General features: G+C 41.5%; 2 protein-coding genes and 1 long non-coding RNA gene across 6 annotated transcripts in view; all 3 read right to left on the bottom strand.

Annotated features, from left to right (window-relative positions):
- Positions 1 to 18,493: 18,493 nt before the first annotated feature.
- Positions 18,494 to 26,024, bottom strand: LOC135102146 (uncharacterized). Of its 3 annotated transcripts, XR_010269540.1 has the most exons (5): positions 25,843 to 26,024; positions 21,201 to 21,301; positions 20,503 to 20,591; positions 19,715 to 19,789; positions 18,494 to 18,929 (listed from the first exon to the last, which is right to left on the bottom strand). It is a non-coding gene; the product is annotated as an uncharacterized LOC135102146 (long non-coding RNA). The 3 variants fall into 3 exon arrangements; XR_010269542.1 differs by lacking the exon at positions 19,715 to 19,789; XR_010269541.1 differs by lacking the exons at positions 19,715 to 19,789; positions 20,503 to 20,591.
- Positions 26,025 to 41,110: 15,086 nt separating this feature from the next.
- LOC135102143 (uncharacterized) lies at positions 41,111 to 62,795 on the bottom strand. Of its 2 annotated transcripts, XM_064006928.1 has the most exons (7): positions 62,655 to 62,795; positions 62,202 to 62,325; positions 61,556 to 61,626; positions 61,145 to 61,278; positions 42,973 to 43,082; positions 42,241 to 42,366; positions 41,111 to 41,975 (listed from the first exon to the last, which is right to left on the bottom strand). In XM_064006928.1, exons 2-7 carry the CDS (start codon positions 62,316 to 62,318, stop codon positions 41,745 to 41,747), a joined length of 789 nt encoding a protein of 262 aa, XP_063862998.1. In that variant the 5' UTR covers positions 62,319 to 62,325; positions 62,655 to 62,795; the 3' UTR covers positions 41,111 to 41,744. The 2 variants fall into 2 exon arrangements, with proteins under 2 accessions (XP_063862998.1, XP_063863000.1); XM_064006930.1 differs by lacking the exon at positions 42,241 to 42,366.
- A 5,627-nt stretch (positions 62,796 to 68,422) lies between these two features.
- The window catches only part of LOC135102138 (fibrocystin-L-like), a 15,334-nt gene continuing 11,667 nt past the window's right edge, over positions 68,423 to 72,089 (bottom strand). Inside the window, exons 11-12 of the mRNA XM_064006923.1 lie at positions 69,548 to 69,684; positions 68,423 to 68,987 (exon numbers count right to left, since the gene is read on the bottom strand). Of these exons, the coding sequence (XP_063862993.1) occupies positions 69,614 to 69,684 (71 nt within the window). The 3' untranslated portion in view covers positions 68,423 to 68,987; positions 69,548 to 69,613. The remainder of the gene's footprint in view (positions 68,988 to 69,547; positions 69,685 to 72,089) is intronic.

The following is a 72,089-nucleotide window of genomic DNA, read 5'->3' as shown; positions in this document are numbered from 1 at the left end:
CAGCAAGTGTGTACCACAGCACCAGGCTAACAACTCCACACTCATTTCTTCCTTTGCTTTCTCTTCAAGCACAGCAAAAGCACAAGCCACAGCAGCCGGCTCGTCGGAGGAAGACTCCATCTTGATTGTTTGCATTGTGATGCAGCGGGCCAGCGGCTGCTTTCCACAGTGTGTAGGCTTTCGGCTGACCAGCCAGCAGGAAAAACAGCCCCTGCAAACCCGCCTTTGCACACCACCCCACAATGGAGAGAGAGAGAGAGAGAGAGAGAGGTCTATACACGTATAGACCAATAAGATCACTGAAAAATTATCTTAAATGGATGGGGTTAAAATATTATATAGAGCGGAAGAGAAGTATATATAAGAGATTAAAGGCAAGGGAAGACGTTTAAAGGTCACAGTATAATGAATCAGTTAGAACAGTCAGGAGGTTAACGAGGAAAGCTAAAAGCAATTGTGAATTAAAGGTAGCCAGCCAGGCGAAGACGGACCCCAAGGGATTTTATCAGGTATACAAGACGAAGAATAAGGACGCTGAAGGTCCATTTAAAGAGCTGGTTAGTTCTGGGGAGGGGATTAGTAAGATTCTGAATGAGTATTTAACTGTCTTCACCCAGGAAAACATAGAGGATATGCCAAACAGTGAACAGATGTTTAGAGCAGATGAGAATGAGAAGCTTACAGATATTTCCATAACTAAGGAAATAGTGGAACAGGAGATAGATAGGCTAAAAAAGTTCAAGATACCAGATGAAATATATCCCACAGTACTTAAGGAATGCAAAAAGGTTATTAGTGAGCCGTTAGTTTTTGTCTTTAGGAGTCACACTTGAGTCAGGTGAGGTACCAGTAATGTGGAGGCAGCCTAATGTAGTACCCGTCTTTAAGAGAGGAGATAAAACTTTAGCGTCTAATTATAGACCTGTCAGCTTAACTTCTGTAGGTAAAATAATGGAGTCAATAAAAGTGAGGAACATTAGGGAGCATTTAGACAAACACAACTTGATAAATCAGTCACAGCATGGCTTCAGGAAGGGGAAGTCTTGCCTGCCAAACTTGTTAAGATTTTACAGTAAAGTGTACGAGGCAGTAGATAATGGTGATAGTTATGACATCTTATATATGGACTTTAGTAAAGCATTTGATAGGGTATCCCATCAAAGGCTCCTGAGAAAGGTTAGGGCACACGGGATAGATGGGAAGGTGTTAGGCTGGATAAGGTCATGGCTAAGCGACAGGCGACAGAGTTGTAATAAATGGCTCTAAATCCGAGAGGGGTCATGTAATTAGTGGGGTGCCATTGTTGTTTTTAATATATATCAATGACTTGGATAGTGGAATTAATAGTGATGTTAGTAAATTTGCGGTTGACACAAAGATAGGTAGATTAATTAGGTCAGAATCGGATGCCATCGCCTTGCAGGCAGATTTAGATAGGATGAACGAATGGACGGACAGATGGCAAATGCAGTTCAAAATCAACAAATGCAAAGTGCTTAGCGTAGGTAGAGGAAACCCACACAGTAGGTACACAATAAGCAACGAAACTGGTAGGTTCAGAGTACGAAAAAGATTTATGAGTTATAGTTTGCTCTGAACTCCGTCTAAGAAAACAATGCATAGAGGCCAGAAACAAGGCAAATAGGGTATTAGGATTAATTTTTAGGAGTGTTAAAAGTGAGAGAGAGAGAGAGAGAGAGAGAGAGAGAGAGAGAGAGAGAGAGAGAGAGAGAGAGAGAGAGAGAGAGAGAGAGACTTTGCTCACGAAAAAATGTTGAAGGAAATGCCATTTAGGTGTTCTGTAAAAGTTTTCTGAAATTTACGTAATAGTTTTGTGATGTAATCGCTTCCCTTTGTAACGTAATTTTTTTTTCTTTTTTTTTTTTGTTCCCGGGTGTGGAGTAGTAGCGATTTAAGGTGATGTGTTCCCTCACCGTGACTTTAAACTGAAGGTGGATGGTGGTGTTGAAAAATTGTTGTCCTTCAAATGTCTCTTGATTCAATAATATTGATAATAATAATAATAATAATAATAATAATAATAATAATAATAATAATAATAAGTGTTTCAGGTATAGGTAAAGCCATATCATATTACGAAATATGGTAAATAAGAAACCTGTGTGTAAGAGTGAATTAGTGAGTCAAATGAATGAAGGCATACAACAATAAGAGCAGTGCTGAAGAAAGACTGGTGATAAGTGCATACAAAAGGAACACCAAAGATGTGTAGTAGTGAAGCAAGATGAACGTGCCGTGAACCACAAACACTGACTAGTGCGGCTACACTTGTGTCGCCCACTGCCGCCGTGTGCCCGAGTGGATGGTGCACACCTCCACATTAGTGGAGCGCCCCACCCTACGCACGGCGCTGTACGCCGCCGCCCGTCGCACCTCCAGGAAGGACTTGACGCCCACCGCCACGCACAACACAAAGGCACCACAGAATGGCAGGTGGTCCGTGAGCCTTCGTACAATGTTATTATACGTTAAGCGCAAGCGTTGCATCGTCGCCATTTTGGAATGTTGCCACAATGAATTACAATAAACATAACAATAACTGCTGAACAACTGGCGTTTAACATCGTCACTAAAAAATTTGAAATTTCTCACGAGGACATCCCTACGTGCACCAAGATTCCTTGTTTCCTTCCTAATGTCCTCACCAGCATGCAATCAGCTGTGATGATGTGGCCCAGCCATGACAACGCTCGCACGTTTTCCAGCTTGGTGCGCCCAGACGCATGACCGGAGGTGCCAGCGCCAGCGCGCGCTTGGGTGGAATGCACATATACACGGATTTAGCTGTGCTAAATTTAATGTAGTGCCTACTAGCAAATTCCTCGCAGATCTGCAGCAAGTCATTCAGCGCCGCTGCACTCGGGCAAACCAAGGTCAGGTCATCCGCACAGGAAAAATTATTTGGTGCCACATTTGCAACATGGCAGCCCACACGAGAGCGTTCAGCATTACGTTGAGTTAGTCCTCGCATAGGCTGAACAGGTGCGGGGTCAGCACGGATCCCTCGATAATTCCACTGTGCATGCAGAATGGCGCCGACACTGAGCCACTCCACCTGGGGCTGGATTCAATAAAGAGTTACAAATTTCTTAAGACCCCAAGAAATTCGTAACTATTGTAAGAGTGATTCACTAAACACTTATGAACTTCTTAGGTCGCTGAGATGTTAACAACTTTTTTAGAGCCCCATAAGGTTTCGTAACCCAGACCTATGAGCGCCTTTTCTCCAGTACACAACCTGCAACATAAACACCAACGAAGCCAGAGGTCACAAGAAGCAGAGCATTGAAATGTGAAACTACTGTAACATTAGCACATGACTGTGGCCTGAGAAGGTAAGAAGGGGTCTATATATGGAAATACAAGTGATATTAGCGCTTGACAGTGGCGTGAGAAGGGAAGAAGGAGAGTGAGATATGGAAATACAGAGAAATACAGAGGCCAGAGAAAGGAAAGGGTATTCAGAGACCCCTTAAACCCTGCTGAGATGCATGGTGGCAGGTTTCCACACAGGAAAATATTGGTGTAACGAACTGGAACCTGCAAATTGTCAACATTAGGCAAAAAAAAAATGCCTGATGTTCACATTATGCAGCTCAATTTTGCCCGATGTGAATACGACTGCCTAAAAAAAGCTAGAAAATTTCGCATGATCTGCACGAGTTGTATTTAAGTAACCTAAGCTAACCTGACCGGGAAAAATTGAGCTGCATAATGTGAACATCAGGCATTTTTTTTGCCTAATGTTGACAATTTGTAAACATTGTGCAAATTGCTTGCCTAATGTTCACGTTAGGCAATTATCCACATTGAGCGTAATATATATATATATATATATATATATATATATATATATATATATATATATATATATATATATATATATATATATATATATATATATATATATATATATATATATATATGAACCAACGGATGAGAACAGTAAGAAAGAGGAAAGAGATAAGGGAGTAATGGAAGGAAATCTGGAGGGAAAGAATGGGATGGAAAAGGTATGGAAGGAGAAGGGAAGAGAATGTTGACGAGTGGTGAAAGAGGAACGTGAGAAGGAATAGCTTGGGAGAGGAGCAGAATGAGAGCAGGAGAGAAGGAGAGGGGGAGCAGGAGAAAAAGGAGGAATGAGATGTGGATGTAAGAAAGGAGGACCAGGAGGTAAAGGAAAGAGAAGGTGGAGTTGATAGAGAGGATGGGGAGGCGATGAAGAAGTGATGGAGAAAAGGAGGGTATGAGATATGGGCGTAAGAAGGATGAGGAGAGACATGAAGGAGGCTGTAGAAGAGGAACAGGAAGTGAAGGACGGAAGTAGTAGTTAGCAGGAAGGAATGGGACGAGGAGACGATGGAAATGGAGTATGGAGGGAGGAGGGAATGGGAAGGGGTGACGATGGAAGTGGAGTAGCAGGAAGGTGAAATGAGGTGAGGGAGAAGGAATTACCTCGTCAACCGTTGCCTGTTCACCTCACCAATGTGGAGAAATAAAATAAGCTGAAGGTGTTGGGATGAAAATGACTGTTGTCAGAGGTTCCAGGCAAAGTGTTGGGTTGGGTCAGCCATTGTTTGCTGTCATATACCGTCACTGTTACAACAATCATGCTGGATTAAGGCAGCACACGTTGGTTTGACCATGTTAAGATAACTCTCGTTAAGTTACTTACTTACACAGGAAACAAAAATCACCAAGCAGAAGAAGAAATAATAGTAACGATCTTCACATACACACCTCACGTAATTTCCACAATGGGTCATTACACTAACCCCGCGTAACAACCTCTTGCGAACACTTCCAGTATAACCAACGTCACAAGGAAACTCACCAATTGTATTACTGATCAAAGGATTACTAACCAGACCTAAGTACTTCCTCCCAACGGTCTCTTACCCCTATCCTGCCAGCCTCTGTCCCTCCCTCCCTGCAGGTCCACACCTTCCCCACACTCCCCGCCCTGCCCCTCCGCCAGGCACTGTTCCTCCCTCCCTCCCTCCCTCCTCCCTGCAGGCCCACATCCTCCCCACACTCCCCACCCTTCCCCTCCACCAGGCACTGTCCCTCCCTCCCTCCACCCCTTCCCTTCCTTCAGCACACACCCTCCCCACACTCCCCGCCCTGCCCTTCTGCCAGGCACTGTCCCTCCCTCCCTCCCTCCCTCCCTCCCTCCCTCCTCCCTGCAGGCCCACACCTTTCCCACACTCCCCGCCCTGCCCCTCCGCCAGGCAGTGCCCCTCCCTCCTTCCTGGCGGTGGCCACTGTGACAGCAGCACCGTGAGGGCTGCACCGCTGCCCTCCCTCCCCCTCACTGGTGCCCCTGGTGGTGTGGCAGGTGGCTCTTGTCCTCCTCCTCACAGTGCCAGTACTCATTACAAGGGAATCATCATCTCAAACACCACCAATAATCAGAGTAATAGTGTCATCACAGAAAAAAAGTCATTGTTGTCATTATTTGTTAGTATTATTATTACTATTAACAGTGATATGGAGATGGTGATAATGATGGTGACCACAACAGCCATGGTGACGATGACACTAATAGTTATGACAGTAATAAGAACACTAACAATACTAATAAACATTTAAAAAATAAGAATACTTCTGATACTGCTACTGATGATGATGATGAAAATTGTAATACCTAGAACTGTAATAATGATAACACTACTACTAATAGCAATAATAATGATAGTAATAATAATAATAATAATAATAATAATAATAATAATAATAATAATAATAGTAATAATAATAATAATAATAATAATAATAATAATAATAATAATAATAATAATAATAATAATACTTCTACTGCTACTATCAACAACAACAACAACAACAACAACAACAACAACAACAACAATATGCGTTCCAGATGGGGGAGGTGGTGCCGGCCACCCCCCCTTGCGAGGAGTTCCTGGACCTGGCGTGGCCCGGCAGCGCGGCGCGGCGGGTGGTGGTGAGTCTGCCCTGGGCCTCCAGGGGCCGTCAGTTCATGCTACTGTGCTCAGGCCAGCGGGGCGCCTGCTACGCCAACACCAGGCTGTTTAAGGTGGTGTGTGAGGGACAGCCGGGGGAGTGTGTGCTGGGAGGAGATTACCAGACAGGTGAAGGGAGGGGAGGAGCCGCCCTGCTGCCCTGCCTTAGCCAGGGTGAGTACTGGCAATCAGGCAAGGCGGGGACTGTGTGGTGGTGGTGGTGGTGGTGGGATGACCCTGCCTTTGGTGCTCAGTTCAGCATCATCACCCGGGATGTACATAATGGTTGTGTTCGGCCTGGTGTCTTTGGCCAGGTGGTGCGGGGCCTGGAGGTGGTGCAGGAGGCAGCTCAGCACCATCCCATTACTGAGGTGACTGTGGTGCAGTGTGGCGTGGTGCTGTCACAGTAGTGCTGCACCACACCACTGCTAGTATTATTATTTTATCATTATTATTATTTTTTTAAAGAGGAAAAAAGCAAACGTACACACATGCACACACACAGACATACATATAGACAGACAGACAGACAGACACACACACAAAGTTCAGCGTGCATGTCGTGGTGCTGGCAGTGTGTTGTGATGGTGGCGGTTGTTGGTGTAAATACTGGCGGCAGGACACACCACTTGACACATTGGTCCTTCACTAACAACACAAATAAAGTTTTCATCAGCAAACACTTCTGTCACCAGTGTTCACATTACTGGTCCACACTGTTTCATCTTGCTTCTCCTCAATAACATTATTGTACAAACACAAATCTTGCCTCTTACTTTCCTTCAAGTGGAAGTGAAAGCCTGTGCTGCACCCACAATTCACAATTACACTAGTGCTCCTCTTATTACCATTATTATTATTATTATTATTATTATTATTATTACTATTATTATTATTATTATTATTGTTGTTGTTATGCTCATCTTATTACAAATAGTTTCTTCATTATTATTATTATTATTATTATTATTATTATTATTATTATTATTATTACTATTATTATTTATTTATTTATATATTTTTTGCAGCTGTTGTTGTTGTTCTTGTTGTTGTTGTTGTTGTTAACAATCATTGTTTATATTTTTATTATATCCATTATAATTATTATCAGTATTATCATTTTATTTTGATTATAAATAATAATAATAATAAAAATAATAATAATAATGATAATAATAATAATAATAATAATAATAATAATAATAATAATAATAATAATAATAATAATAATAATAATAATAATAATTATTATTATTATTATTATTATTATTATTATTATTATTATTATTATTATTGTTATTATCATTATTATTATTATATTTTCATCATCATCATCATCATCATCATCATCATCATCATCATCATCATCATCATTGTTGTTGTTATTAATATGATCGTTATTGTTTTCGTTATTATTATTATTATTATTATTATTATTATGGTTAACATTATTATTATTATTATTATTATTATTATTATTATTATTATTGTTGTTGTTGTTATTATTATTATTATTATTATTATTTATTATTATTATTCTTCTTATTATTATTATTACTATTAACATTGTTTTTATTTTCATTAGTCATTATAATTATTATTATTATTACTATAATCATCAATTTCTTTATTTTCATCAATATATATAAAAAAAAAAAAATGGCACATCAAAAAGATGTAAAGACGACTTTTTAAGTTTGGTTTAGTCAGCGTCAGTCTTTGCCGTTCTCTTCGAAGACTGCTTAGAGGAAGGGGTAAACTATACCAATGTTACTGCGGGACGCACTACGCTCAAAACTGTCATGCTTGATTGATTGATTGACTGATACAATTATTGTTGCATTAATAATGAAATACAACAAAGGACGGACCTTGCCACCCCCCTCCTGGGCAAAGACTTAAGGGTAGAGTATCAAAAATTTAAAAATATAGTATACATTACAAGAATAAGTAAATAAATACAGATATTGCACACCTTATTGCATAAATATCCTACAGTCTGGGAGCAAACGTAGGATATTTCTTGAGTGTATCCCTGAGAGTGGCTGAGTCTAAGAAATGGTCAATGAGGCTATACAAGTCATGTTGACCTTGCAGCCTAAATTTAGCAATGAGAGGACATTCCGTGACATAATGACGCAGAGTGTGTCCTCTTGGTGCAGCACACAGCACACAGCACACGCCAAGAGAAGCACTGACTTCCCAAAAGTATTTAAAGCCTAATCTGAGCCTCACTGCCACCTTATCATGTGATGCAGTGTGTCTCCCATAGGTGTAAGCAGAGCTCTGGCAGACGCATGTGTCTCCCAAACATAGTGAAGACTATTGCCACTGCCCCTATGGCAACAAAGCTCCAACTGATCACTAATGCTACTATGTACAAAGTCCTTAATGCTACTCTTTACATAGCCCACAGTGTACTCAGCGCCAGGGTCCACTGTGTCGTCCTGAAGGGTACATTGAGCAAGGCGGTCTGCCTCTTCATTAAGTGGGATACCCACATGAGAGGGTATCCAGGTGAAGTGAACCGTGGCACCACCACCTTCTAGGGTGTGGATGAGATCAAGGCATTTATTAAGTAGATCACAGTCCATGGGGGAGGTAGATTGGAGAGCATACAGTGCAGCCTGACTGTCAACAAAGAAGAATACATCCTTACGGAGAGGCGCCACAATATGGAGCGCCTCCAGAACAGCACACAGTTCTGCCCTAGTGGACGACATGTGTGCAAGGAGCCACCTGGAAACCTCAGTGTCAGTGTGGTGATTGGCAGAAATGTAGTCGCGGATGAACAGCCCACATCCGGACCTGCTGCCATAGACTGAACCATCACAATAAACATGAATAGCCTGAACGTGGGGTCTACTTGGACAATTTAGTCATGAACATATCTTGCAGCACATGAGGGGGCCAGTCCCTCTTGGGCTGATGCAGTGAGTGAATATCAACACTGACACGGTGAGGGTTCCAAACGGGTTGGAGCGGTGACACAACAACGTTAATACAAGCCTCGGCTATATCTACACTTGTAAGAACTCCCAAGATCTTCCTGAGGTATGGAGTTGTAGGAGTCCGAGGATCACGATACAGGGGGTCAGTGATCCCTTCAGAGAGTCGGAGCCCGTGCATAGCATCCGACCAACAGTACGACAAGTAATTTTCTGTATCCTACACATAATACTCGGCAGGTGCAGTTCAGCTATGAGGACCTCCATCCGAGCAGTCCTGGGGCATCCCAAATTATTCTCATGGCTTCATTCTGAACAAGCTCCAGGGGACAGAGCTGGGTGGCACTAAACTGCATTAAAATAGGGGCTGCATAGTCAATGAGGGACCGTACAACAGATATATAGAATATCCTTAGGAATGGAATGCCAGCCCCCAGGCCCCTGTTTGCTAGCAGCCAAAGTCGTGCTAGCCGTGGCAGACAGAGGTCTCGAAATAGTGTACAACGTGGAGTGACTTCCTGAAACTCAGCTGTACACCCAGGTACTTATGTGTATGAACTCTAGGGATGGGAACATTATTTACAGTGAGCGGACGAGAGACCTTCCCTTTGGCTTGAAATTTGGTTTTACATTAATTAATTACAAGTCCCATTTGAACACACAATGCTGCTAGTTGTGACAGAGCTAACTGGAGAGTCCTGGGTGGAGTATGTCGTCAGCATAGATGAGGACCTGGGTGCCCTGTGGGAAGGAACAACACGCAATTTTGTCCATTAAAACGTTGAAAAGCATTGGACTAAGGACTCCACCCTGTGGTGTTCCAAGCTCAAAGACTTCCTCAGAGGAGACTGCACCATGAAACCAAACCTGTGCTGTTATGTTGTACAAATAGTCCCTGATCCATCCTAATAATCTACCTTTGACACCTTTGAAAATGAGTTCCTCCAAAATAACATCTTTGTTGGCCCTGTCGAAGGCACCCTTGAGATCAACGAAAGCTCTGCAGGTAGCATCCTTATTTATCAGGCACTCAACAAAACAATGACCTGTGGAATGACCTTTTAGGAAGCCATGTACATTGCCAGAGAGTACATGGCCCACCTTATATATAAGCCTGTTCAATATTACCTGTTCCATCATCTTACACAGACAGCTGGTGAGAGAAATGGGGCGAAAGGTGCCATCACCTTTGGGGATTGGGATGATAATGGCTGTTTTCCAGGAATGGAGAAGCTTGCCAGCAGTGAGAGACATGTTAAATAGGTCTAAGACAGGGTTGTCTACCTTTACCTCCAGGAGGGCATTGAGGATGTCATAGGTGATGCCATCCTTGCCAGGAGCTGTTGACTTGCCCAATTTAACTGCTGAGAGAAGTTCATCATGTGTGATAGGCACACAGGTGTCATCTGGCAGAGAAACACTGTGGCGAATCAACTTCATCCTTTGTGATCTTTGCCGGTCAAGCGCCTCCTGGTGTTCCACAGGAAGACCAGAGAAGGATGAGCCTTCCTTCCACTGCAGGACGAGCTCTTGTGCCCTGCCGGCAGGATCAGGGTCACACACCTGCCGCCTGGGCTTGCCCCGGACACTGTTAAAGTGGTGCCACACCTCCCGGAGGGACCGGGTCCTGCGCACCCGGTCCAGGAAGGAGACCAGTACTTCTTTCTTTCCTACTGCCTCAGATCCATGAGGTGTCGAGCCACAGTAACCATAGCATCCCGTGACTCTGTGTCTGCTGTGTTAAGCTGCCAACGTCTCTGGTAGGCAGCGAGCGTCTGTTGGCAGTTCAGGATCACAGGGTTGGTAGCGTAAGCCTGTGTAATGAAATACCCTGGAGATGGTGATGAGTGCGTGTGGTTCATGCGAGGAGAATGTGGCGAACAGGCAAAGGGCTGTGGCATGCAAGAGATGCATGGCCTGGTTCCATGTAGCCTGTGTGGGCATGAGGGAGGCCAACATGAAGGCGCTGGGGTTTAAGCTTTTGGTGTTCCCATGCAGGGAATGCCTGAGCAAGAGCCTCAATGAGTGGAGGAGCCAGGTTAAGGAAAAAGAAGAGAGAGTGAAGCAGAGCACCCAGACAGAAAACCTGATGAAAGAGGCAGAAACACAGACGACGAAGACTGAAGAGAGAAAAGACCAGCAAGAAGTGGTGGAAGTGGCCAGAACAGACAGACGCCCAAGGAAGAAGAGAATGGTAGTCAAGAAAGCCCCAGTACGTGTCACTGGAGGTAAGGAAGACTCCTGACTTTGTGAGAAGGGAAATTGAGTGCACCAGTATGGGAAGTGCTAAGATCCAAGACGTCAAGAGGAAAAGTCAAGGAAGAAGTGCAAGAAATGGAAGAGAGAAGCCTGCTAGTGATTCAAGGAGAAGGCAACAACTTAGTAGAGGCAGGTGCTGAAGACACAGTAAAGGAAGTGATAGAAGCAGTGAGGGCAGCAGAAGAAAAGATGATGTGTGTGGCCGTGGTGGGGGTCCTGCGGCGCCCACGGGAAGTTGTGCAGTACGAGAAGGTCAGAAGAGAAATGAACTGCAAGATATGCATGGAACTCATGAAGGTCATGATGGAATGGATGGCAGAAAAGAAGGGCAACGTGAGCTTCCTAGACATGGATGGGATCCTCGACCAGGACAAATTCTACGGGAGAGACGGAGTCCACCTCAACCACAACGGGAATGAGAGTCTAGGACGTCAACTGGCCGAGTGGATGAGGGCGAGGCAGGTGTGTTGTGTGGACGAGGCATGACGAGGAGGACCCACTGATGTCAGTGAACATGGAAGAGAAGAGACTAACCAGGTGAGTAAATATGTGAAGATTGGCTGCATGAATGTGAGAGGATGGGGTGTGGGCAAGTTTGAGGATGTATGCAAGGAGCTCAGGGAGTGGAGGTTCGACTTAGTCGGGCTCACTGAGACTCACCTGAGAGATGATGTACGAATGGAGGGATGGGAGTATGTTATGACTGGAAAGGGACGTAAGACACAGGAAACACTGGGAGGCGGCGTAGCCCTACTCTACAAGAAAGAAAGGGGACTGAAAGTAGAGGAGATTGATGTGGGAGAGTGTACAAGTAGTGAGGATGTGCTTCCAGTCAGAGTGGAATGCATGGATGGTCGTGGCAGACCAGAGAAGGTGGTACTGGTGGTAGCGTACATGACTGTCATGGGTGAAAGAGCAGAGAGGGAAAAAAGGAGGAAGTATGACATACTTAAGAAAGTTGTGAGAGAGCATGGAGAGGAGAGAGCGCTAGTTATGGGTGACATGAATGCACATGTGGGAATACTGGGGGAACAGGTGAACAGGAATGGTGAAATGCTTGGAGAGTTTGTTGATGAACTGGAGCTGGAAAATCTGAATGTTACTTTGGCTGAGGGGAGTGTGACTTGGAGTGCAAGAGAGCAGGAATCGGCAATTAACTACGTGTTGATGAATGGAAGATTGCGTGAAATTGTGTCACACATGTGGATAGATGAGGATGGTTTGGTTGATATTGTGTCTGATCACTACATGCTGGTTGTGGAGTGCTTGATGCAGGGTGGGAATGAAGTGAAAGTGGCAAGTAAGAAAAAAAGGGTATCCGGTCATTTCTCCCACATGCCATTTCGCCACTCTATGGAGTCAATTCGCCCACAGGTCATTTCGCCCACACTGTGGAGTCATTTCGTCCACACTGTTAAATCATTTCGCCCACATTGTTAAGTCATTTCGCCCACACCAAAATTTAATATTGTTATTGTTTCTTCTTGATTTAAGATGAGGAGGCTATGGTTGTGGAGATAATAGACATACCGGTGTTGGTGTTCGCAATATATATATATATATATATATATATATATATATATATATATATATATATATATATATATATATATATATATATATATATATATATATATATATATATATATATATATAGACGTATTGTCTGTTTGTGGATGTGTGTAGCCACGTTGTTCTTCGCCCCAAGGCAATCAACCTTGGCAAATGAGGTACCAAAACAAAGCTCATAACCTGACGAATGTCTTTGTCATATTTTTTTCCGCAGAGAGAGAGAGAGAGAGAGAGAGAGAGAGAGTGTGTGTGTGTGTGTGTGTGTGTTCATGGTTCATTGGTTTGGTTAATTTACCTGACTGGTTTGGTGGTTCATTACCTATGTTTTGTAATTGGCCATGATCATAGAATTAAAACAGTTCCTGGCAAGATGGTAGACTGCACAGACGAGTGCATTCAGTGTCTCGTACCTGTAAGGGCAAGGCAAGAAGGTCTACAGTGCGACATGTGTGGGAGGTGGCAACACAGGAAATGTAATATTGGCATATCTCGTGCTGATTACTGGACAGCTGTGAAATCCGGTGTTTCCATTGACTGGAATTATAATACTTGCACCTACACTGACGAACCAACGTCCCGTCCAGTGGACGACCCAGCCACCCCTGCAATGGAACACGAACCACACATCCCTGCAGTTGAACAAGTCTTCAGTTGATGACCCACCTGACTTGCCAATGGAACTAGAGGAATCACTTGACAACCCAGCCATACAAAATAATGAACTGCAGCCAGAAAGTGAAATTACATTCCAGCTCTTTGAGAAGGGCACACAGCGTGGTAGAGACAAGCTCATTGACAGTCATGGGTACACTTACAACAAAAATATGCAGCGATCGAATGTAACTTACTGGCTGTGTACTGTCCGTCCTAAAAGAAACCCATGCAAGGCACTAGTAACACAGAGAACTGGAAAATTTGTAAAGAACAACGTGATGCACAACCATTCACCATCAACTGGCTCTGATATCGCCCCTAAAGTAACATTACAGGTAAAGAAACTGGCAGCACAAGATCTATTTAAGCCAGCGTCTGCTATAGTGTTCTGCTAATGTTCTGCTAAAAGAGATGGGAAATGCGCCATGCCCTAGTTTGCCTAAGCCAGAGCACTTGGCAAGAATAGCAAACAGACAAAGACAAATTTTAAGACCGACAGAACCAAAAAACATGAAATTTGAACTAGATGTAAATCACATTCCTGACGACTTTCTTATAGGTGATGTATCAGTTCGTGAAGGCCGCCATTTGATCTTCACAACAAGTAAACAAATAAAACATCTAACGAAGGCAAAGTCATGGTACATTGATAGCACGTTCAAGCTATGCAGGCACCCTTTTACACAGTTGATGACAGTCAACGCTTTTGTGAGGATAGAGGACCTTGCAAAACAAGTCCCCTTACTATTTGTCATTATGTCTGGGAGAAAAAGAGTGACTACCGAAAAGTTTTCCACGAAGTTTTAACTAGACTATCAAATGAGCCTTCTGTTCAACACACAACAATCGACTATGAGAAAGCAATGCCTGAGGTTTTGCCCAACGGCAAGGTCAAGGGATGCCTATACCATTGGACACAAGCTTTATGGAGAAAGGTTAGTCAATTTAGCTAATTGCCTACAGCTTTTTTTTTTATATATTCCTGTTGAATAGCAGTTTTTAAACAAATGTATCACTGCCTTTCTGTCGACGACCCTAAGTGTCTTGACACCCCCCTCAACTTTTTCTTCATTAACTTCTGCAATATTCGCGGTCTATGATCTAATTTTCAATCTGTAGAACACCATCTCTCCTCTTCTAAACCTCATCTTCTTTTCCTCACTGAAACTCAGGTGTCTGAGGCAACTGACAGTAGCCCCTTTTCTGTTCCCTCCTACTTTCTCTATCCTCATTTTCGATCCAAAGCTGAATGCAGCGTTTATGTACGCAATGACTTAACCTGCTCTCGTGCCCACGCTCTTGAATCTTCCGAGTTTTCCACTATCTGGCTACGACTATAGAGTCACTCTCATACAAAATTTATCTGTGCTGTATACCTCTCACCTAACTCCTCTGACTATAAAAATTTCTTTGACTACTTAACTTCCAAAGTGGAGCACATTCTGACCCTCTTCCCTTTTGCAGAGATCTCCATTCTTGGAGACTTCAATATTCACCACCAGCTTTGGCTTTCCTCTCCCTTCACTGACCATCCTGGTAAACTAGCCTACAATTTTGCTATTCTCCATGACCTAGAGCAATTGGTGCAACACCCTACTCGTATTCCTGACCGTCTTGGAGATACGTCCAACGTTCTTGACCTTTTCCTGACCTCTAATCCTTCTGCTTATGCTGTCATCCTTTCTTCTCCATTGGGCTCCTCTGATCACAATCTCATATCTGTATCTTGTCCTATCGCTCCAATCCCTCCTCAGGATCCCACTAAGCGAAGGTGCCTCTGGCGTTTTGCCGCTGTTAGTTGGGGGGACCTGAGGAGGTATTTTGCTGATTTTCCTTGGAATGACTACTGCTTCCGTGTCAGAGACCCGTCTTTGTGTGCTGAGCGCATTACAGAGGTGATAGTGTCTGGCATGGAGGCGTACATTCCTCACTCTTTTTCTTGCCCTAAACCTTCTAAACCTTGGTTTAACACAGCTTGTTCTCGTGCTATACATGATGGAGAGGTGGCCCAGAAAAGGTACTTAAGCCTTCCATCACCAGAATTTCATGCACTTTATATTTCTGCCTGAAACCATGCCAAATCTGTTCTCCAACTAGCCAAAAAGTCCTTCATTAACAGAAAGTATCAAAACCTTTCAAGATCTAACTCCCCTCATGACTTCTGGCATCTTGCCAAAAATATCTCCAATAACTGCTTCTTCTTCTTTCCCTCCTCTATTTCAACCAGATGGCACCACTGTCATCACATCTATTTCTAAAGTTGAACTCTTCGCTCAAACCTTTGCTAAAAACTCTACCTTGGACGATTCAGGGCTTGTTCCTCCCTCCCCTGTGTGTGTGTGTGTGTTCATGGTTCATTGGTTTGGTTAATTTACCTGACTACTTCATGCCACCTATTAAAATTCTTCGCAATGATGTTTTCCATGCCCTCACTGGTCTAAACCCTTGGAAGGTTTATGGACCTGATGGGGCCCCTCCTATTGTTCTCCGAAACTGTGCCTCCGTGCTTGCACTTTGCCTAGTCAAACTCTTTCAGCTCTGTCTGTCAACATCTACCTTTTCTTCTTGCTGGAAGTTTGCCTATATTCAACATTTTCCTGAAAAGGGTGACCGTTCTAATCCCTCAAACTACCGTCCTATTGCTTTAATTTCCTGCCTATCTAAAGTTTTTGGATCTATCCTCAACAGGAAGATTCTTAAACATCTATCACTTCACAACCTTCTATATGATCGCCAGTATGGGTTCCGTCAAGGCCACTCTACTGGTGATCTTCTGGCTTTCCTAACTGAGTGTTGGTCATCCTCTTTTAGAGATTTTGGTGAAACTTTTCCTGTTGCCTTGGACATATCAAAAGCTTTTGATAGAGTCTGGCACAAAGCTTTGATTTCTAAACTGCTCTCCTATGGCTTCTATCCTTCTCTCTGTAACTTCATCTCAAGTTTCCTTTCTGATCATTCTATTGCTGCTGTGGTAGACGGTCACTCACTGCTCTTCTCCTAAATCTATTAACAGTGGTGTACCTCAGGGTTCTGTCCTGTCACTCACTCTCTTCTTATTATTCATTAATGATCTTCTAAAGCAAACTCTCTTGCTTTAGTAGCCTGGAGTGGAGATTGATAGGGTTTTCAAGAATGTTTTCATGATTCTAGTGGTAGTTGTAATGTTGTTAACCCCTTGTTTGTCCAAGGCTTCATTTGTAAGTGTTTCATTCTTGGCCGTTACTTTTAGCAAGCTGTAGTGGAGGTCAGTGGGAGTTTGAAGTGTTGTCATAATTCAAGTGGTAGTTTGTTGGGGCTGCTACACTGTCAGTGAGAAAAGCACCCTTCAGAACCATGCTGATTGCCTCTCCTCCAATGACACCTCTGATGAGAGGACAAAGAACTTAATGTGAACCTCAGCCCCAATGTTTCTCCCTCGTGTGTGTGTGTGTGTGTGTGTGTGTGTGTGTGTGAGAGAGAGGAGACCTGCACCACCTTGATATCTGTCCTGTACTGCAGTGAAGTATAGAATGGGACTCCTTGTGTGTGCGTGTGTGTGTGCGTGACAAAAGGCTCTTGTTTGACATTAGTGTGTCCCAGTGAATTGTGGAATGCAGTTCTTTCTTTTCTGTCTGTGTTAGAGCACTCATGCTGCACACTATAAGTCCCAGGGCATTGTGCAATGAAACCACTTCTTCTTATAAGCATTGTCAGTTTCCTCACTACTCTTATTACACTGTTTCTCCTTCAGACTCCACAGACCAACTGGGAGACACACAACATCAGTGCCACTGCAAAGGGAGTGAAACCCAAGAGGAGGAAGAGGAGCATTCAAGAGACATCAGCCAGCCAGCAGTCCATTCAGGTGTGCCTTTCATTGCATCATCATTTGTCCATATTTTCCCTTCTGGGGTTGGACAGTCCATGAGTATCTCCCACTTGCAGCTGTAGACTATTTCTTCCTTTTTGTTGAGTGTTGTCACAGCTTCCTCCACACACCATCTCAAGGCCTTCCCAATAGTTTCCTTCCAAGTACTCTAATGCTCTTCTCAGTTTGTGGCCCTGATTTGTAAGTGCCAGGAAGACTATGGCGAAGGCAAGCCGCAAACCTTTCGCTGGACATGGAGTGGCGAACAGTAGCAAAAATACTGGCGGCATCTGATTCTTTGCACCAAAATACAGTGTGCTTGTTAACAGATTTACTCACTGCTCACTCATTCACTCATCTCTAAAGGAATGAAGAGTGTGCATTGAAGTAAGCATTGCAACTGGTGTGTGTGTGTGTGTGTGTGTGTGTGTGTGTGTGTGTGTGTGTGTGTGTGTGTGTGTGTGTCTGGTGATGGAGTTCAATATCAGGGTTTTGTCATCTTGAAAGATTTCATAAAAGTACTGAATCTGATCTGGAATTCATGTTGCAACAAAAACTCTCCCTCCTTTGCAACAGTTTCACAAGTGTATACAGGAAGTGAAGGATGAACATGAAGGTTTTAGGCCACAATGAACTGACAGCAATCAGGAATGGTGTCCAGCAAAAATGACACCCAGCAACACAGCAGTGAGTGTGCACACTGATACATCAGATCAGGGGTGAAGTGTTTGGATTATTTGCTAAAATGGCTTGCTTATACATGAATATCTTTCACACTGGAGGAGCTGGGGTCTGTATGTGTGTGTGTGTGTGTGCATGTTAGGGGTGTTTGGGTGTTGATAGGCTTGTTTGTATGTTTCCATCCATTTTAGTTGTTCTTTGCTTTCTTCCTCTCTCTGTCATTCATTTTATTTATTCATTATTAGTGTACAGTCTTTGCCTCAGTCACCTCTAATATTTATCCAGCCCTTCCTTGTCTCTATATATATAATCCTTCTTTGCCTGTATCACCTCTTGTGTCTAATATTTATGCAGCCCTTCATTGTCTCTATATATATCTAGTCCTTTGCCTCTATCACCTCTTCTGTCTAATATTTATCCAGTCCTTCACCTCCTGCCTTTAGTTAGCATACACTCCTCACCTCTTCTGCCATCTATATTCACCCAGTCCTTCCCTGCACACACCACAGGAGTCTAAATTAACACGGTTCCCAATATTCTTCCTTTTATTAACCCCTCACTGTATTTCCAGAGTGAATACTTCCCAGACCATCCAGTCATTTGCACTTTTTAGGACGTCTTTCGTGAACTCTTGCTTGAACAGAAAATGTTGCAAAATTTCTCACAGGAACTGACCAGGTTCCTCTCCTACGCATGAAGAGAGAGAGAGAGAGAGAGAGAGAGAGAGAGAGAGAGAGAGAGAGAGAGAGAGAGAGAGAGAGGAGGGGGGGAGAATATATTTTCTTTTATTTCTTTATCTTTTCTGTCTTTCTCTCTCCTCTATCTTCTTTCTTTTTTTTTCTTCTTCTTCTATAATCCTCATTCTTCTCTCATGTGCTCTTCCTTCTTTGTCTTCTCTCTCTCCTTATCTTTCTTTCCTCCTTATTATCATCTGTCTTATCCTCTTCCTCCTTTCTATCACTTCTGAAAAACAATGAAAATATAAATAATACATTTTGAACATAATAATAATATTAATAATTAATTCTCTCACAAACAGTGACATCTCTCTCTCTCTCTCTCTCTCTCTCTCTCTCTCTCTCTCTCTCTCTCTCTCTCTCTCTCTCTCTGGTGTGCATGCGTGTGTTGCAAGGATAGAATCTTAGAATGTTCCTATTAAGTGTTACTACTACTACTACTGTTGCTACTTGCAACTAGTACTTCCAACACCACCACTACTACTACTACTACTACTACTACTACTACTAATAATAATAATAATAATAATAATGATAATAATAATAATGCTGTGACCAGCCAGGAGGAGGAAGTGCCTGTGAAGAGAATAAAAAAATAATATACCAATGAATGGAAAATATTTATAATTTACCATTATTATTATTATTATTATTATTATTATTATTATTATTATTATTATTATTATTATTATTATCATTATTTAATTTATGTATATTTCTAGTCTTGTAACAAAAAAAAACTGAAATAATACCATTATTATTATTATTATTATTGCTATTATTATTATTATTATTATTATTATTATTATTATTTAATTTATGTATATTTTTAGTCTTGTAACAAAAAAAAAAACAAATAATAAAGGAAATAAAAAAGTTAACTTAACTTGTATTATTATCACAATATAAAAATATATATTATATATTTATTAATTTATTTACTGACCAATTTCTAGATATTATTTTTAGCTTATAATATTAATGTAATGCACTGGAAATACTTTCACTCACATTATTTCTCAATTTTTGCATCATTTAGGAGTGGATGGCAGGAATCAGTAATCAATGTTTGTGCCAAGTGACGGGCTGGCAACGGGAGAAACCAAAAGTGAAAATTCTATGATGAGTTAGAAGTACAGAACACAGGACAAAATTGATACAAGTTATGGAAAAGAGGTAGAACAAATAAGAAAGGAGGAACAGTGATGTTTTTAGTTAAGAAAAGGTTAACAGTAGTTGAAACAATGAGGCAATGGACTGGCAGAGGCATTAAACATTGGAGTGGAAAATATACAAGGCAGAAAGACAATTCATGGTGACTGATGTACTGCCCACAACCACTGCCTGGCCAAGTGAAGAATGTGAACACGAGTTTAAAACGAGTTTTAAACATGAGTTTAAAAAATATGATGTAAAAACTTCATTACCCCTCTGGGCTCTTACAGTGTCACTGCTTATGCTATTTTTGTTTACATCCCAGCAGGATTAGTCTCAGCACCAGTGTTGGCAGGTCCTGGCAAATATTAAGGTTTTTAAAAGTACAATAATGGGATCTAATAAGGATGTGAATAGTACATATGAGAGGGCTTCACTTCATATTCAGACCTTAAACCTGTTTATCTTTTTTTCTTTTCTTTTCTTTTTTTTTCAATGCACTGAGGTACATCTTATAAGCCCATGCATTTTATAAGCCATCAAATATGGTAATGATGCAATCAATGAAAACAGCAACACAGATGATGGAAATAACAAGAAATAACAGTGGAAGTATTGCAAACAGGCCACAACCAATAACTTGCCTTATCTGATGAACACGTGGACTATTTCATTCTGCCTAGCAAGGTTGCTGTTCACTCCCACCAGCACCGAGGTGCCCGGCACTGTGTATCTCAGAGAGACGAGGAATACAGGTCTTTAGAAAACTGCTACTGCTACTACCACTACTATTAATAATAATAATAATAATAATAATAATAATAATAATAATAATAATAATAATAATAATAATAATAATAATAATGGAGGTGTACAATATGCACTTTCAGCCTCTCTAATGGCACACAGGTTGAGTTATTGGTGACACACAGGTTAAGTTATTGGTGACACAGGTTGAGTTACTGGTGACACACAGGTTGAGTTACTGGTGACACACAGGTTAAGTTACTGGTGACACACATGTTGAGTTACTGGTGACACACAGGTTAAGCTATTGGTGACACACAGGTTGAGTTATTGGTGACACACAGGTTGAGTTACTGGTGACACACAGGTTAAACTACTGGTGACACAGGTTGAGTTACTGGTGTTTTTGAAGAGTGTTTTCATGACAATAATGATCTATCTTTATACCAGACAAGTCCCGCACACTCACACATTCACACTCTTAGCCCCATCAGCCCCTGGTGGAAAGTCTTGTGGACCACCCTACTACACCCCAGGAGCTTAGGCACACCACAGCTGGCCACACACATCCACAGCAAGGCCCCACAGCACTCACTGGTCCTGCTTGGTGACAAACTCGACAAGCACACTGCCTTCTTCCTCCCACCCCAGGCCTCTGCTCTGCCATGCTGCTGCTGCTGCTGCTGCTCCTCAACTCTGGTGGAAAGGTGTGCATCAGTTTAAGATGAAGGCTGGTCTGTTGTGATGGAGAGAGGAGATAAAGAACAGAAGCAGAAAAGAGGGAAAGAAAAGTAAAGATGAAGAGAGTCAGGTCAGGTTAGGTCAGGTCATATAAGGTGAACAATCAAATGGAACAAAGTTATCAATAAGGTGAAGGAGATATAATCATCATACAGTTATTGAGCATTACATTATTTTCAGCATGTAATGAAATGTGTGGTATGAACAGCCTCATTGACTTGTACATAAAGACAACCTGTACCACCATACATTGAGAGTTGGCCCTGAATTGCACTGCCTCCTCACCACTGTTACAACATTTGGTGAATTTTCAACTTCCCTACAAACTCAACATGACAGTCAAAACTGTGGTACATATTCATCAGTCTCAGCAAAAAATAAAATAAATTAGTTAATTAATTAAATTAAATTAAATTAAAGTAAATAAACAAATAGATAAATGAATAAAATAAATATATTAATTAATTAATTAATTAATTAATTAATTAAAAAGACATTGTTCTCAGTGAAGTACTATCTTTACCATCACATACTGTTCCTTCCTGAAATATTATTCTTTATCAAATTAACTATTATGGTAGGTTAAGTTTAGTTAGGTTAGGTTTAATTAGGTTAGGTTAGGTCAGATTAAGTTTAATTATGTTACATTAGATTTAGTTAGGTTAGGTTAGTTTGGATTTAGTTAGGTTAGGTTTTAATTAAGTTAGGTCAGGTCTAGTTGATGTTCTTTTTGATGAATTCCATCTTTGTGTGTGTGTGTGTGTGTGTGTGTGTGTGTGTGTGTGTGTGTGTGTGTGTGTGTGTGTGTGTGTGTGTGTGTGTGTGTGTGTGTGTGGGGGGCGTGGTATACAAGAAAAGTTACTTATGACAGAAATGGTTACTAGATTCACTCAGAACACATCAAATTCTACCAGAAAAATGTAGTCTAGTCCAAAAATGTTAAATGGGTGAAAAAATATAGATTTACCAAAAATATTTCTTTCTGATAAGTTTTGATGTGTTTTTTAATAATGTGGCATCACTTTCTGTTGCAAATCACTTTGTCATTTTTTATCCCCACTACTATAAGGATATAGTAATTTGCCACAAAAACTGACTAGAAACTCATCAAAATGCATCAAAACTTATCAGAAAGGAACAGTTTGGTGGTTGTAAACACCATTAGTTACCTTACCAACACCTCACAGTTTCCGCCACTCACTCATATGACGACTGATACATTCCTAATCTGACCAAGCCAAATCTAACCTACCTAACCTAACCCTCAGTGATGGTGTTACAATTAAGCAGCAACACATACATGGGGTTCAAAACACTCCAGCTCCAGCCAATGAGACGTCACGAAAGAAGAAGTGCATTTGGGATAATATTGAAATAAAGGTAGCGATCTTCTCCAAGGCTAATGCTTACTGTACCTGCAGTGTTATGTGATGTACTAGGCAAACTTACACATGCTATATAAAATAAAGAAATTGGGTGCCATGTGTCATGGACAAGCGGGCATTGATCTACCCCAATGAAGGTGTGTTTGTCCGTGCATGCATATGTCCATTGCACAAGTGCAAAATTAATCATGGTGATTGGTTCTTTTGTTTGGAAATGCAGCTACTGGCCAATTAAAAAGTACAGAATTAATTTAGCCAATCACAGCATCTTATTCCATCCTGTGGAGGGAGAAGCTGTTCAATTTGAAATATTTGAATTAGTCCAAAGAAAATCTGTGTCTGTCTGTCTTTTGGCGGTGGGCGGCACCTCAACCGTTTCCAGCACACCACTAGATTTTACGAAGATAAATAAGGTAAAGACTTCAAATTAATTTCTTAGCTCTGACAGTTAGATTAGTATACTTAGGTTAGTTAGGTTACATTAGTTTACGTTAGGTTAGGTTAGGTTAACTTGGTTTTGTCAGGTTAGGTTAGTTTGGTTAGATTAGGTTAGTTTCATTAGGTTGGGTTAGGTGGTGGTGGTGGTGGTGACAGCCGGCTGGCTGGCGGCCAGAGGCAAGGGGCAGCCAGGGTTTAATGCTGATGTGTCACTTATTTATGAGGACAGAACTATTTATTTCTGGTAAATTTTGGTCAGTTTTGTATTAATCTGTTTTTCGTTTTTACAGCAAAATTTTAGTTTCTGATAGGGGTCTGGGGGGATAAGCGATGAAAAAAACTAATGATTTGCAGGAAAAACAACATGCAGATTGATACAGAACAGGCCAAAGACTACCAGAAAAAAAAAGTTTCATCAGTAAACCAAGAGGCTAGCTTTATCTCAATAATCCCCAAAAAAACAAACATATATAAAAGTATTACTGGAATCATCGTTCTATATTTATTATTACCACAAACACTAATTACACTATGTAACAAAATTTCACTTTTGTCTTGTCCTTGACCCCAAATCATAATTTTCCAGCTATTTTCATCTAAACAAAATAGAAAAAAGTTATTTTGATCATAAAACTTTGCTTTTGTGGTTAGAACAATGAATTTACATTTTTGCCTTATTTCATTACAGCCTGGGTGACTATTGGTTTTCATGTCAGGGAAAGACCTCTGCAAAATCTCAATTGCTCATCTAATTGTTTTTGCAATGTTGCAAATAAATTAAAGCAATGAAAGAAAGAATATAGTGTTCGAAAGATTTTTTATTTTAATAAGATCATTCTTGAACTGACCAGATCTAGCAAGAAATTTCTCATATTTAAAAGAATTTGCTTACATTTCAGAAATCTCAAATCTTCCAGAATGTTCTACCAGACACTTTTAGAAGTTTCTATAACATTTTAGAATATTCTATTCAATATAAACATTTCCAGAATATTCTAAAACTCTAGAATACAGTAGAAATATGTAGAAGTATCAAGAATTTTCAAGAATGATTCGGAGTATTCTAAAGTAGATTCAAGAATATTCTAGAAAGATTGAGAACATTCTGGAACACATTCTACAAAGACTAAGAATATTCTAGAGTACTGTTTGACAATATAGAAGTAGGAGCTTACAGACCACCAATCAGTTCTGCTTTGGCTGCCTGAGAAGACACATCGCGAGAGGTAAAATGGCATCAAGAGGCTGCAATCATTCTCCAAATGCATTCTGCTACATATGTGGTCAATTCATCAAGACAAAAGCAAACAAGTTCTCTGTGACACCATCTGGAAAAATGTGTGAAGCTTACAAAGCATATTTTGCTGTGCCAGTTGGGGACCAAGACAAGACCTGAGCATTTCATTTTGCTTGTGAGCCCTGTAAGAGAACACTAAAAAGTAAAATAGTTGTTAGTAAAATCCAATTAAGAATAAAAATAAAATAAGTTTAACAGAAGTTTTTCTTTTTTTACAGAATGGTATAGAGGGGAAAACAGAGCCATGAAATTTGCTATTCCTAGAATATGATGTGAACCTACTGATCACTCAACTGACTGATTTTTCTGCAAAAGGTTTTATTTCCTCCACTGCACATCAAACTGGGTCTCATGAAACAGTTTGTTACAGCTCTTGACAAGGAGTCTGCTGCCTTCAAATATATTCAAGACTTCTTTCCTAAGCTTTCAGAGGCAAAGGTGAAAGCTGGCATCTTCATTGGACCACAAGGAAGGAAAATTATGGAGTGCTCAAAATTTCTACAGAAGCTCACAGAAAAGGAGAAAAAAGCTTGGGAGTGTTTCATTGCTGTAGTACAGGGCTTTCTTGACAACACCAAGGCTGATAACTATATGAAACTGGTTGAAGTGGTTTAGTCAAAAGCTATGGTGAGATGGGCTGCAGAATGTCCTTGAAGGTCCATATCCTAAATGCTCACATTGACAACTTCAAGGAGAATATGGGAGCATATTCAGAGGAACAAGGGGAGCGCTTCCACCAAGATATAATGAACTTTGAACACAGATATCTGGAATCCTTCGACGAAAACATGATGGGAGATTACATTTGGGGGCTTATACATCAAAGTGATTTGTTGTATTTACGCAAATCAAGAAAACTTCACTTTTAATCCGAAAAAAAACTTGTTTCAGAAGTTTTAAAATAAATTTCTGTCATTCGATTTTTTTTTTTTTTCCTTAAAATGGTGAAAACGGTGAAATTTAGCTATTATGGGGCAAAAATCATTGTAAAAGCCACAAAAGCAGTTTGACAAAAAATAATGGACATTTTCTATTGTTTAGCAATTAAGAGTTGGAAAAGAACACTTGCTTGTCAAAGACAAAAATCGTGTTACATAGTGTTATGAGAAAGTCATCCTAGGTGTGCCACGCGTCCAGGCACGCTGGAGTGAGCCTAGCCTGGCCTGGCCGCGGCTCTTCTTCACCCGTAAAGGAAATACACAAAAAAATTGGGAATATTGAAATTACACACAACGTATACATAAAGAACACAGCATTCCACAAAAAAAAAAAAAAAAACATGAATTAAACAGAAAACACAAAAAAAATAAACAAATAATTAAAAAAATCCTCCAGGTCCGACCATCACCCCAAACAGCTGATCCCTGTCATCTCACCTTTTTGCTTGTATCTCCGTTATTATCTCCTCCGCTGCTCTCTCCCGCTCAGCACTTAGGTGAGGAAGTCAGTAAGGCGCGATGGTGGGATGGAGGCCCACGGCACAGCGCGTCAGCAGTGAGGGCAAAAATGTGAAGCACAGTGCCGGATCGCTCGCTGGAAGGAAGGTTCGGAGACTCATCTCGTCTTACACAGGGACTGTTTTTAATAATTTATATATATATATATATATATATATATATATATATATATATATATATATATATATATATATATATATATATATATATATATATATATATATATATATATATATATATATATATATATATATATATATATATATATATATATATATATATATATATATATATATATATATATTTATTTATTTATTTATTTATTTATTAGTTTAAAAATGTATCTGGTTAGTGTTTTTGGTTTCGTTGCGTATTTGGTATATATTTCTTCATTTCGGCTTCTCTGAATGTGTATTTTCAAATGTCAACAGTTATTGTATCATCTATCGAAAGATGAAATGATGTTAATAATAATGATGATAATAATAATAATAGTAATAATAATAATAATAATAATAATAATAATAATAATGATAATAATAATAATAATAATAATAATAATAATAACAATAATAATAATGATAATAATAATAATAATAATAATAATAATATAGTAGTAGTAGTAGTAGTATAGTAGTAATAGTATAGTAGTAGTAGTAGTAGTAGTCGTAGTAGTAGTAGTAGTAGTAGTAGTAGTAGTAGTAGTAGTAGTAGTAATAATAATAATAATAATAATAATAATAATAATAATAATAATAATAATAAATGATTGTCTGTTTGCCTGAGCGCGTGTCCAAAAGGCAGGAGGCGCGACGCGCGGTTTGTCAAAGTTTCGAAACGGCGGAGCAAATCAGCAAGTGTTGCTGCTGTGGCTGGGAGGCCAGGCGAGGCGAGGCAGGTGCCGGCTGTGTGTGTGTGTGTGTGTGGTCCTCATCTTCGCCTTCCTCTTTTTGTAGCCTTTGCTAGTGTCTTTATTATCTACTTATGATGTTGGACCACAGTAACGAAAGTTACCGAGTGTCTGAAATAAATTCTGTCAAAGTGAGGTCCCACTTTATCAGTCTGTTGGAGTCATTCCCGAAAGCAATGTAGCACGGCCTCTGAAACTTCCTTATGTGCCCTCTCCTTCCTTCTCCCTCCATTCTCCTTTCCCTACTCTCTTCTTCGGTCTCTTGTCATACTTCTTTTGTTATTTATTTATTTATTTATTTATTTATGTATTCATTTATTCACTTTTTATCACGTTAATCTTTCTTATTTTATTATCGGTCCTTTCTTCTTCACCACTACCACCACCACCACCTCCACTATCACCATCACCACCACCACCACATCCACGATAGCATACCACACTCACACCACCACCTCCACTATCCCATCACTACCACCTCAACCACCATCACCACTACCTCAACCTCCACCACCACCACCCCGAACATCATCACCACTCCCCATAACATGCCATGTCTATTAAAAAAAAAAAAAGTCATACTAGCCACAGAAAATGTCATGTCAGCACCAAAAAATTTCACTCAGAATATGTCATGTTAGCAAAAATAAAATAAAATAAAAAAAAAATTCTCAGAAATTAAGAAAAATGGGTACGGAAAATAGAAATAACAGCAATGCAACGGTAACTTTTTATTGTGTGTTTTAACAAGACAAAACTTGAGAGCAAATTCCAATCATGTGCTTAATGACACGCAATATTTTTTTTTTTCCCTTTTCTATTTTATCTTCTTTATGAGCTTTGTGACAAAAGATATGAAAAAAGTAGCACATGGGTGTTGTTCTCTCTCTCTCTCTCTCTCTCTCTCTCTCTCTCTCTCTCTCTCTCTCTCTCTCTCTCTCTCTCTCTCTCTACTTATCACAACGCATCCCATGTCACTCTTACCTCCTCCACACACTGTTTCCCGGAGCCTTCAGGTTTTTTGAGGGGAGGCAACACCACAGGGAAGAGGCACATTCTACTAATGAGGCGAGCGAGGCCGCACGCTGTCTTCAGGAGGTATGTTACTGTAGAAGGGTTCCTCTGAGTCCTGTACAGGCTGCGACACCGTCACCCGGCGTGCTGTGAGATCAGGCAGAATTTCGTAATAGATTTCCTGGTGTTCGTCTGGAATGAGTCCCTGTCCGGTGGTGAACGGCGGGTTGCGGTTGGGGACGGCTGGCTGAGACTGGAAACTCACCTCATATGCTGCAAGGAGTTATGCTGACTGAGTACAATGAGAGACAAAAGCAGAAAGAAATGACTGAAGAATGGGATGAAATGAAGGCGCGCGCGCACACACACACACACACACGCAACTCATGTAATGTTACAGAATTCCTCTTCCGACGGACCACCACTAGCGCCACTACCACCATCACCACCACCACCACCACCAGCCCTGCTGCTGACGCCGCTATGATTACAGTGTCCCGTGTGGATTCAAGACGAGAGGGCGTTCTGGAGGTCAAGATAGTGGAGGATGTTGTGTTAGTAAAGTAAGACCGCGGGCACGTGTCCAGCAGTGTGTCACGCAAGGTTCGTACAATGAAGGTGATGTTGCAGCGTCGAGGCTGGTATTTCTCTGTCCACCTGAAAGGGCCGTAAGCCACCACCCTCAGGTTGGTGGCCCTTCTCATGGCTTTACTGGTCCTGCACCACTTTCGGCATAAATCAGTTTTAAAGCTGAAGTAAATCTCTTCCATGGTAATCCATGTCTGCACATTGAATTGCATCCACGTGCCATCGCGCGGATAGCAATCCTTAGCGGCGAACCAAGCTGATTGGTTAGTACCGTCACTTTCCTGCACATAAAGACGGACGCCCTCAAAGTCACTTTCAGGCTTCACAAATAGATTAATGAAGCCTGAATCGCCTTCAATTTCCACGGTCTTGATAACTTGTGCTTGTCCTTCCTTCACTACTGTGTCGGCATTACAGTCCAGGGTCAGGGTGGGGCTTGTTGCGCCTCCAGAACTGAGCGCCACAATCAGTAGCAGCAGCGGCAGCGGTAAGACACTCCCCATGACAGTGTGTGTGTGTGTGTGTTTGAGGGAGGAAGTCAAAAGGGCGTGACAGGAAGCAAAGACATCCTATGAGTGTCGCCACGGTTATTCCTTGGAGAGACAAGACAGAACGGCTCAAGGCTTCTCCCCGCCAGCCTCTCCCTGCCTCAGCATGCTGGCGGCACACGGGGGGACTCGCGGCTCCATATAGAAAACGAGAAGAGGGAAATGTTATTGTAAGGAATGAACAGAGAGAGAAGCAAACACCAGAGATACCACAGTGATTTACTGAGGGCAGATGTGGGAGTATGGCCACTTGGGGAGGGGGAGGGGAAGGACATTGTGAGTATATCTTGTGGAGAGGATGAGCGGAAGGGTGTTGTCCGAGTGGGGCCTGTGGAGGAGGGGGAGAAGAGGGGAGGTATTGTCTTACGCGCTGTCAATCCACTATGGCAAGTTGCCTTTATTACCCACTTTTGTTGCAGGGTCACAGTGATGAAAATTAGCAGAGTGTGTGGAATCAGGTCTCAAAGTGTGGTCCCAGTTCATCAGTTTGTTAGTCATTCCCGAAGACAATATAGCACGACCTCTGAAACCCGTAGTAGTACAGGTGACAGGTGTCGCTACTGAGTAATTACATGGCCCAGGAGTTGCAGAATGTTTACTGCTGGTGACTGTATACCTCCTTATGTCCCCTCTCCTTCCCTCTCCTTCCACTCTCCTTTCCCCTACTCCCTCCTGCCCTCCCTTCTCACGCTTCCTTTGTTATATATTAATTTATTAATTTTCTATCACGCTAATCTTTCCTATTCTATTCCTGGTCCTTTCTTTTCTTCCTCCCTCACCATCGCAGCATTTTGTATGTAGGTAATACTTTATTTTGTGGCATTATGATAAAGCTGAAATCTTCATTACTAGCATCAGCACCATCACTACTGACATCAGTATCATTAAGAGTGTCATAAGAACATAAGAACATAAGAAATAAGGGAAGCTGCAAGAAGCGACCAGGCTTACACGTGGCAGTCCCTGTATGAAACACACCTACCTATTTCCATCTGTTATCCCCATCCATAAACTTGTCTAATCTTCTCTTAGAGCTCTCTAGTGTCCTAGCACTAACTACATGATTACTGAGTCCGTTCCACTCATCTACCACTCTATTTGAGAACCAATTTTTTCCTATCTCCTTCCTAAACCTAAATTTTTCAAGCTTGAACCCATTATTTCTTGTTCTACCCTGGTTGCTGATCCTAAGAATTTTGCTTACATCTCCCTTGTTATAACCCTTATACCACTTAAAGACTTCTATCAGGTCCCCTCTTAACCTACGTCTCTCTAGAGAATGTAAATTTAACCGCTTCAACCTCGCCTCGTAAGGAATACTCCTCATCCCCTGTATAGTCATTCTCCTCTGTACTGATTCTAATAGACCTATATCTTTCCTGTAATGTGGGGACCAGAACTGCACAGCGTAGTCTAGATGAGATCTGACCAGCGCCAAGTATAACTTTAATATTACTTCCGGCCATCTACTTTTAACACTCCTAAAAATGAATCCTAGTACCCTATTTGCCTTGTTTCTGGCTTCTATGCATTGTTTCCCTAGACGGAGTTCAGAGCTAACTATAACTCCTAAATCTTTCTCGTACCCTGTACCTACCAGAGTTTGGGTGTTTAATGCGCAGCTGTGTTGGCTGAACTGACATACAGCTGCGAGTCGTGGCTGACAAACAGCTGTGTGCCACTGTGGAGTCGTCAGTGGGAGTAAGGCAAGGCTCGCCATCCAGCTGTCTAATGTTTGTGATTTACATTAACCAGATGATTCGTATGGTGAAGGAACAAATAGCAACTGATGGCTTCTTGGGTGCACTGCGCGCGCTCCTATTGGTGGGCGATACGGTAATTCTTGCAGCATCTCAGGATATGTGTATCAGGAAACTCAGAGTTGTCATCAATTATTGCAATGATTATGGAATTGTTCTTAACGAGAACAAAACTAATTTTTTTTTGGTTATAAATAGCACTCACTGTGATAAAGTTCCATTAAAGATCGAGGGACACGTTATTAAGTACTGTGACAGATACAAGTATTTAGGAGCCTGGTTTACCGACAGTGGTTGTATGAAGGACGTGATGTCACTACACGAGGCAAAGTGTCAGTCAGTCGTCAACAAATTTTCTATATTTTGTGCCTCGAACCCTGATATGCCTTACTGTTATAAACGACGTGTGTTTGACGCAGCTGTGTTGGCTAAACTGACATACAGCTGCGAGTCGTGGCTGACAAACAGCTGTGTCACTCACCAGTCAGTACAATAAACTTATGATGTCTCTTGGGCGTGAGAAGTAACACAAGCTCAAACTTACGTCATGCTGAATCGGGAATTAAGCCAGTTTACCATACTGTCTGTGTCCGACGGAAACGTTTCTTGGAGAGGAAACTGACTCTACTCGACAGAAATTAACCATTTCATGTTGTATTTAGTTTATGCAGAGAAGTTAACACCCCTGGTTATAAGTTCATCCAGAGTGCCATACAGTATGACAATCACATAAATCCTCTTGACAGAATAATTAATTTAATTACCAATAAGCCAGAAGACGCAACAAAGTATCACACATATAAAACAATATTGAATTCTAGTCTTGGTGTCCATAATATTTATTCAGATTACATATATATATCCCTAATTTTACACGTATGGCGTTTACTAGAATTCGACTGATGTTTCATGACTTAAAGATCGAGACCGGCCGTTGGAGTCGCATCCCGCGGGACTTGCGCGTGTGTTCATGTGACGGGCAGGCAACACAGACTGACCAACATGTACTGCTGGAGTGCGTACTGACGAGACAGGTCAGGCAAAAATATATGGTAAGCAAACAAAATTTAGGTGAGTTATTTAATGAAACAGAAGACGTAAATGTTTTGTGTAGGTACGTGTATGAAGTGTTGAATAGTTATACGACCTAAAAAGAAAACAATACTTAATTAGAGCTACCTATTGTATTAATATTGGTCAAATTGTGTTAGACGTTATGTTGAGTTCTGTATCTATGTTAGTTACAGTAATACTGCTGGTAAATGTTTGCTAATGTTGGTTACTTTGCATCGCCTAATCTTAAACAATACTTAGGTGAAAGTGTTTTTACTTATGTTTGTAAATGTATGATTCTTTATTTGGACCATAGGGAATTTTGTACCTTTCACTTTACTGTATGAATTTTTCTTTTTTTTTGGTCAAAAAAAATAAATAACTATCATTCAGGCACGCTGTGTTTGCCAGGTGTGGCCTGAGTGAGCGTGTGTATCAAGCAAGCATGCTGTGTTTGCCAGATGTGACCTGAGTGAGCGTGTGTGTCAAGCAAGCATGCTGTGTTTGCCAGGTGTGACCTGAGTAAGCGTGTGTATCAAGCAAGTATACTGTGTTTGCCAGGTGTGACCTGAGTAAGCGTGTGTATCAAGCAAGCATGCTGTGTTTGCCAGGTGTGACCTGTGTAACCGTGTGTATCAAGCAAGCATGCTGTGTTTGCCAGGTGTGGCCTGAGTGAGCGTGTGTGTCAAGCAAGCATGCTGTGTTTGCCAGGTGTGACCTATGTAAGCGTGTGTATCAAGCAAGTATACTGTGTTTGCCAGGTGTGACCTGAGTAAGCGTGTGTATCAAGCAAACATGCTGTGTTTGCCAGGTGTGACCTGTGTAAGCATGTGTATCAAGCAAGCATGCTGTGTTTGCCAGGTGTGATCTGAGTCAGTGTGTGTATCATGCAGGCACGCTGTGTTTGCCTGTAATAAGCATGTGGTGACCCCATGCCACATTATTATACTGTATTACGAAAGAGGAAAGAAGATAGAATAAGAAGAAAGAAGGGAAGGTACAAAGAATAAGTAAAAAAAGAAAGAAGAAATGGAGAAGACGGATGAAATAGAAGGAAACAAGCCGGTCACTGGAAAGGAAATTCACACCGGATATCAAGAACGAGGGAACCCTGGAGAAGAAAAAAATCTGGACAACAAACATGACACAGGACACACGCAGGACACAACAACATGAAGAAGGCCATGAACCTCCTACGTGAAGGCAGCCTGGGACAAAAGGATGTAGAGGACGAGGCGGAGAAAGCGACAGAAAAGGGAGAGTCGGCCGGGAGGCGATTGAGGCACCAGAAGGAAAGGTTAGCCTATAGAAAACTATCAACGCCCACTTAAACTCCGCCTCCAAGTTGTCCCCATACCCTGATTGGCGTTCTGTGTCAAGTACTACGCCTGTGAGCAGATCACATGCGTAAATGAGAAACGTGGATAGTAGACATGTTAAATCCTTTGAAAATTAAAGTAATTTTCAGAAGGAAGTGATGCTGATAAATTGTCATGTGTGTTTTCTAACTGAACGTTAATTGCATCGATTGAATATTAGCTATGTTTATGAATTTGATATTGTCTGTGATCTTGCACAATGATTGCATTCATCATTGAACATGATAAAGAGACAAACTGACACCAAATAGCTCTGAATTAATTAAGATGAAAGCGAGTAAGAATTTTCATGGTGGCTTGCAGAAATGTAAATAGTATTAATTAATCAAAACATGAAAATCTGATAGGCTCTGAATTCTACAATCTCGGTCACGAGATTGTGTGCATTGACATAAGACGCCAATACGTTTGAGAATGCAGGACGCCAAGTCACTCACGGGCTCAGTAAATCTAAACACCCTTAAAAATCCCAATCACTTCGACTGAAGTCTGTAATAATTGCAGTGCGCATTGGCCTAAGACACTGCTATGTTTGAGAATGCAGGTCCCCAAGCCACAGCCCTAGACACACACCACATAGTACTCGTACAGTCTAAGTTATACGTCTCGCCAGGAAGAGATCAGGTGTTAGCAATCCCGGACACTGCTCCCCTCTCCCCAACAAAGGGCATCTGGCAAAACATCTGAAACTACTCGACCCCAAACAAGGTTGTGTTTCGTGGGTGAGGCTGAGAGGGGGATCTCGTGTGACGCATGACGTGGCCCATGTGTGGTGACTGGCATGCTGCTATGGCGAAGGAAGGGCTGTGGAGAGATGTAGGAAGGGAAGGGGGAAGTTTGGCATGCTGGTACTGATGTGTGGCGAGGGAAGGGGGTGTAGGGAGGTGTGAAGAAGGAAGGGTGCATGGGAATGTGATAGGCGATAAGTAAGTGGCTATATGCATTCTCTTCACATTAGCATAACTGCTACAGCATTATCAGCTTAGCACCACCTCATTTAGGACGCCTCGCCTGGTGCCAAGCACAGGCCGTCCCTTCCTTGTCATCAGCCTCACTACCCCGGCCCTTCTTTCCCCGCAGCCTCATTTCCTTCCTTTCTCTCGTCCCCTCCTCATCATGGGTCCCTCCTTTTCTGCATACTGTCTCAGTCTTTTCCCTTTTGTCCCCTCTCATCCCTACCCTCAGCCTCTTTCCTTCCTTCCTCTCCTTCGTCCCCTCCACACCCTTCCCGGTCCCTCCCATATATATACCTATTAGCTTAGCCTTTCCACACCCACTTTGCCTCTCTTCCTGTCCTTATCAACCCCTTCCCTACCTCATCACTTTCCTTTCAGTTTCTTTCTTTCTCCTAATCCTCTCTCTGTGTTTCTGTTCCTCTTTCGTCTTTTCTCACTCATCTCTCTTTCCTTCCCCATTATATCCTTATATTCCTTACTTATTTTTCCTTTTCTCTCCTCCCTGCTTCCTCTTACTCTTACCCACCCTCCTTTCCTATCCCCTTTTTTTCTTCTGTGCCTATTTTGTTCTTCTACACTTGGTTCACTAGTAGTAAAAATTAAAATAAATAGATACCGTCGATACAGCTTGACTCATTTATTTTTTTATCTCCTATCCTTATTTTCCTCCCTTCTGTTCTTTAGTTTCCTCTGTGATTCGTTTCTTTCTCTCCCATCCTTACTTATCCTATCATTGCCTTCACTTTTTTCCCCTCCCTTTCCTCTCTTCCTCGTCTCCTTTCTTTCTTTTCTTTCTTTACCTCCTATTCATTTCCTCCTGCACCTGCTCTCCTTTCTTCCTGATAGTATCATTAGTTTCTCTCCTCCCTCTCCTCTTCCTTCACTCTATTTCCTTTCTCTCACCTTCCCCTCTTTTTCTTCTTTTCGTACCACACCGCCTCTTTTTCTTCCTCATCATATCCTTAGCTTCTCTTCTCTCTCATTTTCCTTCATTTTTTTTCTTGTCCTTTCTTTCCCTTTCCTTTCTTATCATTCGTCTCCTTCTCTTTTCATCCCTTACTTCTACCTCCCTTCCATATCCTTCTTTTCCTTTCCTCTCACCGTTATATTCCCCTTCTCTCTCATCCTCTATTTCTCCTGTCTCTCTTTCATATGTTCTCTTATCTTTGTTTCTCACTGTCATCTGTCTCCTTTCTTTTTTCTCCAAGTCTTGTTATCTTCCCTATTCCCTGCCTCCTCCCACCTCTATTAACCATTACCTTGCTCCCAGCTATTCTTATTCCCTCTCCCTCCTCCTTACCTTCCTTTTTTTTTTCCCCTTTCCTTTCCTTACCCTTCACTAACAAGTTGAACTTTTCGCTAGTAAACATTTTTTTTTTTTCCATAATCACCTACGACATTTTAAATATACTTTTCTACTTAAGTCTTTTAGGTAGTTTCGTTGCCTAGAAAAGACAATATTGGTTTTCTGTGTCCGTGCAAAACAATTTTTCACACTCCTCTGAATGATAGAGGAAGACTGCAACAGTGAAAGACTAATGGGATACTGTGTTCCATTGTAAAAAACACGTTGGTGTTCCCTAAGCACGATATTCCCAAAATGCTTCCTATAAATGGTAAAGTTTTGACGTACGAGTACAGTCATGATTAACTTTTTCACTGGTATTTGTCACATTTTCTTTAATCACAGACTACTCTAAAGCATTTATCATGTTTTCTACAGCTGCGTCTGAGCAAAATACTGGCTAGACAATAGATAATCTTCTCTTTTCATCACCTTTTCTTTCTTGTAGGTGCTCTAAAAGATTATATGCATTTCCTTTAGCATTGTGAATTGTTCCATATCGCACTGATAGACTTAAGAGAGTGTGTGGCAAACTTTTTAAACGCCTCTTCTTTTGTGGGGAAGACACGCTAATGTCATTCACAGTTAAAGTATTATGCCAATTCGCTGCTCCTTCAATAATTAGGAAATTTTGTAGCTTTGATGCGTTACAGAATTTCACATCTTTTTTTTTTTTTTATGAATATTCGAAGTTCCGAAGCTCTAACGGACAACAGGAATGTAAATATTAATCATTGCAGTGCAGTGGCTTCGAAAATCTCAGTTATTTAATATTTACTTGTTTATTAATGTATTAGGAAGATCAGACAAGTTTCCTTCCCCCCGCCCTTTTTTTCGTTACTAAAACTAAGAGGAAAAAAATCACTCATGATGCCGTTCTGAATAAATAAATCAATTAAATACCTAATTAATAGTAAAAAAAATCCTTCATTTTGAATGTCCAGGTAGCAATTAAAAAAAAAAAAATCCGTATAGGTTAAATATATCGGTTAAATGTCTAAGTAACGCTCGAAAGTCTTAGTGAGATACCAAACAGTGAAGCACACACACACACACACACACACACACAACAGCAGTAGTAGTAGTAGTAGTAGTAGTAAAAGTAAAAATTTCTATTAAAAACCAAACAGCAAAACACACACACACACACACACACACACCATCCCACATACAAACGGATAACCAAATAAGAATTTTACTAGCAACTTCCCTCACAACACTCAGGCAACACACAGGCAACACTCATGCAACACACAACCAACACTCAGACAACTCTCAGGTAACACACAGGCAACACTCACGCAACACTCAGGCACCACTCAAGGTGGGTTTATGGTAGGGGTGGAGGGGGCATAATCCCTATACCGTGTGAAAGATAGCGGGAGATGTCATGAGCAGGAAATATAATAAAAAAAATTTGTGTCTCTGTAGACCCAAGGATAAAATTTAAGAACAGCTTATAGGGTAACAGAGAAAACAGTGTCATTGTGGATCAGGCGTCCTTCCCATCACCTAAAAATGAATCAAATGTGCATGACATCACTTCTTTCCCAAACCCGTCGCGGCACACTCCCTCCCTTCTTGCCTTCCCCCTTCCCCCCCTTCGTTACTTACCAGACACCCTCCCTCCCTGCCTCTCTCCCCATTAATAAGTTCGATGACTGCTCTTTGATGAGACACCTGCGTATTGTCAAGCAGGTCCTTGGCTTATAAATTTCTTGTATGATTCTGACTTTATAATCTGTAGACTGTTATGATATGCTCCAAGAATTTAAAAGGTAGACTACACTAAAAAGAATGTAAATGCTGCAAGAAGCTATCAAGCCTATACATGGTACTCCTTTTTAACAGTGATTCCTTATTTGAATGGTTAAGTGAGTGACGGACTGGTCAATGACTAAGTGACGATTGGCTAATTTTGGCGCTACAAGAATACACTTTTATTTTAAACACTTTAAACACTTTAAACACTTTATTATGTTTGTCTGTAATACATATATAAGCTTAAGGTACAATTAATTGAAAGACAAACAGCCCCTTATGAAGCACAAGCTTTTTGGGCACACTTAATATCTACTTAATACTGAAATGTAAAACAACACTAAACTAAAAATCTAATTGAAGAAAATGTAAAAAAAAAAAGATTAATAGCAATGACAAAAGATTTAGGGATAAATTTTACTTTATTCTATCCATTTTTTTTTCATATTTTATGATGAAAGAAACTAATAAAAGGCACAAAGCGCTCGGTTTGTCTGCGACAGTGAGAAGTTAATCTATTTGGCACAAAAACTGTTTGCCACACTCCATAACGTCACAGAGGAGCAAGGATTATTGTGCAGAGTCCCACGGAGATCATGATAACCACGTGAATGCAAGAATATCATCCTAAACTTACCATCCACTGATGATATTCGGCACATTACTCAGGTAATCAAAATATGGTACTAAAAGTGTTAATACTGAAGGCACAACAACCTCATGTCAGTAATAATTCAATTGTTATAAAAATAATAATAATTGTTACAAAGGATCTACTCTCGAGCATCCCAACAAAAGTATTATGGTGAGAAGTTTTTTGTCTGGTTTGGAAGATGTAAATAGGAGGTTCATGTATTGCACGATTATTGCAGTAAAAAATTACTGTCTGATGCTAATCTCTTTCTCTCTCTCTCTCTCTCTCTCATATGTATATCACATACTTACGCACACTGTGTGTGTGTGTGTGTGTGTGTGTGTGTGTGTGTGTGTGTGTGTGTGTGTGTGTGTGTGTGTGTGTGTAAAAGTTGGATGATATAGAAATACATTTTTACTTAAATCTTGAAAGTATAATGAAATATTTCCTATAAGACATAAGAAATAAACATTGAGAATATTGCACATATTCATATTTCAAGAACCAATAAGGAAAAATAATTGCAGACAGACAAATGCCCAGAAATAGTTTTACCCAATCATGTTGGAATACACATAACATTATATACTCACACCAGCTCCTGCATGCAAGGTTTGCTTATTTGTGTAATGCCAATTACATATACAGAAAAGCACACACAACATGGATTGATGACACACAAAGTACATACTTCCATACTGCCTCAGTAAAGATGGCCATTTATCTGGTACTCTGTGCTTGTGTTTCACAACACATCTTGCTTGAAATTACTAAAACATGATAGATATCTTGTTATAGAAGACATTCCTGTTATGTGCATTTATCACATACACCATGGTATTTCATCATCAAGCAAAAGGTGTGGCTAGCAGCATCAGCTCAGTAATTGCTTGCTTAAAGACACCCTGTGTTTTCTCCTAATGACTAAAATACCTCTGAAAAAGCACATGTATGTACCTTCTGGCATTTGTGAGGAATAAATGCAGCTGAACCCCAGCAGGGTGTGTATGACTTTTCTTGCTGCACACACAGCAACAAAGGTGAGAAGCATCACAGGGTGTGGGCAGCATTGTGGTGGGCGCAGATTTTGTTTATATGCTTTGAGCTGAGAGTCACCAGTGCTGCACTCTCCACTTCCTTGCAATGAACATACCAGGGATTGACTTCCTCATCAGGCTAATGGTTCCTCTTGTCATTAGCTTCCTTGCTACACACTGAGCAACGATATTGACCCTGAGTGGCGTTGCTTTAGTTCAGTGTTTCGAATCTGTTTGGCACTTGAGCAATACACAAAGGTCTGCTTAATGTGGAGGGATCTGATGAATGCAGTAAGACACATTAAGACTTCCAGTAAGACAGTAAGACTTCCGTAACACATTTGATAAGGTTCTTCACAACAGGTTGATCTAAAAATTGTGATCACATGGAATAGGAGAATGCTTATGTGCGTGGGTAGAGGGCTAGCTTTCAGACCGTAAACAACGCATTGTTTTAAATGGAGAAGCATCAATTTGTCTTAACATAACTAGTGGTGTGCCTCAAATGTCAGTATTGGAGCCAACACTCTTCATGATATTGAGTGTTGTGTGTGTGTGGCAATGCACAACCAGTTTTAAGATCCCTATTGACATTGTTTCTTATCATACCTCTGCTGAGTTCACAGAGGCAAGTTTTTTGTATTGAAGACATGTGCTAATTATGTATGTGGGTCACTGCATGCAATTTGGTGTCCTGCCTTATGTCTCCCTCCTAGGTCTGCAATACTGCATGTGGTGGTAACAGAATACATGGAAGGCTGTGATGGTGGAGTGACAAGCAGTTAAAGACTGTTAATGTAGTACACAATGAAAACATGTGATACAACTGTTACATTATGCATTATTATATAGTTTATCTTATAAGTTTGTATCAACCTTTTTTGTTGTTATAACTTGTGGTGAGGTCCAGCAGTCCTCCTTTTCCCACTTTTTAGGAGGGGAGAGAAAGAGTGGTGGATGACACCACTCCTAAGGAAGACACAACTTACCATAGTTTAGATGTACTAAAAATTTTTTGCACACTAAATGTTTACTAGTGAAAAGCTTTACATAATATATATATATATATATATATATATATATATATATATATATATATATATATATATATATATATATATATATATATATATAAATTGATAGATAGATAGATAAATAGACAGATAGATAGACTGATTGATGGATATATACAGTGGTCCCTCTTGTTTCAGTTTGGCAATAGGTTTGAACTGGTACCAACACCCAAACTGGCACATCAGATCCACTTTTGGTGCGCCACTCGCTGACATAACAGAACAGTGTCGATACAGTTTGTCATCAACATGCATTCAGTTTGATTTTAGTTAACCTTCCAACAGCCATCTTACTGACTGCTTTTTGTTGCAGTTGACTACACCTTTGATGTTTGGCACCAAGAGTGCAGCCTCTACAAGTGGTGGAGGGTTGAGGGAGCCAGAGGGGCACAGACACTTGGGTATGGATGACACTGGTTTGGGTGCCAAAAATTAACAGTGCGCCTACACAATTACCACACTCGCTCCTCTCACCTGTCTTAATTAAATGGTAAATGACATCTGTCATCTATTATCGACTGTATTCTGTATTGCTGTTAATGTTTCATGTATAATGTCTTTGCTTTCAAATGCAAGTCAAAAGGGTGAACCCAGGCCTTGCCAAAGACTAATGTATAATTTTCCCATTTACAGTACTATTCACGTTTAGCAAATTTCACTTTTGGTGTTGGATTGGCTACACTAATTAAACTGCTAACAGTGGAGGACTACTGTATATATAATAATAATAATAATAATAATAATAATAATAATAATAATAATAATAATAATAATAATAATAATAATAAAAAGTAATGATGATAAAGTGTAAGACATGTTCATTAATCCAATTCTCCAACATTGAGGAGTGAGTGAGGAGGCACATTTGTGTGTCATTAGGGAATGCAAATGATGATGTTCCAAGGACATCAGCCTGTCCTGGTCCATGACATGAGAGAGAGAGGGAGTGAGAGAAGAGGAAAAAAAGGACTCTCTGTCTCTTTCTCTCAGAGTTTCCATAACATACCACTGCTCTGGTGTTTAATTTCATGAGTTGCTAAAAACTAGAAATGTGAATGTTAGTTCAACAGCAGCAAAATCAGTGTCTCCTTAAAACAACACATGACACCAATGATAACTTACACAACAATAATGCTTGGTGAAGACTATATTTCCAACACAGATTTATGAGAACATTTGGCAAAGCTGTGCACTGTTTACTTGTGTTAAAACTATGCCATGATTTGAGAGGAAAGTTGGTTAGTCATTATAGCATTAAGATGATAAAAGGGTGTTTGTTTTAGCTAATTTCCAATGACTTCTAATATAAGGTTAAACTTTAATGATTATTTCATTGTTTACATTAATTTACACCAAAATTTCACAACTACAACCTCAGTGATGTTAGTTAATCCAATTTTTTTTCATAACTACTACATTTTTTTCAATGGTGTACCCATAGTACAATACAAACAACTACAATATCATTTATGCTATTTCATTTCCAAAAAAATTTCATAACTATGTACATGATCTAGTTTACAATAAAAGGATTTTGAACAATACTTTCCCCATCAATCAAACTTAATTTTTTTCCAACAACGAAAAAACAATTCAACTAAAATACCATTCATGCTATTTCATCCACTCAAAATTTCACATGCAAGTGATTTACAGTACTTTACCGAAAAAGAATTTAGAACAACAATATTCCCATCAATCAACCCTAAAACTTTCCCACCTATCATCTGACGAGTGGAGTTACCAGTTTTAAATGTCGATAGTTATCCACGACTGAATTTATGCCTTCCAATCCTCTGTGGGTCTTGGAGCTGGTCCTGAGTCCCACTGCTCTCCTGAGAGCAGTGCAGGAGGTTGCCTTCAACATAAACCTTCTTGACAAAGTACTTGGATGACTTGTTGCAGCTTTGCTCTATTATAATGGTGACTGCAGCCTTCAACTCAAGGCACAACCTCTCCAAGGCAGCCATCATGCTGTCCTCTGGCCCAGTGATCTGTGGAGAATAAGTAGTGGTGATGGTGGTGATCCACCTCCCTAATATAAGAGTTCATCATTATTCACAATCTTTCATCCTTTTCACCAGTTAACTCTGGAACTCCCAGCCTGCTTCTGTATTTTCTTCTCCCTATGACTTGAATTTTTTTCAAGAGGAAGGTCCCAAGACACTTCTCCAATCTTGGATAATCCTTACTACTATACACCATCAGACATAAAAATAAGGAAGAAAAGGACTAGCACCTTCCCTCTTTCATTCTTACCATGAAGGATGCAACTTCCTTTTTAGAAGAGCCAGAGGTCACAGGAGCAAAGGTGACAGGACCCCAATACACGCCCTCGACACTCATATCAACCCCCATTATCACCTGCATCAGTCGGTCCTCAAGCTGCAGGAACACACCATCACCACCTTTACCATTGTGTTGTGGCATCATACCAGTGATATAATAAATGTAAGAGCATATGGGAAGCTGCATGAAGCTGCCTGGTCTATACATGGCAATCCCTGCATGAAATGTGCTTACCTATTTTCACCCATCATCCTCATGCATAAATCTGTCTAATCTTTTAAAGCTCCCTAATGACTCAGTACTAACACCCTGACTACTGAATTGACTACTGAGTCTATTCCATTCATCTACCACTCTATTTGAGAACCAGTTCCTTCCTATTTCTTTTTTAAATCTAACCTTACCAAACATGACATGAAGAAACTGAGGATAGTGATAATGGTTGCTATTTCTGATCATTATTCCTGCTTTCATTAACACTCAGAATATGGAAGTCTGTCTTTATTCTTATTTTGGGTCCCCAGTGGAAAGGGATAGTCTCATGGACCACTGCACTACTAACCAAATAGCTTAAAAACACCCTTAAAATGAAAATGATAGCTACTCTTCACAACCACAGTTCTGCATCCCTCTTTTCTAAACATCTTCACTCCAACCCCTGCTTCCCTGCTCCCTCCAAGACCCAGTGACAGCCTCCCTCACCTCTGGGTTCACTTGAGGAGCTGCCACCAGCCACCTGGTGACATTCATTTGCACATTCTTGGTGACAGAGTTCTCCTGGACCTCCAAGTTTTCAGGATACACCACCAGGTCTGTAAGGAGAGAGAGAGAGAGAAAGAGAGAGAGAGAGAGAGAGAGAGATTGTATGTTAGATGCAGACAAAATGATAAAGTAAAGTATTACAATCATCTTGCATGCAAAGATATACACACTAATAAATACTTAGATATATTACAAAATAATATTAAAACATCCATAAACTCCTCGCACAACATCATACTGAGCTCACACTCATCTCATTCCCTCAGATGCTACCAACAACTTTAAACACAGATAGATAGATGGAAGGATAAAGACAGAAACAGATAGATAGTCACATACACACTCTTCTCATTCCCTCCAAGACATAACAATGACTTGATTTCAACAAAGAGATAGACAAACACACACAAACACACACACACACACACACACGTCATCGTCGAGTAAACAAGCAGCAATCCAAGCTCCAGCAGAAAAAGATTTTGTTTGACCACAGCCACCACTAGGAGCCTAGAATGTGTTCCCAGGTAGGAGTTGTGTTCAAGTAGAGTTGTCCTGTCTCCAGAAATAAATAAATATGGGAAAATTTAAGTAATAACAGAGGTAATAAAATGAGTAAAAGCTCCAGCAAGACAGACGCCATAGGTGGGAGTGGAGTGTTGCCAACGGGGTCACCATTCCCAGGATTTGAGGAAGATAATGAACTGCATGATAAAATGCAAGGAAGGAAAGTGGCTTTGATGGAAGGGATGATCAGTGAAGGATTGGTTCTCAGCAGTGAGGGCAGCAGAAGAAAAGATGTGTGTGGCTGTGGTGGGGGTCCTGCGGCGTCCATGGGAAGGAGTGTAGTACAAGAAGGTCAGAAGAGAAATGAACTGCAAGATATGCATGGAACTCATGAAGGTCAAGATGGAATGGATGGCAGAGAAGAAGGGCAATGTGAGCTTGCTAGACATGGATGGGATCCTCGACCAGGACAAATTCTATGGGAGAGACGGGGTCCACCTCAACCACAATGGGAATGAGAGGCTAGGACGTCAACTGGCCGAGTGGATGAGGGCGAGGCAAGTGTGTTGTGTGGACGAGGCATGACGAGGAGGACCCACTGATGTCAGTGAACATGGAAGAGAAGAGACTAATCAGGCAAGTAAATGTGTGAAGATTGGCTGTATGAATTTGAGAGGATGGGGTGTGGGCAAGTTTGAGGATGTATGCAAGGAGCTCAGGGAGTGGAGGTTCAACTTAGTCGGGCTCACTGAGACTCACCTGAGAGATGATGTACGAATGGAGGGATGCGAGTATGTTATGATTGGAAAGGGGCGTAAGACACAGGAAACACTGGGAGGAGGTGTAGCCCTACTCTACAAGAAAGAAAGAGGACTGAAAGTAGAGGAGTTTGATGTGGGGAAGTGTACAAGTAGTGAGGATGTGCTTCCAGTCTGTGGTATGGATGGTCGTGGCAGACCAGAGAAGGTGGTACTGGTGGTAGCGTACATGACTGTCATGGGTGAAAGAGCAGAGAGGGAAAATAGGAGGAAGTATGACATACTTAAGAAAGTTGTGAGAGAGCATGGAGAGGAGAGAGTGCTAGTTATGAGTGACATGAATGCACATGTAGGAATACTGGGGGAACAGGTGAACAGGAATGGTGAAATGCTTGGAGAGTTTGTTGATGAACTGGAGCTGGAAAATCTGAATGTTACTTTGGCCGAGGGGAGTGTGACTTGGAATGCAAGAGAGCAAGAATCGGCAATTGACTATGTGTTGGTGAATGGAAGATTGCGTGAGATTGTGTCGCATATGTGGATAGATGAGGATGTTTTGGTTGATATTGTGTCTGATCACAACATGCTGGTTGTGGAGTGCTTGATGTAAGGTGGAAATGAAGTGAAAGTGGCATGTAAGAAAAAGAAGTGGAGACTAAGAGATGTAGGGTAGGAGAACTTTCAGGTTGATCTGAGTGAGAGAAGCTGGGACGATGTAAGTGTGCATGACATGGAGCATCTGAATGAGAAACTGGCTGAGGATGTGAGGAGTGCAGCAGAGAACCAGATTGAGTTTGTGAGAGTAGGTAGAAGAAAGAATGTATGTAAACCATGGTGGAATGATGAAATCAGAGCGGCTAGGAAGGAGCGAAAGAGAATGAGTAGACAGTGTAGATGACAGAGGAAAAAGAACCATGAAAGAGATGAGGCAGAGAATGAGTATCAGAATGCATGGGCAGTGTATGTGAAGCAGCAGCGGTTGATAAGACAAATGATAATGAATGCTAAATTGAAGAGTGAAAGGAATGTCATTCAATCTTTACGAGAGTAAGGTACGGAAGGTGGCCGTGAATGATATAAACTCATGAGAGGTGAGAATATGTCAGGCAGTGTTGGTGTGGAGAGTCTAAAAGTGGATGATGTAATTATAATAGAGAAGGAGGGAATCAGGGAGCCAATCAAAGGGTTCTGGGAAGAAGTAGGTGGGTTAGGTGAGATGTTTAGTGTGAAAGAAGGATGTGTGACACTGGAAAGGAAGAATGCAGATAAACTGGATGAAAGAATCAGTAGGGAGGAAGTGGAGAGGTGTGTGAGAAGGCAGAGGAATGGCAAGGCAGCAGGTCCAGATGATATACCGTATGAGTTCTATAAGAATGGTGGGGAGGTAGTGATAGATAGAATGAATGAATTATTCAATCGAGTGTGGGATGAAGAGAGAGTGCCAAGAAAGAACTACGGGCCAATTGCATTAGTGAATACAATAGGTAAAGTTTTCAGTGCAGTGTTGAATGAGAGACTGTGTAAATGAATTGAGAGAGCTGGAGTGCTGGGTGAAGAACAGAATGGTTTCCGTGTGGATAGGAGAGCTGAGGACAATATGTTTGTGGTGAATGAAATGATTAAGAAAAAGAAGGATAGGGGTAAATTGTACCTAGGTTTTCTGGATATTGAAAAAGCTTATGACAGAGTGAACAGAGAAATGCTAGGTAGATTGGATTGAGTGCAAAGATAGTTAGCACAGTGCAAAGTATGTACGTGGACACAAGAGACTAGACTAGAGACATAGAAACAGACTGGGTGAAGAGTGAGAGAGGAGAGAGGAGTTAGGCAGGGCTGTATATTGTCACCAACCCTTTTTAGCCTGTATACAGAGGAGCTAGCAGCCAGGATGAGAAGAATGAATGTAGGGGTAAGTGTGGGGAATGATAAAGTATGTGTGCTTCTTTATGCAGATGACATAGTTGTAATGAGTGAATTGGCAGATGAGCTTCAAAGTTTGTTGGATGTTGTGGATGGCTATGGAAAAGACTTTGGAGTAAGGTTTAGCAGTGAGAAAAGCAAGGTAATGATCGTGAATAGGTCAGAGGATGAAAGTAATGTGGTATGGAAACTTGGAGAGAATGAGTTGAAACAGGTGCAAGAATACAAGTACTTAGGGATGTGGATGAGTTCCAGTGGGTGTGCAAAGGCAAAGAATGAAAAGATAAGTATGGTAAACCAGTGGGTAGGTCGATTGGGAAGCGTGGCAAGGATGAGAGCAAGTAAGTATGATGTGTTGAGAGAAGAGTGGAAGAGTGTGGCTGTGCCAAGTATAATGTATGGTATGGATGTGATTGCATGGAATGAAAGTGAAATTGATAAGTTAGAAGTGGGCCAGAATAAGGTAGCAAGGATGGCACTGAGTGCACCGAGGTGCACAGCAGTTGAAGCCTTGAGAGGTGATATGGGATGGAGCACCCTTAGGGAAAGACTCACAAAAGCCACACTTAGGTACAAGATTAGGCTTGAGAGAATGAATGATGCAAGAATAGCATGGAAGGTGTACCTGTGGAATGAAAGTGGAAGCAAGTGGAGGAAAAGGTGCATGAGAATGACAGACAGGAATGGATTGCAAGTTATGTGGGAGATAAGAATGGTTGGGAGGAATCAAAATGAGCGTGAATGGGTGGTAACAAGAGGAGGCAGAGTGGCAGCTGAATGGGATGTGAGAAAATGGAAGAATGAGATGGACAAAGAAGTGAAATGTCTGGGACTGAATGAATGGAGGAATGAGATGGAAAGAAAGAAGACCCTGGAATGGTACAAGGAGAAGGGGGCCCCGAGGTATGAAAGGTGGTATGATGGAAGGCTGGGCGGTGATCTTCTCTTCCGAGCGAGGGCACAGTGTATGGATGTGAATGCAAGGAGTTACAGGTGGTCTGAGTCCTACAGCAAAGTGTGCCAGATGTGTGACATGGGAGAAGATAAGGCGGTGGAACATGTGGTGCTGGAGTGTGTGAAGTATGCCAGGGGCAGGAATGAGATGATGCAAGTGATACTGACTGAGTTAGGGCATGATAGGAATGAAAGAGTGGAGAAAACAGGAAAGGTGTGGATGGTGTTGTTGCTGGGACTGTGTGGAGAGGCGAATGAAAGGATGATTGAGGCGGTGAAAGTTTCTGGAGAGAATGTGGCGTGCCAGATGTATGAACAGTTAGGATATAGGATGCTGTTCGTTTCTCCTTTTTTTTTTTTTTTTTTTCTACAGGAGTTGCTGATCCAAAGGCCTGGCTCAGGAGTGATCCTGTGCCACCTGTACCATCAAGATCAAGATCAAGATCGAGTGACCTCATTGAGCTTCAAAGTTTGTTGGATGTAGTGGATGGCTATGGAAGACTTTGGAGTAAGGTTTAGCAGTGAGAAAAGCAAAGTAATGATTGTGAATAGGTCAGAGGATGAAAGTAATATGGTATGGAGACTTGGAGAGAATGAGTTCAGACAGGTGCAAGAATACAAATACTTAGGGATGTGGATGAGTTCCAGTGGGTGTGCAAAGGCAAAGAATGAAAAGATAAGTATGGTAAACCAGTGGGTAGGTCGATTGGGAAGCGTGGCAAGGATGAGAGCAAGTAAGTATGATGTGTTGAGAGAAGTGTGGAAGAGTGTGGCTGTGCCATGTATAATGTATGGTATGGATGTGATTGCATGGAATGAAAGTGAAATTGATAAGTTAGAAGTGGGCCAGAATAGAGTAGCAAGGATGGCACTGAGTGCACCGAGGTGCACAGCAGTTGAAGCCTTGAGAGGTGACATGGGATGGAGCACCTTCAGAGAAAGACCGACAAAAGCCACACTTAGGTACAAGATTAGGCTTGAGAGAATGGATGATGCACGAATAGCAAGGAAGGTGTACCTGTGGAATGAAAGTGGAAGCAAATGGAGGAAGAGATGCATGTGAATGACAGACAGGAATGGATTGCAAGTTGTGTGGGCGATAAGAATGGCTGGTAAGAATCAAAATGAGCGTGAATGGGTGGTAACAAGAGGAGGCAGAGTGGGAGCCGAATGGGATGTCAGAAAATGGAAGAATGAGATAGACAAAGAAGTGAAATGTGTGGGACTGAATGAATGGAAGAATGAAATGGAAAGAAAGAAGACCCTGGAATGGTACAAGGAGAAAGAGGCCCCGAGGTATGAAAGGTGGTATGATGGAAGCCTGGGCGGTGATCTTCTCTTCCGAGCGAGGGCACAGTGTATGGATGTGAATGCAAGGAGTTACAGGTGGTCTGAGTCCCGCAGCAAAGTGTGCCAGATGTGTGACACGGGAGAGGATGAGACGGTGGAACATGTGGTGCTGGAGTGTGTGAAGTATGCCAGAGACAGGAATTAGATGATGCAAGTGATACTGACTGAGTTAGGGCATGATAGGAATGAAAGAGTGGAGAAGACAGGAAAGGAATGGATGGTGTTGTTGCTGGGGCTGTGTAGAGAGGCGAATGAAAGGATGATTGAGGCGGTGAAAGAGTTTCTGGAGAAAATGTGGCATGCCAGGTGTATGAACAATTAGGATTTTTTTTTTTTTTTTTTTTAAGTAGGAAGGATACTGGCCAAGGGCAACAAAAATCTAATAAAAAAAAAAAAAAATGCCCACTGAAATGCCAGTCCCTTAAAAGGGTCAGAGCAGTGGTCAAAAATTGATGAATAAGTGTCTTGAAACCTCCCTCTTGAAGGAATTCAAGTCATAGGAAGGTGGAAATACAGAAGCAGGCAAGGAGTTCCAGAGTTTACCAGAGAAAGGGATGAATGATTGAGAATACTGGTTAACTCTTGTGTTAGAGAGGTGGACAGAATAGGAGTGAGAGAAAGAAGAAAGTCTTGTGCAGCAAGGCCGCGGGAGGAGGGGAGGCATGCAGTTAGCAAGATCAGAAGAGCAGTTGGCATGAAAATAGCGGTAGAAGACAGCTAGATATGCTACATTGCGGCGGTGAGAGAGGGGCTGAAGACAGTCAGTTAGAGGAGAGGAGTTGATGAGACGAAAAGCTTTTGATTCCACTCTGTCTAGAAGAGCAGTATGAGTGGAACCCCCCCCAGACATGTGAAGCATACTCCATACATGGACGGATAAGGCCCTTGTACAGAGTTAGCAGCTGGGGGGGTGAGAAAAACTGGCGGAGACGTCTCAGAACATTTAACTTCATAGAAGCTGTTTTAGCTAGAGATGAGATGTGAAGTTTCCAGTTCTCCTCTTGAGGAGGAGGCAGTAGACACCTGCCGAAACGATAATTACTCCCAGTGAGGTCTAAAGCACTGTTCAGGGGGTGCTGTGAACTTATCATTAAACCCAGCTGTGACCTCACTGAACGTTTCCCTTTGTGTCTCACAACACAAGGGGGTAGTCACAGCCTGCCCTCTAAAGACAACTCTCTTCCTCCACACAAAACTACGAGCACCTAATAACACACACACCCTTCACTCAAAAAATTTTAAAATCATGGCGACTCCTACACCAGCCTCGGAGTCCCCATCTGGGGAGGGGACCATAAATGTCCCCAGGTCGGACTGCCTTTCCGTCGACGACCCTAAGTGTCTTGACACCCCCCTCAACTTTTTCTTCATTAACTTCTGCAACATTCGCGGTCTAAGATCTAATTTTCAATCTGTAGAACACCACCTCTCCTCTTCTAAACCTCATCTTCTTTTCCTCACTGAAACTCAGGTGTCTGAGGCAAGTGACAGTAGCCCCTTTTCTGTTCCCTCCTACTTTCTCTATCCTCATTTTCGATCCAAAGCTGGATGCTGCGTTTATGTGCGCAATGACTTAACCTGCTCTCGTGCCCACGCTCTTGAATCTTCCCAGTTTTCCACCATCTGGCTACGACTACAGAGTCATTCTCATACTAAATTTATCTGTGCTGTATACCTCTCTCCTAACTCCTCTGACTATAAGAAATTCTTTGACTACTTAACTTCCAAAGTGGAGCACATTCTGACCCTCTTCCCTTTTGCAGAGATCTCCATTCTTGGACACTTCAATGTTCACCACCAGCTTTGGCTTTCCTCTCCCTTCACTGACCATCCTGGTGAACTAGCCTACAACTTTGCTATCCTCCATGACCTAGAGCAATTGGTGCAACACCCTACTCGTATTCCTGACCGTCTTGGAGATACGCCCAACATTCTTGACCTTTTCCTGACCTCTAATCCTTCTGCTTATGCTGTCACCCATTCTTCTCCGTTGGGCTCCTCCGATCACAATCTCATATCTTTATCTTGTCCTATCACTCCAATCCCTCCTCAGGATCCCCCTAAGCGAAGGTGCCTCTGGCGTTTTGCCTCTGCTAGTTGGGGGGACCTGAGGAGGTATATTGCTGATTTTCCTTGGAATGACTACTGCTTCCGTGTCAGAGACCCGTCTTTGTGTGCTGAGCGCATAACAGAGGTGATAGTGTCTGGCATGGAGGCGTACATTCCTCACTCTATTTCTCGTCCTAAACCTTCTAAACCTTGGTTTAACACAGCTTGTTCTCGTGCTATACATGATAGAGAAGTGGCCCACAAAAGGTACTTAAGCCTTCCTTCACCAGAATCTCATGCACTTTATATTTCTGCCCGGAACCATGCCAAGTCTGTTCTCTAACTAGCCAAAAAGTCCTTCATTAACAGAAAATGTCAAAACCTTTCAAGATCTAACTCCCCTCGTGATTTCTGGCATCTAGCCAAAAATATCTCCAATAACTTTGCTTCTTCTTCTTTCCCTGCTCTACTTCAACCAGATGGCACCACTGCTATCACATCTATTTCTAAAGCTGAACTCTTTGCTCAAACCTTTGCTAAAAACTCTACCTTGGACGATTCTGGGCTTGTTCCTCCCTCTCCTCCACCCTCTGACTACTTCATGCCACGTATTAAAATTCTTCGTAATGATGTTTTCCATGCCCTCGCTGGCCTAAACCCTCGGAAGGCTTATGGACCTGATGGGGTCCCTCCTATTGTTCTCCGAAACTGTGCCTCCGTGCTTGCACCTTACCTAGTCAAACTCTTTCAGCTCTGTCTGTCAACATCTACCTTTCCTTCTTGCTGGAAGTTTGCCTACATTCAACCTGTTCCTAAAAAGGGTGACCGCTCTAATCCCTCAAACTACCGTCCTATTGCTTTAATTTCCTGCTTATCTAAAGTTTTTGAATCTATCCTCAACAGGAAGATTCTTAAACATCTATCACTTCACAACCTTCTATCTGATCGCCAGTATGGGTGCCGTCAAGGCCGCTCTACTGGTGATCTTCTGGCTTTCCTTACTGAGTCTTGGTCATCCTCTTTTAGAGACTTTGGTGAAACTTTTGCTGTTGCCTTGGACATATCAAAAGCCTTTGATAGAGTCTGGCACAAAGCTTTGATTTCCATACTACCCTCCTATGGTTTCTATCCTTCTCTCTGTAACTTCATCTCAAGTTTCCTTTCTGACCGTTCTATTGCTGCTGTGGTAGACGGTCACTGTTCTTCTCCTAAATCTATTAACAGTGGTGTTCCTCAGGGTTCTGTCCTGTCACCCACTCTCTTCTTATTATTCATTAATGATCTTCTAAACCAAACTTCTTGTCCTATCCACTCCTATGCTGATGATACCACCCTGCACTTTTCCACATCTTTTCATAGACGTCCAACCCTTCAGGAGGTAAACATATCACGCAGGGAAGCCACAGAGCGCCTGACTTCTGATCTTTCTAAAATTTCTGATTGGGGCAGAGCAAACTTGGTATTGTTCAATGCCTCAAAAACTCAATTCCTCCATCTATCAACTCGACACAATCTTCCAGACAACTATCCCCTCTTCTTCAATGACACTCAACTGTCCCCCTCTTCTACACTGAACATCCTCGGTCTGTCCTTTACTTATAATCTGAACTGGAAACTTCACATCTCATCTCTAGCTAAAACAGCTTCTATGAAGTTAGGTGTTCTGAGACGTCTCCGCCAGTTTTTCTCACCCCTCCAGCTGCTAACTCTGTACAAGGTTCTTATCCGTCCATGTATGGAGTATGCTTCACATGTCTGGGGGGGTTCCACTCATACTGCTGTTCTAGACAGGGTGGAATCAAAAGCTTTTCGTCTCATCAACTCCTCTCCTCTAACTGACTGTCTTCAGCCCCTCTTTCACCGCCGCAATGTTGCATATCTAGCTGTCTTCTACCGCTATTTTCATGCCAACTGCTCTTCTGATCTTGCTAACTGCATGCCTCCCCTCCTCCCGCGGCCTCGCTGCACAAGACTTTCTTCTTTCTCTCACTCCTATTCTGTCCACCTCTCTAATGCAAGAGTTAACCAGTATTCTCAATCATTCATCCCTTTCTCTGGTAAACTCTGGAACTCCTTGCCTGCTTCTGTATTTCCACCTTCCTATGACTTGAATTCCTTCAAGAGGGAGGTTTCAAGACACTTATCCACCAATTTTTGACCACTGCTTTGACCCTTTTAAGGGACTGGCATTTCAGTGGGCATTTTTTTTTATTAGATTTTTGTTGCCCTTGGCCAGTGTCCTTCCTACATAAAAAAAAAAAAAAAAAAAAGAAGACGGGGACAGTTGAGTGTCATTCAAGAAGAGGGGATAGTTGTCTGGAAGATTGTGTCGAGTAGATAGATGGAGGAATTGAGTTTTTGAGGAATTGAACAATACCAAGTTTGCTCTGCCCCAATCAGAAATTTTAGAAAGATCAGAAGTCAGGCGTTCTGTGGCTTCCCTGCGTGATATGTTTACCTCCTGAAGGGTTGGACGTCTATGAAAAGATGTGGAAAAGTGCAGGGTGGTATCATCAGCATAGGAGTGGATAGGACAAGAAGTTTGGTTTAGAAGATCATTAATGAATAATAAGAAGAGAGTGGGTGACAGGACAGAACCCTGAGGAACACCACTGTTAATAGATTTAGGAGAAGAACAGTGACCGTCTACCACAGCAGCAATAGAACGGTCAGAAAGGAAACTTGAGATTAAGTTACAGAGAGAAGGATAGAAACCGTAGGAGGGTAGTTTGGAAATCAAAGCTTTGTGCCAGACTCTATCAAAGGCTTTTGATATGTCCAAGGCAACAGCAAAAGTTTCACCAAAGTCTCTAAAAGAGGATGACCAAGACTCAGTAAGGAAAGCCAGAAGATCACCAGTAGAGCGCCCTTGACGGAACCCATACTGGCGACCAGATAGAAGGTTGTGAAGTGATAGATGTTTAAGAATCTTCCTGTTGAGGATAGATTCAAAAACTTTAGATAAGCAGGAAATTAAAGCAATAGGACGGTAGTTTGAGAGATTAGAGCGGTCACCCTTTTTAGGAACAGGTTGAATGTAGGCAAACTTCCAGCAAGAAGGAAAGGTAGATGTTGACAGACAGAGCTGAAAGAGTTTGACTAGGCAAGGTGCAAGCACGGAGGCACAGTTTCGGAGAACAATAGGAGGGACCCCATCAGGTCCATAAGCCTTCCAAGGGTTTAGGCCAGCGAGGGCATGGAAAACATCATTGCGAAGAATTTTAATACATGGCATGAAGTAGTCAGAGGGTGGAGGAGAGGGAGGAACAAGCCCAGAATCGTCCAAGGTAGAGTTTTTAGCAAAGGTTTGAGCAAAGAGTTCAGCTTTAGAAATAGATGTGATAGCAGTGGTGCCATTTGGTTGAAGTAGAGGAGGGAAAGAAGAAGAAGCAAAGTTATTGGAGATATTTTTGGCTAGATGCCAGAAATCACGAGGGGAGTTAGATCTTGAAAAGGTTTTGACATTTTCTGTTAATGAAGGAGTTTTTGGCTAGTTGGAGAACAGACTTGGCATGGTTCCGGGCAGAAATATAAAGTGCATAAGATTCTGGAGAAAGGAAGGCTTAAGTACCTTTTGTGGGCCACCTCTCTATCATGTATAGCACGAGAACAAGCTGTGTTAAACCAAGGTTTAGAAGGTTTAGGACGAGAAAAAGAGTGAGGAATGTACGCCTCCATGCCAGACACTATCACCTCTGTTATGCGCTCAGCACACAAAGACGGGTCTCTGACACGGAAGCAGTAGTCATTCCAAGGAAAATCAGCAAAATACCTCCTCAGGTCCCCCCAACTAGCAGAGGCAAAACGCCAGAGGCACCTTCGCTTAGGGGGATCCTGAGGAGGGATTGGAGTGATAGGACAAGATAAAGATATGAGATTGTGATCGGAGGAGCCCAACGGAGAAGAAAGGGTGACAGCATAAGCAGAAGGATTAGAGGTCAGGAAAAGGTCAAGAATGTTGGGCGTATCTCCAAGACGGTCAGGAATACGAGTTGGGTGTTGCACCAATTGCTCTAGGTCATGGAGGATAGCAAAGTTGTAGGCTAGTTCACCAGGATGGTCAGTGAAGGGAGAGGAAAGCCAAAGCTGGTGGTGAACATTGAAGTCTCCAAGAATGGAGATCTCTGCAAAAGGGAAGAGGGTCAGAATGTGCTCCACTTTGGAAGTTAAGTAGTCAAAGAATTTCTTATAGTCAGAGGAGTTAGGAGAGAGGTATACAGCACAGATAAATTTAGTATGAGAATGACTCTGTAGTCGTAGCCAGATGGTGGAAAACTGGGAAGATTCAAGAGCGTGGGCACGAGAGCAGGTTAAGTCATTGCGCACATAAACGCAACATCCAGCTTTGGATCGAAAATGAGGATAGAGAAAGTAGGAGGGAACAGAAAAGGGGCTACTGTCACTTGCCTCAGACACCTGAGTTTCAGTGAGGAAAAGAAGATGAGGTTTAGAAGAGGAGAGGTGGTGTTCTACAGATTGAAAATTAGATCTTAGACCGCGAATGTTGCAGAAGTTAATGAAGAAAAAGTTGAGGGGGGTGTCAAGACACTTAGGGTCGTCGACGGAAAGGCAGTCCGACCTGGGGACATTTATCATTTATGGTCCCCTCCCCAGATGGGGACTCCGAGGCTGGTGTAGGAGTCGCCATGATTTTAAAATTTTTTGAGTGAAGGGTGTGTGTGTTATTAGGTGCTTGTAGTTTTGTGTGGAGGAAGAGAGTTGTCTTTAGAGGGCAGGCTGTGACTACCCCCTTGTGTTGTGAGACACAAAGGGAAACGTTCAGTGAGGTCACAGCTGGGTTTAATGATAAGTTCACAGCACCCCCTGAACAGTGCTTTAGACCTCACTGGGAGTAATTATCGTTTCGGCAGGTGTCTACTGCCTCCTCCTGAAGATGCTGTTCGTTTCTCTCTTTTTTTTTTTTTTCCCCTTTCTACAGGAGTTGCCGATCCAAAGGCCTGGCTCAGGAGTGATCCTGTGCCACCTGTACCATCAAGATCAAGATCAAGAGTGAAAAAAAAAACATAATCTGGAAGAGGAAAACAAATTGAAAACACTATGCGCTGATCTAAAAACAAAATTGAAGGAAAACAATGAATGAAAATGAAGTGATAGGGATGAAAAGTGAACATCAAATCTGGAGGAAGGAAAAAGAGGAAGAAAAAGTAAAATTTACAGAAATCATAGAAAAGCAAAAGAAGGAAAGGACAGATTTAAGTAAGGAAATTGTGAAAAATGATCAAACAGAAGGAATCGATGGTAAGGGACACTGGACAAAAAGAAATGTATTGTTGGATTAAAAGAGGAAACTGAGCCAGTAAGATACAAGAGGGAAAGAGAACAAAAAAAGGTAGCAGAGGTCATTATAAGAAATATACAGAGAGAAGGGGAGGGCTGGATAAGTGAAATTGCGAAAATACATAGACTGGGGAAGTATATAGAAGGAGAACGATCAGTGAAAGTAAAATTTAAGGCTCAAACAGCCCTGGAAGTGATATCGAATGCGTGGAAACTGGACAAGACAGAGCAATACAGGAAAGTTTGGATAAAGAGGGACATGAATGAGGAGGAGAGACTCAAGGTAAGCGATCTAATAAAAGAAGCAAAGGCAAAAAATGAGAAAAGAACAGAGGAAGAGAAAAAAAAAAGTTCTATTGGAAGGTAAAAGATGGGAGGCTCAGGATGTGGTATCTGACAAAAAAAAAAAAATAAATAAATAAATAAATAAAAAAATAAATAAAAAAAATAGAAAATGTAAATAATGTATGGAAAAAAAAAAAAGTGGACAATGGCAAATACAAATATAAATGGTTTAATATCAATACTGCGAGAATTGAATAATTATATTAAGATAAAGCAGCCCGACATCATGGGTATTACTGAAGTTAAACTAAACAGACAACAGAAAATATAAGAATTGGTAATAGTAATTATAATGTGTGGATAAAACACAGAAATAATAAGAAAGGGGGAAGAGTCATGTTACTTATAAAGAAGAGTATAACAGTGGAAGAGGTTGAAATAGAAGGAATGGCGGAAGTAATTAGAATTCAAACAAAAAGGAAACAAAAAGGAAGAAGAGATTTTGCAGTGGCATATGTACCCACAGAGACAAATGCATGGACACAAGAGGATTATAAATTATTGTTAAGAGATACTAGTAACCGTTTGGAGAGAATACTGGCAGAGTAATAATATAACACTTATGGGTGACTTTAATTGCAAGGAGGTATGCTGGGAAGAGTGGACCATGGATCGGGGAGAAGAGTCATGGGGATATATGCCTCTAAATTTAATAATGACAAATACAATGACCCAGTGTATTGGAGAAAATACAAGATTTGGGGGTAATGAAGCGACATCAAGGCTAGACTTTGTGTTTACAAAGGAAATGGACATCATTGAAGCAATAAATTATCAGTGCCCACTAGGTAAAAGTGACCATCTGTTAATTGAATTCAGCATAGGCAGTGGTGCAACAGAAAACAGGAATGAAATTTACAAGAATGGGAGATATAATTACAAGAAAGCAGATTTTATCAGGTTGAGGGAATATTTTGCAGAGGCTAAATGGAAACAACTGTTCACGGCAAGCAGTACGCAGGAAAAGTGGGACATATTCATGGAAATTTATAATGAAGGGGTCAGTAGATATGTACCAAAGATCAAAACAATGGAAGTGAAAAAGAAAAAAGACTGGTTTAATACGAGATGTATAACACCAAGAAAAGAAAAAGAAGCAGCATGGAATAGATGAAGAAAAAAGGAGGAAGTGAAAAATGGGAAGATTTCAAGAATATATCAAAATCCTGAGAGATGAAGAAAGGAATTATGAGAAAGATATAGTTAACAAATGTAAAAATGAGCTGAAGTTATTCTTCAGATATGTGAATGGGAACATGAAAAACAAGCAAACAATAGATAAATTAACAAAAGATGACATTACATACGAAGATACATGGCTACAAGCGGAATTAATGAACAAGTGCTTCCAGTCAGTATTTACCAAAGAAAGCAAATTTGAAGGAGAAAGAGCATGGCACAGAGGCAATGTGGTGAGAGAGATACAGGTGGACATAAGTGAAATTAAAAAGATTATGAAAGATTTGGATATAAATAAGGCTCAAGGACCAGATGGAATGTCCATCTGGATACTTAAGGAATGTTGTGAACAACTGGCAGAAGGTATACACAATATCATAGTATGTTCTTTTAAGGAAGGAAAAATTCCTCTAGACTGGAAGAGAGCCAATATTGTGCCCATTTTTAAAGGAGGTAATAAAGAAGATCCATTGAATTACAGACCAGTGTCCCTAACAAGTGTGGTGGCAAAAATAGCAGAAAGAATAGTTAAAAACAGATGAATGGAATATTTATAAGAAACACATACATTGACTGACAGACAATTTGGTTTCAGAAGTGGAAGATCTTGTGTCACGAATTTAGTGAGCTTTTATAGCAGAGCAACTGATATAATTCAAGAGAGAGAGAGGGTTGGGCAGACTGTGTTTATTTAGACCTAAAAAAAAGCATTTGATAAAGTACCACACCAGAGACTGCTATGGAAAATTCAAAATATAGGGGGTTTGCAAGGAAACACACTGAATTGGATTACAGACTTCTTGAGGGATAGAGAAATGAGAACAATAATAAAGGGAGAAAAATCAGAATGGTGTAGAGTTACAAGTGGAGTACCACAGGGGGACAGTCTTAGCCCCATAACGTTTCTGGTGTATGTCAACGATATGATGGATGAAGTTGACAGTTATATAAGTCTGTTTGCAGATGATGCAAAATAATTGAAAAGAGTGGAAAACAATATGGATTGTGAAATATTACTGAAAGATCTAAATAAGATATATAAATGGAGTAAGAAATGGGAAATGGAACTCAATGCAAAGAAATGCAAGGTGATGGAATTAGGAAAAAGCATAAGAAGATTGATAAGTTCCTACACCATGGGAGAAGTGGAAATTAAGAAAACCAAAGAAGAAAAAGACTTGGGAATTACAATAAGTGATAATTTATCACCAGTAAAACATGTAAACAAAATAGTTGGGGAAACTTATGAGTTACTAAGAAAGATGGAAGGGGCATTTGCTTATATGGGTGAAGAGATGATGAAAAAGTTGATGGAATATGTGATTCAACCAAAACTGGAATATACCACAATTGTTTGGTAACCTCATAATAAAAAAAGAAATAAGGAAAATAGAAAGGATCCAAAGAGCTGCAACCAAATTGGTACCAAGTTTGAGAGATTTAACCTATGAAGAAAGATTAAGGAGATTGAAGCTTCCATCATTACAAGAGAGAAGAGAAAGAGAAGACCTGATTGCTATATACAGAGCTTTAAAGGATAAGGATCAAGTTGACAAAGAAGACTTGTTTGTGTGGGACTCAAGAGCTACAAGAGGACATGGAGTGAAACTGAAGAAAACAACAGGTAGAAGAGATGTCAAGAAATTTGGTTTCCCAAATAGAAGCATAGAAATATGGAACAACTTAGATGAAACAATGGTACAATAAAAAAATATTCAATGAATTTAAAGTTAAGCTAGATGTTTATAGATATAGAGACAGGACAGCACGAGCATAGCTCTTTTCCTGTAAGACACAGCTAGGTAAATACAACTAGGTAAATACACACACACACACATCAGGCTTGGGTCTGAGTACATGTACTCAACCAAATTCCAAGTGTAATGCAGTGGCATATGTATAGGTGGAGGTCAGATCAGGGTGACACAAGTCTGTCTGCGGGGAAGCCAGGTGGCCTGGATTGGTACCAGTGAGGTCATGTGAGGTGCAGCTGCTGCAGTTCCCACTCCTGCTGCTGATCTGTCAGCACCTATGTATAAATATATGGAGTGAGAAACAGCTGTCAAATGCTGTCTGAACTGACAGGCTGCTTCACTGAAAGGCACACAGCAATCCATCCCCATCAGGCATCAAGTGAGATTTACCCCAAACTCTCCACCCATAAAGTCTGACTTTCACCTAAATTCCAAAATCCTTACTTTTGTGGCCACTGTCAGCCTGTGTGGGGGAGGTGAGGATGATAACTGGCAGACAGGTCTTGTCATCTACCTAACAACACCTGTTAACCTGTTATTTGCATTTAAATTTCCATTTAAGTTTGCAATGACATCTACTATGGCACACACACACACACACACACACACACACACACACACACACACACACACACACACAATTTGCTGTTGAAAAAAAGTAAGAGGCATCAGTAAAAATGTACTTTGGCTTGAATACAGCACAGTACTTGGTCTTGAGTTCAAGTACAAAATGGAGTACTGGTACTTGTACTTGAACTCATGATATTGTAAAATAATTACACTCGTAATCAAGTATGTACAAAATAATGTACTCCAACCCAAGCCTGATATACACAGAGAAAGACAGATAGATCAACACACACACACAGATAGATAGACACGACTTCCTCACAGGGAGGCGTCAGGCAGTTCGCTATCAGGGCTCCATCTCTAATTTCCAACAGCTGACAAGTGGGATCCCCCAGGGGACCAAGATGGGTCCACTATGCTTCCTCCTCCTCATTAATGACGCCCTCACTGACACCCCCCATCGCTGGAAGTATGTGGATGACTGCACTGTGGGCGTCCCAGTTTCCACCAAGAACCCGGACTACTTGCCACTGCAAGCAATTCTGAAGTGACTGCAGATGTGGATGGAGGAGAGCAGGATGACCATCAACCACAGCAAAACTGTGGTGATGCATTTCTGTACCTCCTCTGTACCAGTGCCCCCTCCCCAGCTCACAGTGGGCCCTCACCCCCTCCAGGTGGTCTGATGTGCCAAGCTTCTCGGAGTCATGGTGGACTATCAGCTGACCTGGAAGCAGCATGTTGCCAGTGCCGTCAGATCCGCTACCTACAGGCTGTACATGCTGCGCAGACTCAGGTCGCTGGGGACGCCGACATATGAGTTAAGGGGGGTGTACCTCACCTTCATCCTCCCCAAACTCATGTATGCCTCCCCAATGTGGTCCTCCTCCCTCACACACACTCAACAGCTACAGCTGGAGAGTGTGCAGAACAGGGCGTGCAGGATCATCCTTGGCCCTGCCTACACCACCTATGATGAGGCCCTGACCATCCCGAGTCTGTCCACCAGGCACCGAGAGGCTCTGGAAAAGTTTGCAAGGGGACTTCTGCATCATCCACATCTCAGACACATGCTGCTGCCTGATGCACCCCGCCCAGTCCGTGCCACCAGACACCACAACAAGATAACGCCCCTAAAGGCGCCGCCCACGGACCAGTACAGACTCAGCGTGATTCCCACCATGGTGCGAGCCATCAATCAATAGTCCCTTTTAGATTAGACTTACCTTTAGAATTAATGTTAAGTATTTCCCCATCCCCTCTGTACATTTTCAGTTTGTTGACTGCCTAAATAATAAACTGTTTATTATTATTATTATTTACACATTCACACAGATAGACAGACAATACACACATAAATAAATTGATAGATATACACACACATACACAGATAGATAGACATACACATACATATACAGGCTTGCTTACCAGGAGAGACAAACTGGAGATGCCAGCCAGCAGGTACAACAGACACCTTAGCAGCAAGTTGGTATCTAACACTGACCTCGCTGATGATGACATCTACAAAAATTGCCAATAAGTTGTTCTCAGGTAAATAGATTCTGGAAGAAATATACAGAAAAGATCCATTATTGCAGGGACAGACATTGGTTGGATATTGAGGGAATACAACAAAGAGTTAAGGAAAGGAAGATTTTTCACTGAAGGAACAAAGAAAGGCTGGATATTTGGAAGGGTAACCGGAAAGTTGACAAGAGGAAAATGTTGGAATGATAAAAAAAAATGCATGTTTTCTGTCTGTGCATAAAACACACACACACACACACACACACCCCTCTCTCTCTCTCTCTCTCTCTCTCTCTCTTTCTCTCTACTCACCTCTTCAAAATCTGGACCTCACCTTGGGCACTCACATCCCTCCCCTGTATCTCAATCAATACCTTTTGATCCTGAGAAGAAACAAGAGAACTATGTGGAATGAAAGAGACAAAATATACACAAGAAAACAACAAAACATATAGTCACTGGACTGACCATCTCAGTGACCTTTAAAAATAGTTACTGGAATTTTCAAGGGTACTTCATGATTCTAGTGATAGTTAAACAAGTATTCTGCATCACCAGAAGAAAGAAACACCTATGAGAAACTCACTGATTATCACAGTCCTTATGAAAGTTAATGGGATTTTCAAGGACATTTTTATCATGATTCAGGAAATAGTTAATAGTATTCTGCATCATCAATCAACCAATCATAAAAAACAGACTCCTCCTCTTTGAAAACAGTACCCATAACACCTCAGGCATTTCACAATATAGGGATTAAAGTTAAGGTTCCCTGCATGTCTTACCACAAACCAGACTCCTCTTTGAAAACAGTAACCATAACACCTCAGGCATTTCACAATATGGAGATAAAAGTTAAGGTTCCCTGCACATCTTACCACAAACCAGACTCCTCCTCTTTGAAAACAGTTCCTATAAGATCCAAGGCATGAGAGTTAAGGTTCCCTGTGTGTCTCACCACAAACACTGCTCCATCCAGGAGGGAGCCGTCAGCACTCACAAACTTGAGGGAGAAGGAGAGGGGGCGCCCAGCACGGAGGATCTCTGGATATTTGAGAACGATTTCCTTGGCCATCCTTGTGCTGCAGAGAGAGAGAGAGAGAGAGAGAGAGAGAGAGAGAGAGAGAGAGAGAGAGAGAGAGAGAGAGAGAGAGAGAGAGAGAGAGAGAGATATGAGAAGGAAGTAGAGAAGGATGAAGGAAAAAACAAGGCGGTAGAGGATGAGATGCAAGTAAAAGAGGAAGAGGACAAGGAAAAGGAAGACAAGATGAGAAAGAGAAGCATTCAATCACTCCTTTTACTATCAGTGGCCTTTCTTTGAAAACTAAACTCTAAACTTGCAGTAAACAATTGTACCAAACTGAATGAGACAGCATGAAAGTTAACAAGACATCACATTAATATTACTTACCAAAGGGGAGATGCGAGGGCTGGGAGATGTGCAGGGACACCAGAAATAAGACTAACTTAAGTACTATTCCCAGCATCTGAAACACCATCCTCACTCTCAGTTTCATTCCAAAGAAGCACATTTTTCTGAGAGCTGCAAAAGATATGGTGCCAAAGAGGAGATACGAGGGCTGGAGGATCCCTAGGGATGGAAGACACGAGGCTAACTTCAGAACCCTTTTGATTATCTAGAAGAGGGCTCTCATTCAAGAGATGCGCAACGTTTCTCTGAGAGCAGCGCAAGATCTGGTCCTCGACGTAGACTTTCCTTGCATTGTAATGAGTGTTCAGACATTCTGTCACTACTGGGATGGCTATGTTGCTGCTGAGGGATGTGCACAGTTTCCCTAGGGCTGTGGCAACATGTTCCTGTGGTCCAGTTTTCTTGAAGCTGAGGAAGTGAGATTAGTGAACTAGAAAAGGACAATGAAAATGGCTGTGAGATCTGGAGGGAGAGAGGAGAATAAGAAAAAGTAATAAAAATGGGTATAAGAAGTAGAGAATGAAATGAATAGGAAATTTAAATAAAAATTACTGTAGGAAGGAGAGGAAGAGAGAAGAATTAGTGAAAAGAATATAAAAGCAATGAAAATGACTACAGGAAGATAAGAAAGCAATGAACAAGCTTGCTTTTGACTTTCTTTTACCAAAGAAGAAAGAATAAAAAATACAGCCATGCTATTCATCTCTTCACAATACACACCTGGTACTCTGCTATGCCCTTCTTATTGGAGTCATTCCTGAGGGTGACATCAATGGCGCCCCAGTACACACCATCAGCCAGCATGTCCACCGACTGCAGCAACATACTCAGCACTCCATCCTCCAACTGTGTCACATCACCATAACATCATTAGAGGTGTGTGTGTGTGTGTGTGTAGAGCGGGGATCAGTACGGAAACTTCCAGACAGGTGCCGTGAGTTTATTTGTGGGCGCTGTTCACAGGCGCAGTTAGATTCCTCAGACACGGTCACAGCAAATATACAACAACAGAGAGGCCCAAACTCCAGGTGGTGCTTAAATCACAATAAAGGAAAACCATTGCAGGTGTGCATGTGTGGTGTTTTTGGTAGGCGTCCAGTCAGCCGAATGCCGAGACCGTGGCAGTACCCAACGAGGTGTAAACCGCATTACTGGAACCTACCTCGAACTTCTAATGGTGTATCTATGTACTCCTACAATACTCCCCCCTCAAGAACGGAGTTCACCTAGTAATATAAATAGTGAGGGTGTTGATTGAAATACACTGTCTTCCCTGAACGAGTTGTACAAGGGAAGTTAGGTATGGTATGGCGAGGAAGATCAGACTGGAAATGAGCAGAAGGGGAAGGTGTAGAAGCAGAGATATCAGGCAAAGGAGATGAATTAGAGTCTAAGGTAGACGTAGTCAGGTCATCTCTATCATTAGATGGTGCTTGTCTGGTGATAGGTATATAAGCTGGCTTCAAACGGTCAATAGATACAGACGTGTCACCCTGAGGAAGTCTGAGGATGAAATATTTTGGGTCACGTTGTATTACTTCATAAGGTCCCGAATAAGGAGCTTCTAAACTTTTGCGAACTCTGTCAATCCGCACCCAGACTTTTGAACATGAAAACAGAACGTTAGGAACATATGGTTTAGATGAGGAGTGACATTCACCTGATGAAAAGTTACAAAAATCAATGGCTTGCATTTCTTTAATCAAGCGGTGTATAGTATCTTTGTTGATATTGGCGAGTCTTTAGTGATAATTGCAGAAGGACACAACATATGAGTTCCTGTGACACCAGTGAATGGCGAGTAACTGGTCATATTAGGTGTCAAGCGATATCCAAGTAAGACTATGGGCAAAGCAGTGATGGCGTTCAATGATACCGTTCGCTTGAGGATGATAAGCAGTTGTTCGCATGTGATGGAAGCCAATAATCGAGGAAAGCTCGGAAAACAACTCACTTTCAAATTGAGCACCTCTGTCTGTCACTACCTGTAACAGTACTCCAAAACGAGAAATCCAGCCAGCCACGAATGCAATAGTGACGGAGCTCGCAGTGGTGTCTATTACAGGTATAGCTTCCGTCCATCTTGTCGCTCTGTCAATGCAAGTGAGAAGGTAACTGTATGGGAGAGGGTATGGGTAGTTAGGAAGAGTAGCAGGAGGCAATGGTCCAACAATATCTATATGAACAGTCTGGAAGCGATCAGTAGGAGTAGAAATAGGAGAAACTGGTGATGTGTGTCTGTGTTTTAGCTTGTTGACATTTAAGACAATTTGTTACAAACTCCTTTATATCTTTGTCCATACAAGGCCAGAAATAACGTTGTTTAATTATTTTAGCAGTGGTTTTAATACCAGGATGAGATAGATCGTGTAATGAATGAATGACATTTATCCTAAGAGAAGAAGGAACAAACGGTCTTGGTGCATTGGTAGATGTGTCACACCACAGAGCAATATTAGAGGGCAAGGTATAATTGGATAATCTCTCCTTGTACAAACCGACCTCGGTGTCACCTTCCTGGGAACTAGCTATGCCACACAAGTCGAAAGAATCAACTGAAATTGCACATGATCTTGATAAACAATCGGCAACAACATTGTTGTCCCCACGGATGTATACTACTGATGATACATATTCAGAGATTAAAGAAAGTTGCCATTGTTGCCTATCAGACTTTGCAACTGACTTACAATGAAAGGCAGAAACTAAAGGTTTATGGTTAAGGAACAAGGTGACCGAGTGGCCATCAATGAGTGTTTTAAAGTGAATGACAGCCAAATAAGAAGCTAAGAGTTCTCTGTCATAGGTGGAATAGGTTTTCTGTGTGTCAGAGAGCTTTTTGGAATAAAATCCTAGAGGCGTAGGCGTGTCATCTATAATCTGGTATAGAGCTGCGCCAACTGCGAAGCTCGAGCTGTCAGTCAGAAGCTGGTAATCAGTTGTCTTCTGAGAGGGATAGGCGAGGGTAGGACAAGTGACTAGGGCTTGCTTCAAATTGTTGAAGGAGTCCCTTGCAACATCTGTCCATGAGAGAGATTTAGAAGATGGATTATGCCGTAAGAGTTCTGTCAATGAATAAGCAACATCGGCAAAATTAGGGATCATTGGTCTAAAGAAATTTAGCATCCCCATAAAACGGCGCAATGCAGTTGATGTTTGAGGTAAAGGAAACTCTGAAATTGCAGTGATGCGGTTTTGAGGTGGTCTAATTCCATGAGCACTGACTTCATAGCCAAAGAAGGTGAGCGAGGACTTGAAAAATTCACATTTATCTATAGATAGTCTTAAGTTGTGTTTTGCTAAAGTAGAAAGAACAGTCTTAACATCAGCAATGTGTTCTTCAAGAGTTGTACTAGTTACTAAGATGTCATCCAAGTAGGTGAAAGTGTTCTTAACATTAACCAATATGGTGTCAATGAAGCGCTGAAAAGTGGAACCTGCGTTTTTAAGACCAAAGGGCATATACAAAAATTCAAACAGACCAAACGGTGTGCATACTGCAGTCTAAGGTACATCATCTTTGGCCACAGGGATCTGTAAGTATGCACGATGTAAATCAATCTTTGAAAATATGGTCTTACCCTTAAGTGACATGGTGAGACAGCGCAAATGTGGTATGGGATATTTATCATTCAGAGTTACGTTATTGAGTCCGCGATAGTCACCACAAGGTCTCCAAGCACCGGGCTCCTTCTTAGGCATGAGGTGCAGAGGAGACGCCTAAGGAGCGTTGGAGCGCTGAATGATTCCGGCATTAAGCAAAAACTGAAATTCATCTTTAGCCGCTTTGAGCTTCTCACCTGTCAAAGGTCTTGCTTTGAAATGTATAGGAGGTGAGTCACCTGTATCAATACGATGGTGTATAGTTTCCACAGGTGTAGTAGCTGACAACTGCAAAAGTGAAGTGAGAACCGGAAACTGAGAAAGTAGTTCAATAGCTTTTGAGTCTACCCCATTATAATTAACCAAATATGAAGAAATAGGAGAATAAGAAACTTCAAGAGGAATCTTACATTGGGTAGAGGAGTCTATTAGCGACTGGTTTTTACAGTCTACCATTAGTGAGTTAGCTGCAAGAAAATCGGTTCCCAAAATTGGATGTATAACATCTGCAATGACGAAAGACCAAGGGAAAGAACGCCTAATACATCGTATCCCAAGGTCTACATCGACTTCACCATAACAACGTATGGGTTTACCTGAAGCATTAGTAAGAGTAACAGCAGTTGGCCTGAGGAATGGATTCATTAGGTAGCAGCGAAAGTGATGAACCAGTATCTATCAAAAATTGGTAATTCTTGCAACCGATTGTGGCACTTACTCTAAGTGGCAGTCCGACGGTCGCAACTGATATTTCTACGGACTGCCCTACTAGTTTCCCGCCTGGTGGAATACACGAGCGGGGGAAGAAGAACGAGAATTAGGGCGAGAATCTGGCAAAATATTAGAAGCTGTAGAAGAAAGTATACACCATCGTTTACATGATTTTGCCCTGTTACCATAATACAGATGGTACCTGTACACCTGAGGACGCTGACCTTCATGAAAGGCGCGCACTCCAATGGGAACACAAATTCTAGAAAATACATTATCCTGACAAGCTGAAGTGAAATTTGGGCCTCTATTACCATTATCTCTGTTCTGGCTCGCAGGCCTGGACCCTTGTCCACCTTCCACCATGGAAACATTAGCGCTGTTGTTTACACTCGCATTACTTGAGCCATAGGCCAACAATGTCTCAGCTACACGAGCCAGTTCTTCTAGTGTAGAGCTCTCCTCATATGTCACTAGGAGAGGTCTGATGCTACTAGGTAATGCTTTCAAAAATTTTAACTTTATAAAGGAATCATCCACCCCTAGTTGAGCAGCTATTTTACGCAACTCTCTCAAATACGTGGAAGGTCTGTCACACATCATGTTATTTTGATTAACAAGAGAGTCAAAAAGTTCAGGTTTTGACCTGGTGAAAAGAGATATCAAAGATTGCTTTAATTCACCATAGTCTGAAGAATTGATGACTTCATCACTCAATTGATTGATTACTCTAAGTAGCAAATTTGATAATATATGGTGAAATTTAGTACTTGAAACAATGATCTTGGCAAGAACAAACTGTGATTCAATTATTGTAAACCAGCGTGTTACTGAAGTCTCATCAAAGGGTGGTGGTTTGACGGCAACACCTGCGGTCACGGAAGGAACACTATCCTGCGACGCACTAGATGTAAGTAGCGAACCCTCGTCCTGGTTCTGCATAGTTCCAAGGGCATAGATTCCAAACAGAACAAAGGTAAAATAATAGAGTACCTGGAGGACCAGCATATAGTCACTGTGTAGTTATAGTCTGCCACCAATCACCACAGTCCGTAGGCCGTCCCTGCCTCCACGATGATCACGTTATGTCTGGTCACTCCAGGGTCACCACATGTGGAGCGGGGATCGGTACGGAAACTTCCAGACAGGTGCCATGAGTTTATTTGCGAGTTTATTTGCGGGTGCTGTTCACAGGCGCAGTTAGATTCCTCAGACACGGTCACAGCAAATATACAACAACAGAGAGGCCCAAACTCCAGGTGGTGCTTAAATCACAATAAAGGAAAACCATTGCAGGCGTGTATGTGTGGTGTTTTTGGTAGGCGTCCAGTCAGCCGAATGCCGAGACTGTGGCAGTACCCAACGAAGTGTAAACCGCATTACTGGAACCTACCTCGAACTTCTAATGGTGTATCTATGTACTCCTATATGTGTGTGTGTGTGTGTGTGTGTGTGTGTGTGTGTGTGTGTGTGTGTGTGTGTGTGTGTGTGTGTGGCAAGGAGGGGGTGGGAATAACTCTGCATGACAGAAAGGTTTAAATGTGTGTGTGGAGGAAAGTGTGCATTAAAAAAATAAATAGGAATACAGAATGAGTGAAGAAGAGGATAATGAAGGATAAAGTAGAGGAGAAAGAATACAGCAAAGATGAAGAAAAAGATATTGAAAGATAAGATATGATAAGAAGGAAAAAGAATACACTGCAGGAGAAAAAATATGTAAATGAAGGATATAACATAAAAGTATAATGAAAGATAGAATAGAAGCAAAAAGAACACAGGAGGCATGAAGAAAAGAATATTACTGAAGGATGCGAGAGGAAAAAACACAGTGTAGGTGAGGAATAGATGTTGAGGGATGTAACAGATGGGTAATAAGGACAGTCATTCTCACCACATCCTTGACACCCTCCAACTGCTTCCATCGGAACAGATCAGTGCGCAGGGACCTGACCATGGGGTACTTCTTGGTGGCTAGATGTGAGGGGTACACCACCAGTCCTGTGTGGGAGAGAGATAATAAACTGCACTCGCAAATGTTTTGATCTCTTTTACCTCCAATACTTTCAGTTGCTATGGTGTTTTCTTGGTTCCAGAGATGGTTCAGCAAGCATTCTGTATCTTTAATAGTCTCTAGTGTGAGGTATTGGGGTTTTAAACAGTACATCAAAATGCAGTACATTTTATCCTGACTTCTGTAAGAATGTACATCAATATACAAGATTTTTCTGTATGAAAGAGGGACTCTGGCCAAGGCCAACAAAAAGGAGAGAGAGAGAGAGAGAGAGAGAGAGAGAGAGAGAGAGAGAGAGAGAGAGAGAGAGAGAGAGAGAGAGAGAGAGAGAGAGAGAGAGAGAGAGAGAGAGAGAGAGAGAGAGAGAGAGAGAGAGAGAGGAATAAAATAAAATAAAATAAATAAAAAAATGAAAAGGCTCACTGAGGTGCCAGTCTCTACATGACAGAGCCAAAAGAATTACTCTAAAGTTAAGAAGTGTCTTGTATAAGGAAGTACAGACACAGACAGGAGCTCCAGACTTTACCAAACTGACACCAATACTCACGTGGCAAAGAGGACTCCATGTACCAACCGGCAGGGACAACAGCAACCTTGGCTATGAGTTGCTGTCTCAAGTCTGATGCCTCAAATATGACGTTCTCAAAGGTGAGCATTGACACGGCCTCATCTGGTACATACAGCCTGACAAAGGGTCTGTTGTCAGTATTTGTATTGGGAAGATATGGATGGTGTTTATTTATTTGTGTATGTTTCTATGATGTTTTCATTTTATTTTATTTCTTTTTTATGCAGGAAGGACACCGGGCAAGGCTAACAACCCCCTTCGCCCCCTCCACCCCCCAAAAAAACACTTCATGCTGGTCCCTGAATAGGGTCCAAAGCGGTAGTCAAAACCTGAAGGATAAGTGTCTTGAAACCTCCCTCTTGAAGGGATTCAAGTCACAGGAAGTGGAAATACAGAAGCAGGCAGGGAGTTCCTGAGTTTACTAGAGGAAGGGATGAATAATTGAGAATATTGGATAACTCTTGCATTAGAGAGGTGGGCAGAATAGGAGTGAGAGAAAGAAGAAAGTCTTGTGCAGTGAGGCCGTGGGAGAAGGGGAGGCATACAGTTAGCAAGATCAGAAGAACAGTTAGCATGAAAATAGCAGAAGATAGCAAGAGATGTAATATGAGAAAGAGGCTGAAGACAGTCAGTTAGAGGAGAGGAGTTGATGAGACGAGAAGCTTTTGATTCCACACTGTCTAGAAGAGCAGTATGAGTGGAATCCCCTAGACATATGAAGCCTACATGGACAGATAAGGTCCCTGTACAGAGTTAGCAGCTGGGGGGGGGTAGGGGGAAGACTGGAGGACACATTCCAGAACATCTAACTTCATAGAAGCTGTTTTAGCTAGAGATGAGATGTGAAGTTTCCAGTTTATATTATAAGAAAAGGGCAGACTGAGGATGTTCAGTGTAGAAGAAGGGGACAGTGAGGAAGAGGGGATAGTTATCTGAAAGGATGTGTTGGGTTGATAGATGGAAGAATTGAGTTTTTGAGGCACTGAATAATACCAAGTTTGCTCTGCCCCAATCAGAAATTTTAGAGATCAGAACTCAGGTGTTCTGTGGCTACCCTGTGTGAACTCTTTACTTCCTGAAGGGTTGAACGTCTAGGAAAAGAATTTGAAAAGTGCAGGGTGGTATCATCAGTGTAGGAGTGGATAGGACAAGAAGTTTGGCTCAGAAGGTCATTGATGAATAATAAGAAGAGAGAGAGGGTGACAGGACAGGATCCTGAGGAACACCACTGTTAATAGATTTAAGAGAAGAACAATGACCGTCTACCACAGCAGCAATAGAACGGTCAGAAAGGAAACTTGAGATTAAGTTACAGAGAGAAGGATAGAAGCTATTGGAGGGTAGTCTGTAAATCAAAGCGTTGTGCCAGACTCTATCAAAAGCTTGTGATATGTCTAAGGCAAGAGCAAAAGTCTCACCAAGATCTTTAAAAAAAGGATGACCAAGTCGCAGTAAGGAAAACCAAAAGATCACCAGTAGAGCGGCTTTGATGGAACCATGTACTGGTGATCAGATAAAGGTTGTTAAGTGATAGATGTTTAAAGAATCATCCTGTTGAGAATAGATTCAAAAACTTTAGATATGTAGGAAATTAAAGCAATAGGACGGTAGTTTGAGGGATTAGAACAGTCACTCTTTTTAGGAACAGGCTGCATGTAGGCAAACTTCCAGCAAGAAGAAAAGGCAGATGTTGACAGACAGAACTGAAAGAGTTTGACTAGGCAAGGTGCTAGCATGGAGGCACAATTTCGGAGAACAATAGGAGGGACCCCATCAGGTCCATAAGCCTTCCGAAGGTTTAGGCCAGCAAGGGCATGGAAAACATAATTGCAAAGAATTTTAATAGGTAGCATGAAGTAGTCAGAGGATGGAGGAGAGGGAGGAACAAGCCCTGAATTGTCCAAGGTAGTGTTTTTAGCTAAGGTTTGAGCAAAGAGTTCAGCTTTAGAGATAGATGTGATAGCAATGGTGCCATCTGGTTGAAATAAAGGAGGGAAAGAAGAAGAAGCAAAGTTATTGGAGATGTTTTTGGCTAGATGCCAGAAGTCATGAGGGGAGTTAGATATTGAAAGATTTGGACACTTTCTATTAATGAATGAGTTTTTGGCTAGTTGTAGAACAGACTTACCATGGTTCCAGGCAAAAAATATAAAGCCCATGAGATTCTGATGATGGAAGGCTCAGGAACCTTTTGTGGGCCACCTCTCTATCATATATAGCATGAAAACAGGTTGTGTTAAACCAAGGTTTGGAAGGTTTAGTTCAAGAAAAGAGTGAGGAATATACGCCTCCATGCCAGACACTACCACCTCTGTTATGCAATCAGCACACAGAGATGAGTCTCTGACACAGAAGCAGTAGTCATTCCAAGAAAAATCAGCAAAATACCTTCTCTGGTTCCCCCAACCAGCAGGGGTAAAATGCCAGAGGCACTTCTGCTTATGGAATGCTGAGGAGAGATTGGAGCGATGGGACAAGCTACAAATATGAGATTGTGATGGGAGGAGCCCAACAGAGAAGA

Source organism: Scylla paramamosain, chromosome 7 (assembly GCF_035594125.1).
Source record: "Scylla paramamosain isolate STU-SP2022 chromosome 7, ASM3559412v1, whole genome shotgun sequence".
Taxonomy (NCBI): domain Eukaryota; kingdom Metazoa; phylum Arthropoda; class Malacostraca; order Decapoda; family Portunidae; genus Scylla; species Scylla paramamosain.
The sequence above is the reverse complement of the archived record's forward strand: the minus strand, read 5'-3'. Positions and strand labels throughout refer to the sequence as shown.

Bases quoted from the DNA above. Each gene is read 5' to 3' on its own strand.
- LOC135102143 (XM_064006928.1), bottom strand. From the start codon at position 62,318: ATGGCCAAGGAAATCGTTCTCAAATATCCAGAGATCCTCCGTGCTGGG. The intron at 61,627-62,201 runs GTGAGACACACA...GTTTCTTCTCAG, and splicing joins TGGATGGAGCAGTGTTTGTG to GATCAAAAGGTATTGATTGA. The intron at 42,367-42,972 runs GTGAGGGAGGCT...GTGTTCCTGCAG, and splicing joins CTCCTCAAGTGAACCCAGAG to CTTGAGGACCGACTGATGCA.